This window comes from Anastrepha obliqua, chromosome 5, assembly GCF_027943255.1.
Source record: "Anastrepha obliqua isolate idAnaObli1 chromosome 5, idAnaObli1_1.0, whole genome shotgun sequence".
NCBI classification, from domain to species: Eukaryota; Metazoa; Arthropoda; class Insecta; order Diptera; family Tephritidae; genus Anastrepha; species Anastrepha obliqua.
The window spans coordinates 82735014-82807102 of record NC_072896.1 but is presented as its reverse complement, the minus strand read 5'-3'; the positions used below and the strand labels follow the sequence as shown (position 1 = coordinate 82807102).

Genomic DNA, 72089 nt, shown 5'->3' with positions numbered 1-72089 from the left:
AAAGAGCAAAGCGCTGATTATTTTGCAGCAAAGTTTTGTTTATTTAATTAGCAATAAAAATATCTATTTGTTACTTATATTTGATGCAAATTGTACAAATACCTTCGACTCACTGATAATAAATGTTCTTTTTCAATGTCGCACGCGACATCGAGTTATACGGAAATCAAAGAAAAAATTTACCGTAATTGGCAATCGCATCGTCCCTTTTACATTTTTCTTACATTCTTTACATATAAACCGAGATTTAAAAAAGCAAATGTCACGACACAATATATCTCATCAAGATCATTAATCAAAACAAAACATGCAACAGAAATGTTTAAAACGGAACTTTTGCACTGGTTCGACTTTGCATTCGAATATTTCAAAATGTGGTATGTACAAATATAAAATTTGTTTACATTAGTTACATTTGATACATTCCCTATAAAATATGTTAAAACAACATAATTTTATAGACTTTGAATTTTTTGTTGAATTTTTTGTTGCTGTGGAAAGATCCAATTAATAGGTCCAAATGTTTCACGCATATTGAGAAAAGATAATTCCAACGGGGCTTCATAACTGTTTCCCGTCGTTTTGTTGCCTACAATTTTCAATTCAAACGCGCCATAGTACGATATTACTCCCCATACCATAACACCATCTTCACGGCTGTGATGTCGACTCAAGTACCTTTTCTCTTTTCGTAAGCCATCCAGATGGAACTTATTTTCGTCACTAAATACTATTTACTTGTTTCCATTCACCGCGATCATTAATTGTAGCAGAACTCCGGTATAACCAGCCATTGGCTATTTGGCAGACACGCATTGAGACTACGAGTTTTCTTCCATGAATACTGTAGAAGTTTTAAAGGTGAGGAAGAGGAAGAAACAGTTGAGAACTTCCTTTGCAATTGTCCAGCCTTAGTTAATACCCTTACATAACTGTCTGGAGTGGGGATGGGACCAATCCTGCGCTTCATAAGAGCCACAATATCATAGCAGCGTCACAACGGGCCTGTAAGGTCTAAGCGAGTTGGTCGTACAGACCGACTACCGCCATAACCAAACCTAACCTAAACTATCCTTCAGATGTGGCGCTTATAGAAAAGCCCTTCGAACATTTTTCTTTGCTGGTTGCAACGTTTGGCATTTCTTTAAGTTGTGTTGCTGAAAGCGCGGAAGTTGCTGCAATCCTAAGGATATTGCGAGTTTACTTCGGTGTTAGAGCCATTGCAGTTCTGCCTTTGTAGTTCTTACCATAGGAGGCCCCTTTTTTCACATAAAGATCCACAACATTTGAAATTCGACTATGAAACATTTCTGCTTCTCCATTTTACATACTAGAAATAAGAAGTTTCCGACCAAACACAATGAATTCTTAAAAAAGAATCCCTTTTCACAGCTTTAATGGGCAAATAATATATTCAAACTGAGTGCCTCTATTCAAGTGAACCAATATTCAAGCACAATATTACAACCGATGAACTTTTACTGCTGCGTAATACCATTAGATGGTATAAAATTTTGATGGATGTTTTTTTTTTTCGAGCAAAATACAGCCCTTGTGTTACTAGATCAAAAACGGTTGCTTTAATAACCGTTTTATTCCATAAAAGTTATTGCATCTAATCAAGTAAACCGGACTGTATATGCAAATTTAAATCTATAATAAATAATTGGAGTTGCCTATATGGCATTTCTCGCAAGAAGTGTAAACTTGCCCTTTTACCCTAGGCGGAACTTTATTAATACATTAAACATAACTTCTTCAAATTTATTGAAATTGATAATTAATACATAATATTTATTATGTGATTACAATATTTGATGCCGTATGTAGATATGTATGTAGTCGCCTTCGGCTACATTTTTCTCTTTGCTCTTTTAAGGTCCGCAAATTCACACACTTTGATTAATTACATCGTAGAACTTAGTCGCATATTGAATGTACTTCAACATGTGCCGGGTAACCCGAACACCAGAGCACCTGATGAAGTACAATAGACATGGGACATGCGTTGAATAAACAAAAAAAATTAACTTGCCGTGTAAGAGTCTGCACAAACTTTCCAGCATGACACGATGTTGTTGATTTAGGCAGGCACTTCGCGCGCTACTTCAGGTACCTGACTGTCAATAGATAAAACCCAGCCCCGGTCACTGATTAGCGCGCAAAGTACTCGACATAGCAGCTAAAAGTCTGGATTACCAAGAAGCCAAAACTAAAAAAACAAAAACAAAAAAACTATATGTAAAAAAGAAAAAAATTAAATAAATATTTTTAAATTCACAAACTTTTTACAAAACATGCAATCACTGCTCGCATTGTATCAGCAGTTGCACTTAGCAACAGGCGCAGCAGTTGCACTTGGCCACATGATTACTCAGCGCGACTCCAAACAGGCACAACCATATGTATTAGCTTTTATGTGCATATGTACATATGTGTGTACATTTTCGTATTTATCAGCCTGCCCACACTCACCTATCCACCGCATGCCATATGACAACTTGGCGGTAAGGCGACCGCAGTTGATCATCTAAAGGAAACGACCTTGTGGTCTCTCCATGAGAAACTTTAAGGTTAACGATCTGCTACTTCAACTTAGTCAGCGCAACATGAATGTTCACTGGATGACTTCATATGCACACACTCACACATATATAGCACATTCACACATGTGTAATAACGTTCCAAATATTCATACATGTGTGTGTATACTCGCACAAAAGTTGCACACATGCTCTTTTTCGGCTGCTGCTATTGCTCTGTTGACAAAAGTATATGACCAACTCGCGAATTTTTGTATGAAATAGTGGCAAAAGAACACTGACCGACCGAACAACCGAGCAACCGAGCAAACGAGCAATCGTCACACCCGACCAATCAACCAGCTGGTTGGCGGGTTGCTGCGCTGGCTAACAGACCGGCTAGTCAGTTTGGTTTGCTCTCATTAGTACACATTTATTTTTCTCTCTTTATTAATTGGCCCACCTCGTTTTTTATGCTGCTGACAAAGCAAGCAAATATCACTTAGACGAATACGACCGCCTGCAAAGAGGGGAACTCACAAACACAAAGACTTCAGATTTTATTTTTTCATGCGTGTGTGTGTACGCGAATGTTTCTTTGGGAGCCAGTCATCGTCGTCATCATCACTGTCGCTACTACCATCATTATATTTGGCACTCAAGAATTTCTGCAACCTTCACTCGCTCATTTTAATTTGTACAATTACCGCGGTTTCGAGCTTAAAACGTTCGTACGTCTCACTAAATGGCCAAGCAACTTCGCATCGCAGACGACTTATTTCGTGTTGGTTCGTATCGGAGGTGATCGGTGAATTGAAAACAAAACGATAAAAAAAAACTTTATACGGACGTGCCGAAGTTTGGCTGGAATTTTACATTAGTCATGCCAATATTTTCACCTATGTGCGAATACTCAACACACATACAGATGTAGATGTCGATGTGCAATTGCAACTGTATACATATGTATATATCTAGTATACATATATGTGTATGTTGAGCCGCATTATCTCTCCAGCAGCTGTTCAGTGCTTTTTGTTGCTCGGCTCTCTCCTCCACATGCACATACATGTACGTATAGTTATGTCTATACATATGCATTTGTTTTTCTCCTCACAGCACCTGACGGCTACTTAACATATGTGTTTCATATGCTGCTTTTTTCACTGCCCACAATTCCTCTGGTTTTGAGTATGATTATATGCAAATGGTGCCTTTCTTGGTTCGCTGGCACAATGAATTGCCCGCTTACTAGTCTCTGAGGCCCACACTTGTACGCACCAATTCAAATACATTTATATACAGTAGATGATTATGTATGAACATAGGCTTTTCGATTACCATACCATATGTACATACATACACAGTAAGGTATGCACACTGTCATTGTCTTATGACATCATCTAACTGGCATTTCCGTGAACGCACTGCTCGCTCTTAGCTTTGCATTCAACTTCCGCTAATTAACTAACGAGATGTATCCTGTGAAGTTACACTTTAGATAGGAATTTGCAGATCAGCCTACTGTTTTTCCATTAATTTTTGCTTGTCTCCAATACATATACACACACACGTTTACATATACTTACACGAGCAGCAAGCAGTCCTGATATTCTAATTTTGAATTGCTCTCATCTGTCGTTGATGTCGATTTCGCGGTAGTCACACACTTGTACATCGACTACAAAGACACGATTAACAGCACCGCTGATCGGTGCTGATATTGGCCGTCCGGGCACTAGGCTGTTACTAAGCAATCGATCGCGTTGGTCGTGCTTGCGTTCAAATTCGCACATTGTCGCTACGAATCGGTATAAGTTACAAACAAAACTTAAAAATAAGCTGAAAAGGAAAAAATAAATATATACATGTAGCGTTGAATTTTACTCACAGATAAATGTGATCGCGGCGTGGCGAAGCAAGGCGATGCTGACTGTTGCTGCTAGTACTGCTACTTTGTCCGATGACTCTCTGATTACAAACATACGGTGGGGTGCAGCAACACATTCATATTCTAGCACACACTCTCACACACATGCGCGCACACGTACTCAAGGGTCGGGTTCGCTCTCCAGAGTGCACAAAAGGAGGAATTAAAAAAATCAAACAAAAAAAACAAATTAATGAGTATCTTTGAACGACACGTGCCCCACTACACACACAGCTTCGGAATTCCTACGTGCAAATATCAGCTTGTATGGATGTACTTGTACGATATCTGCATACGTGTAGATTTCAATATAGTTGGGTAGATAATTGTTAAAGTACAAATTTGCAGCAGCTCAGCTTCAATTTTAGTCTCTTCTTATTCTTTTACTGTATCTGTATATGTTTCGGTTTCAATTCCTTTGATTAATCTTCTTCTTCGGCTTTGTCTTCTTCTTCCATATCTGTTTCCTTTCGCACACTGCACTTGTGTACGTATTGGTGCTTAGCTGTTTCCGCCGCTGCTACGGTCGTACACACCTCATCAGCCGCTGGCAGACATTTTCGCACTGCGCCAACTTCAATGGTTGCTACAATGCTTTTACCGAAAAAATTTCGCAAAGTTTCAGATCACGCTTCGCGAATTGTATGCTGACTATGATCCGCGTGGTTTTCGATTTGCGAATTTCCTTTACACCCCCCTCCACGCTGCCTGCATCTACCAAGCACACATAGTACATATATACGAGTGGATATGTGTATAATGTATGTATGTATGTATGTACATTTCGCATTTTTCGTTTTTGTCAAAAGTTTGCTTTGCGCTTCAACGCGCTCGGCAGGTCGGCGGCAGCTGTTGGTCTGGCTACACGCGGCCAAACGATCGGTGCCACTATTGCGCTGGTTGGTGGTACACGAATGACAAAATTCGAAGCCTCGTTGCCTAGTCATCGTATGCTCCGCAAAAGAAAGAAATACTGAGAGCACAGAGTACCAGCAGCCAAGTGAATACGCTTGAAGCTTCGAACCATTAAGGCAAAAAGACAAGAAATGCTGTTTGAAGCCTTGAATTTCGACAAATTCTTGGCGATTCGTGCAGCCATTTCAATGGCAATCTGAAGTTTTCGTGGTTGCAAATTAATTGGTTGCTTAGTTGTGGTTGTTGGTAGTGATGGTGGTGGTGGTTGTGTTGTTGGCGAAGTGCGGTACCACTTCGTTTTCCACTAAGACACGCAATGAATACGTAAGCAACTTTTCGTTAGACACAAAGTCAGCCGAGCATTGCTGAAATAAGAGGAAGTGTTCGAAATTGCGAAAAACCCTGAAATTAAATTTTTTAATTTATCGCAATATTGGTTAGACAAAAAAAGGGTATAGATGTGCTAATATACTTATATAAATACGTTAGTATTTGTAACAGTAGACCGATGGAGTGAGTCGGGCCTTAAAGCGGCTATAATCGGCAATCAAACCGAAAATTCGAGCCACTCGGCTCAGACATTGGAATGACGACAGTTCGCAATTGCGCCGAGGACTGTTATGAATAATTGCCAATTTTTCTGTCGCACGCACACACACACATACACATGTTTGGAGTACACTAACATCAAGCAAAGTGACCATACAAAAGGCATCCTGGTAACCATACACACATATATATGTATGAATGCATGTATATAATAAATGTATATATACATATATATATATAATATATATTTAATGTAAAAATTCGTTTACATAGGTGTAGACTAAGGAAACATTCTTCAATAATGCAATGCGGTGACTTCTATACCTCGATGGCTGTTTGGCCTAAGTCGACCCCGGTAGTTTGGTTAAGCCCACGTTTAGCCGTATTTTAGGCGTAAATATGTGCATAAGTATTGCTATACCTATACATATGTATATGCACTTACAATTGCACATAAATCGCCAATATGAATTTTATGTGCATTATTTTGTACGGGTGAGCGCATATCTACATACGTATAGGCAGATATATAATATACATACATACATATATGTATATGTACATATGTATGTATGTAAATTTGCATTCGTACTTATCGCCAAGATAGATAGATGTTTGATTTCTTTGGGTGGGGCACACGCGCAGTAACCTTTATGGCTGGAGTTTGTACGATTATCGGCAGGGCGTAGCATTCGTGCATGAGCAAATGTACATATAATACATACATACATATGTCTGCATTTACGGCTATGTACAATTGTACAAAAGTTGCTGCATGCCGGCGAAGTAAGCGAAGTCGTTGATAATGATTATGACCATGCTGATGATGATGAAGATGAAGATGATGGTGGTGCTGCAGACGATGATGCATCGGGATGCGCATGGACTGCATGCAATGGATTTGTGCTGCTGCCCTATAGTGTTTTACAACAGTAGTTTTCGAAAATCACACATCACACACACACACATGCACACTCACGAGCGCACACTCATACATGCACTTGCACGTTCTCTCAATTTTTTCGTGTCTAGCGCTCTCTGTGGGTCTCTCGCGAGCTTTTTTCCTCGTCTGCTGTCGCTCATTGCTTCCGCTATGTGTATATGAGCATATATGAGTATATGCATGTATGTATGAATGTATGTATCTGGGATTGAAAGTAACACATGCATACTTTAAAATATTTGTAGTAAATGAATGGAGTTAGTGTAAAAATTATAATTCTTATTGACTGGACTTACCGGCAAAAGTTCGGATCAGTCGCGAATACCGCACATATTTCTCCATACATATGTATGTGTATGTGTTTATGCATGTATAGGCAAACATAAAGCTATGTATGAATGAGTGCTTGTATGTATGCGTATATACACATATACATAGCTTATACTCCTTGGCACAGCTACAGCTGTTCGTACTCCACTTCTCCACAGACTTTCAGACCGGTCACTGTGCCGTGCCGACATTGTCCGTCTGCCTGCTAACGTCAGCCTACCAACCTACCAGCTTACCAGAACTGCCTCCCGCCATTGTCTTTCATCTGTCTTTCGTCTTTACATTTACTTGTGTATTAATATTGTGTACGTGCAAGTATGGTGGCGCTTTGTGCCGGATGGTGAAAGGTAGAGGTAGAAAGAAGTATGTGGAAGTGTAAAAGAACAAAAGAGTGCTTCTAACGTCATTTTTCATGCACACACACTCACACATATCTACCAATCCCACGACAAATTAATCTCAAATTTTTGCGAATACTAATTCTAAGCACTCCATACACGCTTCATTACTTTCATACATGCATGTGCAGCTACATACATACAAATACACATATTTACATGAAGATTTATTCAGTCAAATTGATTGCTTTGGTATTTTTGCCTATTCTACGCTCCCTACACTGTTCCCGACTTCTAAAAGTCGCACATAAAATGGATAAATAAATTTTCCACTCCTCCCACGAGCCCCGTCACAACTTTTACTCACATACATATTTGCGTACTCCATCATTTAAGCATTTCGCTTTGTACTTTTGTCATATGCTATTCTATGTAGTTCTGCTGCTGTTGTTGCTGCCTCTGCCTCTGCTTTTGCTTCTGGTTCTGTTTTTCTTCGACCGCATTCCAATTTCTTGTATGCCACTACTCTTCGTATGAAATAACGATATGTGCACGACTTTTTCAACTTTTTACTGTCTCTTTTAGCAATCTAAAATTAATTTTTCAGATACACGTCGCTCAGACATGCGGGTTTCGCTGTCCACCTCCTGGTCATTTTCTACATAATACCCGTATGCTATCGCTCATCCGCACCGTCCACCCTGCACCCGTCTGCAGCATTCTTTAGCAAGAATATGAAGAATAATATGTTGCTGCAGAAATATTTCTACATTCCTATGCACGGCCATTTGTACTTTCGTACGTACTATACATTTATGTATGTATATGTGATGGTTCCAAATGTTGAATTGCTCGCATATATTTATTTATTTATTTACCGACTCCTATTATTTAGCTGATTCGGGTACGTGTTTTTTACGCCGATACTTTGCCATTATAGTCTTGAATATGCCGGCGCCGCGGCGTTTTATGTCTCGGTGGCACCAGTTTCCACTTATTCTCTGGCATTTTTCGTATCAGTTCAGCGGGTGTGTGTGGTTTCCTTTGTGTGCCAGCACTATGCACACTTGCGTCACCATTAATTTAGTCACCACTGCGGCCAGAGCCATAGTCGTTTTTTCGTTTTTTTTTCTTCATAAAATCTGCTAAAAATAACCAGATCTTAGGCAGTTAGTTCATTTGTTCCACAAGTAGTCGAAAATTAAACAAATATTCGTGTCTGTATAATGGGAGAAGGGGGCGGGCGAACCATTGATTGCTTTCTAATCGGGAATTTTTCATCGACACCAACAAAACAATATGCGATAAATGCTGCTAATGTCCTCAGCGTCGACGTCGCCTCACTGTTAAATGCATCACTACTTCTTTGTGCCACTGTATAGTATCCGAAGCTGGAGGCCGGCCTCGCAGAATTTCACAATTCCATAGCTTTTCCGGTCGAAGTGCACTTCCGATTGAATTGTCTTCGCTTTTCTATCTTGTTGGCCTTTTTTGCCTTTTGCCTCACGTACACGCGCACCAACACTAGTGAATTTTTCGATTTGTAGGAGCAGTCGAGCAGTATCACAGTCACAAATGTACTTGTACACGGGAACACGGACACATGCAGACTGACTGCGCCGCCTATATACGGTACATGCATGCATGCATACATAGATATGTATGTGCGAGAAACATACATGTGCACAACACCGCACCGCAGTGCACAATGGCCGTTTGTCGTTTGCCGTTTGCCGCAATGCCGTCCGTCATATGACGATGACGATAACAATAGTACAAACAAGCACACACAGCAATACAATTAATTTTTTTTTTTTGGTTTTTCAATATTTCAATAATGCCAAAAAGTATCCGCTTAGTGGGTTTTTATAACATTTTCGAAACGCGCAGCAACGCCTTTAATATGCTTAAAATCCAAATAACCCACATGCGTAGTGCTGTAGCGTAATTAGTTGCTTATTGCGAAGTTTGGCTGCTGTTATTGCGAGGTTGTGTTTGCGATTGCCAATGATGGCCAAGTCCACCAGCGAGAAATCAGCTGTCCACTGCCATCAGCGTACGCAGTCAAAATAGAAATAAATAACTGCCTGCAGTAAGACGGATTGACTGTCTGACTATCTGCCCATTGATGTCTGCGTGCAATATTTCTGCTTTGGTGTGCGTTTTGATTGTTTGACTTTTGTTCTGTCTCAAAAAGTCTCTCTCTCTATGTGTGTGTGTAAACACCTCTGCGTGCTAATCGACGTAGAGCAACTATTTTTAAGGCGAACCGTTCAGACCGGCTGTGTCTGATCAAATGAGTGTTGCTCGGTGTCGCTGTTCAATCAAAAGCAGCCAGCGCCAGCTATTCGCCACAAAATTTCATTCGGTCCGAGTTTACAAGTAAGCTTCGTGGTTTCTTTACTTGCAAACTGATTACCCGTATGTATGTGTAATATACATACGTTTCTATGTACATACATATCTGTATGAATGCTCTTGCTGATTCTGCCCGTGCTTGCGTCCGGAGAGCTACCCAGTGTTTTGCTAATTCAAGTGTGTAGTTATTGTCAGTGTCAGAGGGCCGAAGACCGAGCCAGTGTTTCTCCCACCGTCGTTTGCCAATGCCGGTAATCGCGTACTGTTTTTTTGTTTTTTGTTTTGTGAAATGTGTACGCACATACATATGCATGTATCCATATATACGTATGTGCATATGTATATATTTTTTCGCATACTTCGACGTCGTCGTCGTAGTCGCTGACGATGATGGCAACGACCCCGTCGCCCGTCTCTTGTCTTGCAGCTACTTCTTGTTGGACAACAAATGCCATCGGCATTGCCACTGCCACTGTCGACGCCGCAGTTTCCGTCTCCGTCTGTGACTCTGGCTCAGGGACTCAGTCATCGCCATCGTCACCATAACCATAACCATCTCGATTGATGTTATGGCCGTATTCTTGGGGCGTTTAAGTTTGCAGTTTCTGGTTCTCGTACTGTTGTTGTCGCAGTCGCTGTCGCTGTATATCGTGTCTGATGTAGCAGTGAGCAAGCGCCGAAAAACCGATTATGCACGAGTGTTTACATGCGTACGGTGAATACGAGACTTTCTTGCTTGCAATGACTGCATGTGTATATATGTTCATTGTATTTGTGTCTAAACTGCATAAATGCGGTGGGTATGCATAAAGTTTCGTTCGAAGAAACGTCTTTAGAGAGAAGAGAGAATCAATTGTTGGTTAGCGTTCGAAAACATGGAACATCTTTGCAATTAAACATTTTTTTCAATTTTCGAGATTTCAAATCAAAACAGGTCACGAATATAAAGCTTCTGAGCCAATGAAAAAGTAAATAAAAATGGATAAAAATAAAAAATTAACAAGAACATTGTATCTGCAGTTGACCCTGCAGTGAAGGTCGTATATTTATTTGGTGGACAGTCGGATATGCCAGCTGATTCTGTATCCGGCTCAGCTGCATCCCATATCATAGAAAAATTACGTTATCAACACCAATAGGGCGGGTCTAAGCCTTGCTTTATACTGAGTCCTCATAACAAGACAGAAGAGTTCAGGAAAGAGGAGAAATGATAAAAGCACAGAAAACAAAGAATTTATTGGAGATTTTCAACTAGAAAAGGTTCAAAAGGCTAATTAAACTAAACTAAAAAAATAGCTTGAATATGTTGTCAAAGTAGTGGCAACGAAAGTGATTTGCACAAGCCTGGCGAATAGTCAAATGGTTTACGTTGATTTAGCGACGAAGCCGTAGAGGCTTTCGAGAACCTGTTGCTCGAGTGCGGTGCAATATCGAAAGAATAGTATTTCTTATATTCTCTAGGAGAAAAAGGATTAGGCGAAATATTGTACGCAACTGACTCTTAATCGCGCGCTGAATAATACTAATAATTACTACTGTGGGCAAAAAGTAAAATGAAAAATTTTTATTTATTCTTGAAAATCAATTTCATCCCCTTCATACGTACGCATGATATATATTTATATCCTTGTTCACTCCCCTTGGGCATAGAGTCTCGACAAAACACTTCCATCGTACACGGTTCTGGGCTTTGGTTTTTGCGCCGTCCCAATGTCGGCATCTGCTAGCTCGCGCAACGTAATCTTTGGCCTACAGCAACCACTGCACGCTTGCGGTTTCCAGTCCAATGCCATTTTCGAGAAGCCATCAGGTGGTTTTCTAGGCGAGTGGCCTATCTATCACCCAGCAACGACGTGCTGATTGTGTTCGGCAAGATTATTCTGCGGATGATGGGGAGGCACTTGTTGACGAAAGATTGTAGTCTCTGTGTAATAGCTTTCGATAAATTCCACCGGGCACGTGTCAACCATTATATGTCTTGCGTTGTTGTGGTTGATTCTCAAAGTCTTCGTTTTGGCGATGTTGATCTCCAGTTCGGTAGCGCGTGCCAGAGTCTTCGGTCTGTCCGTCTTCGCTTGCATGCCAGTGAGTTTGTGAGAGAGGAGGCAGATGTCATCGACGAAGTGCAGATCCTCAAGATGTCTGGTGAAACTCCATACGAGCCTCTTTTGTACAAGGTTAATTGGCTCATGTCGACATCTAGAAAGATGGCGAAGAGAAGTGGCGGCAGGGGGCAACCTCGCCTTACGCCTGCGTTGGTGGTGAATGTACGTACATTTACAGACTTGAAAATTGGAGGCTCTCTCAAAATAGGCGTCGATTACGTGAACTGGATTTGAATTTGGCCAATTTTCCCGTCTACCGAATGTGCCCGACACATGATGCCAATGTCAAGTTATCCTGGCACAACGCAAAGAGCTGTAAAATACATATTTGAATATAAATCGAAGAGTTATGTGAATCTCATTGTGAAGCTTGCAAAGATTGCCGAGCATCATCTCGGCTATTAATGAAAAAAATATTTAAAAAATCTATTTCAAAAATGACCAAAAAAACTTTTCCAAAAAGGGGAAAGAAATCCATTAATTTTACGTAATATTTTTGCGCAAATGGTCTATTAACAATTTTGAGCTCCGAATAAATTTCAAAATGAAACAACTTTTTCAAAATTGTTTCACTTTAGTTCTTATTATACCCAAGCCTACAAATAAACCAATTTTCAGAGGAATTGACGACAAAACTCAAGCACTTCAATCACTGACATGAGAATTTCTCAAATATTCGACTCTTGTACGACCAAGGACTACCACTCCAGCAGCATTTATAACATTTCTCGTATACTATTTTTTACCATTACAACAACAACTACAAGTATGACAAATATGCACTGCATTTCGGAGTTTTTAATCGTTCCCACACATAGCAGTTTACATGAACATCAATTGAACCTTTGTCGAACCCCACCTGGGTAGTTAACGCACCAGTGGTGATTCATTTCCATTGTTCATTCTTGAAACTGCAAACAAAAGCACTCCCAGACAGACTGAGAAATATTCTAGAGTGGCTTCTTAGACAAATTTAAGTTTGCTTCTTAGGCTGAGAAGCTTAGCTGGGAATCTGCGTCTATTTTCGACTTCATTGATGTGGAGTGAATTGCGTTTTAGCAAATGTGTATCTCATATATTTATTGCTTGTGCCAACACTTTTTGAAACAAAATTTTCGATAAGCGTTTAGCAGGTAACAACGCACTGACGCACTGAGATTGCAACTGCTTGATTTTTATGAATCTCAATTGAACACAAGATACAGCTAACCTCCAACGTACCGCGGCCGCCAAACTTTAGCCCTACCACCCCACCTTAAGGGCAGTTGTCAGTCACCATCGCTTCACAGCTGCCATTGTCATTAGTGATGTGGCAGTGGGAACTTGTACAGTCGAATTTGGGTGTATCGGGTGATGTTGTTGAGCACCCAATGGCGTGTTTCATATATGAATGCGCTTTCCAGCCGATGATACCTGCTACCTCCAATGTTAACTTACTAAATTTACTCGGTGGGAATGCAAACGAACAGGGCGGCACAATATGGCCAAGTGACAATTACAGGAGATATGAAGTTCACTCAAAAGTACGGAGGTATTTATATATGTGTGTATGTATTTACTAATTATAATGAAATATGAATGCGTAAGCCCAAAAATCTCTCGCGAATTTTTACGAAATTTTACAAATTAATATTTATGCACAAAATTTATTTGGTTGTAAAGGTTCTCTGCTATATGTGCCACACACACAAGCGTGTATATGTATTACTTTTATAAAACGGGAAAGTAAAGGGTCTTACAAAAGTGACACCTACATGCCAGCAGTGAATAATTCTTAAACGGTATACTTTTTTATGTCAACTTTGACATTTCTCAAGTGGACAGATTGCACAATTTTATATCATACAGTAGAACAATACGTTAAAATTCACCTTCACCTTTTCCATTGAGAAAAAATTTTAATTTATAACTAAATATTGAAATCTATCTGGATTTATGGGGTTAAGGGTAGTCAGAATTTTCAAAAAATGGGATTTTTTTTGCAGTTTCTTAAAGTACAGGGTTGGCCATATTAAACTGACCCATTGAGTAACTTTATAACTTTTTACTGTAATTTGAAATCTAAGGTTTACGTCAACAAGCCAAAGACACTAGGCGCACTTAAGGCCAATATCCGACGGGAAATAGCCGCCATATCGGCCGAGACGCTGGCCAAAACTATGGAAAACGCCGAAAAACGGGCACATTACGCTATACGAGCTAAGGGCGACCACTTGCGCGATATCATATTCAAAAAGTGATGTAAACGAATCTCCTTGAACTAAATTAAATGTTTTTCACAATGAAACACAAAAAAATGTTTCTTTTTCCATATTTTTTTAATAATCACATGGGTCAGTTTAATATGGCCAACCCTGTATAATATCTTAAAAACATTGAGTGAAAATTTGAGGGGAATCCGACAAATACTTTTCGAGTTATTCAGCAATTAACAAAGGGCGCTCGGGCACTCCGGAGCAGTTAGCAAAACTTTAAATGCGTTTTTCTAAAAACTATGTTTTTTGAACTGGTGATCACTGTAACTTAAAAACCGCTTGGTAGATTTCAATAATATTTATACTGCTTTTGAAAAACATAAAAAACTCGTACCTGATCGAAAGATTTTTTTTTTTAATTTCAATTTTTTTAACAATTAATTGTCGGTGTTTTTCTCGAAAATCTGATATATATTTCCTGAGGCCGCCATATTGTTAATTTTGAAAAAAGAGCATCTATGAGGCACAAGATTATCTATTAATAAAACAAATTTTTCTAGTCCGATTGATTTTAGACGAATCTCCAAGGACTTGTGATGATTACCGCAAGGTATTTCTGGCGAAACGGGCTCCACACAAGCAGCGATAACTTTTACAATTATTAGTTTTTTTTTTTTAATTTTGCTAAAGTCAAGTCGAAACATGCTATGTACTAATGCTATGTTTTCACTTTTGTAAAATAAAGCAATTGACTAGCAAAAAAAAATGATTGAAAATCATAATTTTTTCGGGCCTCCGACCCCTTATTGGACTACAGCTGTGGAGCTATGCTAAACAAAAACATTTTGAAAAACAGTCAACGATTTCAAATCAAGTTTATTTTTTTTTCTATATTTTTTGATGGGTGGAGTAAGATTCAAAATGCCTCGCACTAATAGCGACCGTCGTGTACTGCGTTGAGTGGTGTGACCACTAGAACAATCCTCCTCTTCCTCCTCTTCTGGGGAGACTCCCTTCCCGGAACTACTTTCTACATTACCTTGGGAGCACCCAGAAGACATCCATTAAATGGACCAGTTCTATTCTCTGCTTTTGACATATAGCAGTTTTATGTAATCGATAGTCTCAGTTGCTCCGCTTTTTGAAGCAAAAGAATCATTGAAAAAAAGCGATCTCAAATTTGTTAGTACCGACATGCATCTCGTCTAATATCGTCGTGAATCAAACAGTTAGAGCCTTCTTGACTTGCTAATCCAGATGGGCAATGTCGGAGGCTTAAGTGGAGAAAACCTTACGATCTTGTTCCAGAAATTAGAGCGGTTGGCCAACAGATATACATTTCTGTCACCTCTCTTCCAGTATAATTATGTATTTCCTGTAAATACTGTCGCATTTTAATTAATAAAAAAAAAATACTTGATAATTGTAACTAAGCGTAATTGAATGAAATGTATTTAAGAACTTACGAGTATAACATTCAAAAAAAAAAATATGAAAATGTTTGATCTTTAAGAAAAACATATTGGAAAATTCGTGATTATGTTGGTGGAAATAATCGTCCGATTGGGTCAAAAATTAAAAGGTTGTTGAAAAAATTTCAAGATAGTGGTTCTGTCGGTTGTGTACGCAGAGAAGGAGGTTAAAGATTATACGCAAAATTTTTGGATTGTTAACAGTCGGAATTGGTGTCATCGACTTTGACTTTGAGTTGCAGTTTGACCTCTTTTGTCCAGGTGGTAAAGAGGATCGCCGTGGACTTTGTGGGGGAAAGTTGTAGATTCCTCGCAGTGAAAAAACGAGAAAGATTGGATAGGTAATCGTTCACTTTGGCGCTCAGGCCATCAATGTCATTGCCCGACGCCATTATCGGGCAATCGTCAGCGTAGAAGACCTTCAACATTCCCATGGTAGCCGGCTCTACGTTATCGGAATGATTCGGGGTTTTCCCCGACCGAGGCCTGCCGCCCCCGTAAGCTAGCCCTGTCTAGTGAACCGTATACCACCCCCCTCTGTCAACTTGTTGGTCTTTGTCCTTTGACTAAGTGGAAAATTTCTCGTAAGAATCTTGGCTTACGTGCCTATAAAATACAGTTCGTACAAGAATTGAAGCCAAATGAACACCGTTCACGTTGTATTTTTGCTGATTGGGCTCATTTAGATTTATTATTCAGGAAAAAGTAGGCAAAAATTCCGCTGCTTACATGGCATATGCCTGATATCTTATTAAAAAAAAAAGCCATGAAACAAACTACCAGATTATAATAAAAAAAAATGAATTCCAACAATTTTTCTGTTTTGTATATCATTTTAAATTCTCAAGCTCTTAAGAAAAACACCCTTTATATATAACAGGAGGCCCAACCTGAGGCTCGTGAGTCCCATCCGGCTCTTAGTAGAATTATTTGTGGCTCTCGATAAATGTACCCGAGTTCCTTTTTCATTTTCTCTTGATTTTTTCTGAATCCATTTGAAATTAGTATAAGTCAAGGTGAGTTTTCCATTTCCAATATAATTATGACCCAAAAAGCATCTGGAGAATTAGAATTAATAGAGATGCAAGAAGATTATGCCCTACATCTGAATTATAAATAAACTCCAACTACTGAATTTTGGAAATTTTTACCAGAATCAAAGTATCATATCTTGAATTAAAAAAGGCCGCTTGTCGAATTATTTCAATATTTTTTTTCATTTCATTTTATTCCACTTTTAAATTCGTGAAATCCAAACATCGATCGGTATTATAAAGGGTGTTTTTTTTAGAGGTTAGATTTTCAAGATGAAATAAAACGTATATAATTTAATGTTATGACCAAGAATTTAGCTTTATTATAAAGATAGGGGTTTGCCATTATGTTTTAAAAATGATTTCGGGCAAGTGGCCGCCGCGGCTGGCTCGAATAAATTCCAGCCGAGAGGCCCAATTTTCGACCACTTTTTGCAGCAATTGGGGCCGTATGTCAGCAATATCGCGCCGAATATTCTCTTCCAAGACGTCAATCGTCTCGGGCTTATCTGCGTAGACAAGCGACTTCACATAGCCCCACAAGAAATAGTCCAGCGGTGTTATATCGCACGATCTTGGGGGCCACGCCACAGGTCCACGGCGCGAGATAATGCGCTCACCAAAAGTTTCCTTCAATAAATCGATTGTTGCGTTGGCTGTATGGCATGTAGCGCGGTCTTGTTGGAACCAAAGGTCGTCCACATCAACATCGTCCCATTCAGGCACGAAAAAGTCATTAATCATGGCTCTATAGCGCTCTCCATTGACTGTAACATTATGGCCGGCTTCATTTTTATAGAAATATGGACCAATGATTCCCTCTGCCCATAGAGCACAGCAAACAGTGACTTTTTGAGGATGTAACGGCGTCTCAGCAATCGCTTGTGGATTATGTTCACTCCAAATGTGACAATTTTGCTTATTGACATACCCATTCAACCAAAAGTGAGCTTCATCGCTGAACAAAATTTTCTTCGATGCGTCGCGCGAACCGAACCATTATTTTCGTAATAAATTTGTACGATTTGCAAACGTTGTTCAGGTGTAAGTCTATTCATTATGAAATGGCAAACCAAACTGAGCATAAATCAAGTGACAGTTGTCAAAAAGACCATCTACGAAAAAAGTAGTGCCAACTTGAAAACCTAACCTCTAAAAAAACACCCTTTATTATATAACCAACATCTCAAAGAATTACTGAGAAGTGCTGTCACCAATTATTCACCAAATTTTAAAGAAGTATCAACATAAGTAAAATAAATGTGTTTAATTTTTAATATTTAAATTTAATACAGGGTGGGCCATATAGCGTTTCCTTTTTGTACCACCTATTTCTTTGAAAATGGTAACACAAATGGCATGTCAAATGTGTTCATAATTTACTTAAAGGTTTGACATTTACGAAATGGGACGCTATACGCTTGAACAAAATTGGGAAATATTGAAAACCTATTCCAAAGTGGTGAGTATTCTTCTTCTTCTGCGGTTACAGTAAATGGCGAGCGTTACCGTGACATGCTTAACGAATTTTTGTTTTCAAAAATTGAAGAGGATGACATGGACGACATTTGGTTTCAACAGGACGGTGCAACTTGTCACACCGCCAAAGTTACACTCGAACTTTTGGCTACCGTTTTTGAATTCCGATATCAATTGGCCGCCTCGGAGTTGTGATTTAAGCCCGTTGGACTATTTTTTGTGGGGAGCCGTTAAGGACAAATGCTATGCGAACCATCCAGAGACGATTGATGCTTTAAAACACGAAATCAAAGTTGCCATTCAAGAAATTGGAGCACAAACAATCGAAAATGTGCTTAAAAATTGGGTTGATCGAATGACCTACTGTAAAGCCAGTCGTGGCAGTCATTTGACCGATATTATTTTTCATTCATAAATGACAATGTTCAATCTTCAAAATAAAAAAGAAAGTTTGAAAAAATATTGATTAGTTTTTTTTTTTTATAGCCGATTCAAAAAACAAATTTTACATGGCCCACCCTATACAAAGTGTGTACTTTTATTTATATGTTTTAAATAAATATAATTTCGGCAAAAAATGTGTTCTAATACCTTTTTGCATTACCTTGCAAATACTTATTTAACTGCGGTTCGAGAAAATTTTCAAATTAAAAAAAATGGCTCGGCCTATCAAGGAGCTTGACCACCACTGATAAAGGGTTTTCCAATAAGAGGTCTTTTCCCGTAAAAGATCAATGGTTTCGTTGCTTGTGTGGCACGTAGCGCCGTCTTGTTGAAAATAAACGTTGTCCAGATCCATACCATCCAATTTCGGCCATAAAAATTCGTTGATCATCTCTCGATAGCGCAATCCATTCACCGTAACTGTTGCCCCAGCTTCATTTTCGAAAAAGTAAGGTCCAATGACTCCGCCAGACCAAAAACCGCACCAAACAGTCACACGTTGAGGATAGAGAGGCTTTTAAACAATAACTCTTGGATTTTCTGGGTCCCAGATCCGACAATTTTGCATGTGCACGAAGGCACCGAGGTGGAAATGGGCCTCATCACTCTAGATGATTTTTCGATGGAATTCCGGATTATTTTCATGCATTTCAACGACCCAATCAGCAAAGACACGATGTTGTTGATGATCGGCCGGCTTGAGTTCTTGGACTATAGTTAACTGGACTTTATAAGCCTTAGAACCCAAATCTTTATGCAAAATATGGTGTAATGATGTTTGTGGAAGGCCTAATTCTAAAGAACGACGAGGAATGGAGAAACCTGGGTTTTCTTCAACACTTTCGGCTAAAACCGCAATATTTTCGGCTGTTCTTGAGCGATGTGCACGGGTTTTATTCTTCACATCACTAACTTGTTCCAACAGCTCGAATTTTTTTTTTTTTAATTTTTTTTTTGCATTTTTTTGTATTTCATTTTTTAAATGAAGAACCTTTCAAGAATATTCTGTGAAAATTTTAGATGAATCGGAGCAAAACTTACAAAGATACAGACATGTAAGTGTTGCTACCTACCTGGCTCAACCGCGCGCCATTTGTACTTTAAAGCGTTTTTCCCACAACTTACGTTTTCAAAGTCGGTGCCCCTCATAACTTTGAAACTACTGCACCGATCCTTTTGAAATTTTGAACACTTTTTCTGTAGATGTTTTACAAGGTAACGCCGAAGAGTTTTTTTCGAATTTGTTGATACTTTTGTTTTTACGGTAACTAATTCACCGATTTTTTACGGGAAAATCGTGTTTTTGACTTTAACGTGTTCCCAAAAATCGAAAAAATTTTAATTTCAAAAAACCCTCTCGGCATTACCCGGAGAAAACGATTATCTAACGAAATAACTTTGGTTTTTTGATTTCAGATGATTTAACACCGAGTTATGAGGGGCACCGCAAAACTACTTTTTTTTGAGATGCGTCCGAATAATTTCTGCCATTGCCGTATTTTTAAATATTTTTGGATGAAAGTTTCACAAAATATGCTTAAAATGCTATAGTTTTATGTAGTAAAAGATTTGACGAATAAATTTTAACTGTGTCATCAAAAAAAATCATAAAAATGTGCCTTTTTTTCCATGAATTAACGTTACCCTCCCCTTAAACGGCGTAAACTCCAACTCGCATGGACAATAAAAACACAACTGGTTTATACGTTCTATAAAAAGATAAATATTACACTTTAATCAATATCTATTTTGGTACTTAATAAATTCTATTGATTTTTTCTAAATATATATTTTACAAGCATAATTTTTATTTTAGTTATATACACATTTCGTTTGTTAAAATTGTTCTTATTGTTGTGTGGTGAATTTGTCATTTCTCCTGCCATTCGCACTACTGCAAAATGCCCTAAATAGTACCTAATATATACAAAGAGTGATACAAAAAACTATTTTTTTAAAACATATTTTCTACACTTAAGTGATTAATTGAGAAAATTTAGTAAGTTGTATGCAAACAGTTATAAAGTAAGTGTGTGAGTGCATTTGATGATCACAAACACGCTAAGTAACTAAGTGTGTGTAAGTATATGCATGGTTACTAACTAACCATATAACGGTATTAGTTGAAATATTCATATTCAGTGTACGTAGATAATAACTATGGTCTCCGTACGCGAACTTATAGCCTACTATTATGGAGAGTTATTAGTTTGTGTTGGCACAAAGGGACTCCAACGCAAGCAACTGTCATCGATTTTCGGGAAATTACCCCGTTGCTTAACACGTTTTTCATACTCATCGAGCACATCCTGCAAAGAGAATGGAAAATAGTTGCAAATCATTAGTTTTTCAGACACTCAGCGAGGTGTTGCATTTGAAATGAGCGACAACGAACAAATATTTTATGTATAAAATTGAAATTGAAATTTAAAAAGTCGAGCACCACGAAGCATCGAGGGATTCGGTAGCTCCTAAACACTCAGGCTAAAAAGCCCATTGTATTGAGTTGGGGAATAAGTTCATAGCGTTTTTATATTTTCTTTTATTTTACAACGATTAAGCTTGGAATTCCGTACAACCCGTATTGCAGAAGCTGTGGGGATGCTGCAAAGAAAGATACTGTTGAGCACTTTCTCTGAAAATGTCCGCCTCTGGCGGCTAGGCGCTTGCGATTCCTTAGCGTGCCCTTTGACGATGGCTTGAGGAAGTTCTCCAGCCTATATCCCTTTTCGCTCCTCCACTACATCAACAGCACTAAATGGCTGTAGGTGGTTTTCTTTTTCCCTAAATTTTTTCGCAGGTAGTGGTCCACATTATGGCATCAAAACGGCACATACATAAGTGCTACTTGTAGTGTACCTATGGTACTCTTGCCATCTAACCTACCTACCTCACAACGATTTATTTGCGGTTTGGCAAAGCGTAAGTATTTATTCGATAGAACTTTTTCTGCTCTACAAAACCCTGCTAATTATATTTTTGAGTTATTTATTTTTTATTATTTGTGAGGCTTAGAAATGGAATATGTACCAAGTTGGCAAAAATCAACATTTTCGACACCTGCTCTTCTTTGCTTTTCATCGAGAGCAGAAAGCTGGGACATTTGCGAGGTGTATGGAGAAGGTGTCGCAGGTGAGTCTACGGAAGTCACGGAAATGGTGTGCAAAGTTCAAAACTAACGACTTGGACGTCGGTGACAAGTCCCGCAGCGGAAGGCCTTCTGAATTCGATGAAGAACGTCTCAAATCAATTCTGAAGGAGACGGTCGCCAAACCAGTCGTGAATTGGCGGAAAAAATGAACTGTGGCCCAAAAACGATTCTCAATCACCTTGAAGCAATTTACCGAAAAATTGGGAGCTTGGGTGTTTCACGAGCTCAACGGAAAAACAAAGAAAATCGCCTTAAAATTGTTTCTCAGCATCACGCCCGCCATCGAGCAACACGCGCATCAAAAACAGCGCTTTTTGCACCCAATCGTCACGGGAGATGAGAAATGGTACCTCAACATCAATATGAAGCAAAGAAAGAAGTGGGTGGCTCCAGGAGATACGCCAAAGCCGAGAGTCAAGAAGCTCATGATATGTGTTTTGTGGGATTGGAATGGCATGTTGGGCTGGGAAATGCTCGAAAAGAATGCCACGGTCAACAAAGAGCCTCTACATTGCCCAGCTACACCGCGTTAATGAGGCTATTCGACTGAAAAGACCTCATCGACATGGTCAAACCATACTCCTTCACTTCTACACCAGGCCCCATGTTGCGCAAGTCGTCAGAGCCACACTCCAAGAGCTCGAATGGGAGGTCCTTCAGTATTCGCTCTCCGGAGCTTGCACCGACCGATTACCATCTTTTCCGCTACCTGTTAGACTATTTGAACGGCGTTACCGTCGATAACAAAGATGTCCTCAAAAACTGGCTCAACAAATTCTTTGACAATATACCGATTTTTGGTGAAGTGCCATCAAAAAATTGGTTGAGAGGTGGGAAGGGTTTGAAAACAGCAATGGCGAATATATAATAGATTTTTTTCTACCTGATTCACTCCTCTCGGGAACATAGGTCCTCTACAAGACTTGTCTTGCATTAGTTTCGTTAATCTATTTGATGTCTGGCAGGGTAGGTGATTAGCCTGACGCTACCAATACTAAGTGGTGGAAATGCCCACCTGCCGTTGCTTAGGAACAACGCCTTATTATTGCTTGGAGCGCCATCTGTGTTTCACATTTTTCTGGCAGAAGGATCGCACAGATGGTTGAGGACTTGCGAAATTTTGGTGTGTCTGTGCTATTACCGCGATTGCCCGTTTCCTCTTGCTGGCGCCACTGATGCAATGTGTAACTGTTTGTTTATGCTTGTTTTAGCAGCCACAATGCAAATAATGCGGCCGCCGTAGCCGAATGGGTTGGTGCGTGCCTACCATTCGAAATTCCCAGAGAGAACGTAGGTTCGAATCTCGGTGAAACACCAAAATTAAAAGAAAAACATTTTTCTAATAGCGGTCGCCTCTCGGCAGGCAATGGCAAACCTCCGAGTGTATTTCTGCCTCGAAAAAGCTCCTCATAAAAAATATCTGCCGTTCGGAGTCGGCTTGAAACTGTAGGTCTCTCCATTTGTGGAACAACATCAAGACGCACGCCACACCCAGAAAGAGTGTACGCGCCAATTATATATATATATATATACATATATGCAAATAATGTGCTGACTACTGTGCGGGAGTAAGGATAGAAAGGATAAGTTTTTGGGTGGAGGGGTACCATTTTTTGTTTTGCTTTGGAAACAGGGAAAGTACGTAAATTTGGAAAAGTGCGAGAGACGTTGCTTATGTGGGATTCGAACCCACAACCTCTGGGACGGCAGGCTAGTGCACTTACGCTAGACTACCGAGGCCGCATTTATAATTGATGTTAATCAACTATTGATATAGTTACTGTTTTTTGTTTAAATAAAAGTCTTCGAAAAAAACGCTACGAACTTATTCCCGAACCCAATATTTAAAGCTCTGGAAAGGGAGCGGGGAGAGAAGAAAAAAAATAGTATAGAGAAATAGAGGTAGTTAGATATGTGAGAATCTTCCAGATTCTTTGGTAAGCCTGAAAATATACTCCAGTTTGGGAGCACGATTTTTTTTATTCGTTTTCATGACAACGGAACCCAAAATTCGCATAAGTCAATGTATAATATATGTATAGTATATAAAATGTAATACTCACTTGCTTTTTAAGCACAATATGTTTGCCTTTCCAGTACTTCATCATACCCAATGCCTGCAAGGTGCTAACGATATCGTATGAATATATAGCCGTTTCCTGCATAAAGTAAAAATGTAACCGCACGTGAGATAGATAACACAGCACCAGTTAATATATATACAGTTATATGTATATCTGTATATGTATATGTATGCATGTTGGCCAAGTTGAAATTTATACGATCTCGCGCTCGCATGCATACCGCGTTTTTTGGCATAGATCAACACCTTACCTGCGATACATCCTTGATGCTCAATGCACTTCCGGTTCTGTTGCAAAGGTAATCCAAAAGCACATCTTTCCAATAGGAGCGATATGAAATTAAGCCCAAGTCGGAGAGCGGCTTTTCCGGCGATCCAATCTTACCCTCCACTCTGGTCAAAAGGTAACCTAAGTAGGTAGAAAAAAAAACGTAAAAAACAAACGGGAAATAGTTGGAGTAAACAATTTCGCATCTCTTAACATTTGTATTTATAACAACTAGTGAGAGTGCAGGGTCATCGTGTGAACGCCTTCAAGTTCTTTGGCATCACGTGTCTACCCTCAAACCAATGATCAATGACTGTATTTTTTGCTTTGCTGTCTGCTGCTGAACTTCTCAACCCTGACGTTATGACCAACTTTGTCATATTCCCGTAATAAAATGCCATCTACATTCGTCTAGACAGACCAAACTTAAGGATGAGTACTTCAGATGTCGATATATAAATACTCGTATGTATACAGGCACATACACACATACATGATGTATGTATATATACATATACATACACTTGCATACCGCTTGAACGGGCAAAACCCTGGACGAACGGACAAACGATGCAGGAACAGTCCAATTCTATTCCATCATTCAAGAGTTGCAAACGTTTTACGGCAGCGCCGGCAAGCGTCCATTCAACCCACGCACCTTATAACTTATAATATCTACACACTCTGACATCCATACGTATGTATGTATGTGTGTATGCATAAAGTTGTACATTGTCAGCGAATTACAATTGCAACCGAAGTGCAGTGGATGATGGTGCCGGTGCCGGTGCCGGTGCTGGCGCTGGTGGAGTTAGTGGTGGTGATGGTGCCGGTGCTGGTGCTGGTAATGGAGTGATGTGTTCGAGTTTGTGTTGTAACAGTTTATGCTTTTGGCTGTTGGCGTCTGAAGTTCTCCGGTACCCCAACTCACCTTAACAGCAAATTTGCTGTGGCAGTCTCGTACGACGGGGTTGAATGCTTTCTGTGCGTTGCATCGCACAACAACAGCAAAAACGCGCACCGTGAGTACCAACGCTGTCTCTGCTGCTCTGCCACACCCTGTCCTGAATTTCGCAGCAGACTAACAACATTCGTCCACATCCCCCAAAAGCTAGCACACACGCCCGTATGAGACACCCCGAGTATACAAACAAGTACATAAGGTAGCGAATCCAAGGCTGCTTTGATTTTTCTTTTCAACACAAATACAAAATAACATACATACATACATACATATTTACACAAAAATGCGACATAAGCATGGGGAATGACGAGACGACTTTATCGATCCAATTGCAGGCGTAGCCAAAAGTGTGATACTTCTGAGGTGAAGAACCGATTACTCGGACAGGAAAATAACTCATAATAAAATAAAAAAATTAAATTATATTAAATGAATATAATTAAAATAGTTTGTAATTAAAAATTAGTGCAAAAGGTTAGGAAATGCGTTAAGCGCCTTAAAATATGCAACGAATATCTAAGCATCCGCAAAAATAACTTCAGAAACAAGATGAAAGTTAACACTTCCACTACCAATTTTCTGAACAGATTATATATGTATGTAGGTATATATATATAATTGGCCCTGACACTCTTTTTGACCGTGCTCCTCTTCCTATTTTTGGTGCGCGTCTTGATGTTTTCCCACAAATGGAGGGACCCACAGTTTTAAGCCGACTCCGAACGGCAAACCGTTTTTGTGAGGAGCTTTTTCATGGCAGAAGTGCACTCGCAGGCTTGCCATTGTCTGCCGAGGAGTGACCGCCATTTGAAAAACCTTTTTCTTTCATTTTGATGTTTTCATGCACGGAGATTCGAACCTATGCACTTCCGAATGGAAAAATAGGCACAATTTGCAACAAAAAACAAAAAAAAAAAGGACGAGTATGCAGACTTCACTCGTTAAATTTCAAAATATGTACATATAGTATATTAGTTTGGGGAAAAAGAATGCATTAGTTTTGGGTAAAATTCAAAACTTTTTTAAGATGCTTCGGATTGTCCGATTTCGGTCAAATATGCACCGTTTTGTTGTATAATTCGTTGCCATTTTAAATGTAGCTGCATAATCCCTCTCGCATAGAAGTCTTGGTTCTTTTTGGCGAAAAACTCTAGTAATCGATTTTCACAACTTTCTCTTGCGACCAATTTCTTATCACTCAGAAAGTTTTGTGATGGGAAAAATCGCTTGGTGCCAGGTCCGGTATATTTATATATGATGCATACATTAAAATTTCCCAACCAAGTATGGCTTTTCATTGCCCTGATGCAACACAACACCTCCTCTGCTGACAAATTCTGGCCGTTTCTGGCCAATCGGTAGCTTCAAACGGTTCAGTTGTTGACAGTGGAGATATGAATTTAGTGTTTGGTCACACGGAAGAAAGTCATAATAAATGATTCCTTTCAAATCTCACCAAATATACAGTAGAACCTTCCTAGCCATTAGTCCTGGTTTGGCCACCATTTGAGATCATTCATCACGCTTTGACCACGATCGTTTTCGTAGAACATTGGCGTACGTGACCCATTTCTCATCCCCAGTCACCATCTGTTTGGGAAATGGATCGATTTTACTCCGTTTGGCCAAGGCTTCGCAGATAGAAATTCGATCCATCATATTTTTTTGGTGTTAATTGGTGTGGCACCCAAACATCGAGCTTCCCTATGAATCCAGCTTTGCGGAAGCGATTGAAAACTTCGATCTTTAGCTGCTGGGTGATGCTACGACTTCTAACATGCCGGTCAACTTTGCTTATTTTGTTGATTTTATCGACATTTTTGACAATATCTACATTTTCTTTAACATCCAAAATGTCTGAACGGAATCGATGAAGCCAAAATTGCACGTAATTCGCTGTTAGAGCTCGGCACCATAAACACGATTCACAATTTTAGCGGCCTGGGTTGCATTTCAAAGAAAAACTTAAAACTGTAAAATGTACCAAATTTTCTGATGGTTGACTTCCATATTTTATAAGAGCGTACAATTGCTGGCGTATGCCGATGATATTGACATCATCGGCCTTAACAACTGCGCTGTTAATTGCCTTCTCCAAACTGGATAAGGAGGCAAAGCGAATGGGTCTGGTGGTGAACGAGGACAAAACGAAGTACCTCCTGTCTTCAAACAAACAGTCGGCGCACTCGCGTATCGGCACCCACGCCACTGCTGACAGTTATAATTTCGAGGTTGTATTAAAAAACTTCGTTTATTTAGGAACCAGCATTAACACCGATAACAATGTCAGCCTTGAAATCCAACGTAGAATCTCTCTTGCCAACAAGTGCTACTTTGGACTAAGTAGGCAACTGAGCAGTAAAGTCCTCTCTCGACGAACAAAATTAACACTCTACAAGACTGTCATCATGCCCGTCCTAACGTATGGCGCAGAAGCTTGGACGATGACAACATCCGATGAAGCGACGCTTGGATTTCTGCGCATGATTTTTGGACCTTTGCACGCTGGCAACGGCGAATATCGCAGACGATGGAACGATGAGCTGTATGAGCTTTACGACGACATAGACATAGCGCAGCGAATAAAGGTCCAGCGGCTACGTTGGCTGGGTCATGTCGGCCGAATGGATACAAACGCTCCGGCTTTGAAAGTATTCGATGCGGTACCAGATGGTGGTAGTAGAGGAAGAGGAAGGCCTCCTCTGCGTTGGGAAGATCAGGTGGAGAAGGACTTGACTTCACTTGGTGTGTCCAACTGGCGCCGGTTAGCACGAGAAAGAAACGACTACTGCGCTTTGTTAAACTCGGCCAAAATCGCGTAAGCGGTTATCGCGCCAATTAAGAAAGAAGAAGACTTCCATTGGCAACACCCTGTAACTCACAACTGAATGTAACAAACAAACAACAGCAATTGAATTTTTCTAAATGTGAAATGTCACCTTGACAACGAGTATAAAATAAATAAACTTTAAATTGTTTTGATTGATCGATTTTTTTTCCTTGTTCACTCCTCTCGGGAGCATAGGGCCCCGGCAAGACTTGTCTTGCGTTGGTTTCGTTAATCTATTTGATTTCTGACAAGGTAGGTGATTAGTCTACCGCTAATCGATACTTGACGAGAAATCGATCACTACAGCCAGCTACCATCAACCGAGAAAGTAATGAATTTCTTTTTCGCCAAACGAATATCTAACTTGTCATACTTGTCTCAAATTCTCCAACTAAATCAGTCAGTAGTCAACTTATGCATAATCCATTTTTCGTCTTTTGATACGGAAATCTGTGAATTTTCACATCTCTTCGTCACTTTGCAGCCAATTTAAAATGTAATCGGTACTCAGCGAACCCGTCTGCTGTATGTACCACAACAAGGACGACGCCCTTTCATTGTGACCTGTCCTGACCTTTGTTGTCTGCTCGGCGCTATGTATTTCGTCGTCATCGTCGCCGCCACTGTCAACACAAACAAAATGACAATTACGCAAATCAATAAAGTAAGAAGAAAAAAAACAAAACAAAAAATTACGTAAAAACGCAATAACGCATAAAGGATTTATTAATAAGCCTGAGTTTTTCCAAACTTAAAAATAATAACTCAATAACTTTGTATTAGTCTGCCAAAGGAAATTTGTGTTTGCTACCTTTGGGAAAAACGAATTTTGTATTTATAAATGTACAAGAATTATATGCAGCACATGAAATGGCACTCGATAATGTTTTACGTACAATGCTTAGGATTATATGCATATGTATTATATGTATGTATAAATGAAGGTTTTTTTTTTTGAGAAGGCGAAAGAGATAAAAAATTAGATATCCAACCAGAGTAAGAGCAGTGGAAATATATGAACTAAAGTAGTTGGAACTAATCTATTGTATTTCATAAAATGTTTCAATGGATGTGAACAATATTTTTATGGACATATGCAGTGATTAGCAATAAACCAACAAAAATTAATATACCCGTTCACATAGGGCAGATAAGCTGCAAAATTAACAATGAACTGTCAAGACTGTTTTGAAAGGTTTTTCTTCATAGAAATTGGTATGGTAGAATATTTTAGTATTTTAGGTTCGTTTAATTATTATTAATGATATGAAGAAAAGGCAAAGAGCAGCACTGGTTAATTTAATTGCGCAATTGGCTGCTAGTAATAGACAGTTGAAGGGAGTCCGTAAACGACGTCTGCGGAGGTTGCAAAAATTATGGCAGCAAACCTCTTTTCTTTGCCGGTGTGCATTTTATTTAGTTTTTACTTTGCAGGTTTTCCTTACATTCCTAATAATAATCATCGATAACACAAAAAACGCCGGGTTGTTCGAAAAAAAGTACCTTTATAGTCTAGGATTATTTTATAATCTCAGATTTCGGGTGAAAAATTTTGTATGGGTAATCTCGCTTTTTAATTAAGGATTGGGTTAGGTTAGGTTAAATGGCTGCCCTTGCTTAGGGCCACTTGGACAAATATTCAAAATTGGTACGTTGTGATGCCATACAAGGGAAAGGAGAAGGGAAGGAAGAAGGAGCCGTGGGATTAGGGGATGATGACCATGCACTTACGACGACGTGGACGGTGACTGGTTTACGTTCGTAATTAGCCGCATCAAGCTACTGATGAACTTCGCCAGATGTATGATATTTAAACCCGCTATATCCGCAGGCGTAGCGAAAAAATGAGAGCCCAGGTGTCGAAATCTTTGGCAGATGAGAACAGGGCAGCTGCGAAGAAGGTGTTGAGATGAGTCCATCTCGTCCTGAAGACAGCCTCTGCAGAACGGACTTAAGGCAATCCCAAGCTTCACCGCATGGACACCTAACGGGCAATGTCCGGTAAGGATACCCACCAAACTCGAGAGCTGGGACTTTGTTAGCCTTAGGAGTTCCCTAGGAGTTCCCCCGATCTACCCGTGACCAGAAGGATCTTGCGACCTTGCATGTTTGCGCACTAGCCCAGCGCTCGCTGAGTTGACTCGACGCCCATCTTTCCAGGAGCACACCACAGGTTCTTAAGGGAACCCCAATACTCTCACTTTGCGACGAAACCGTCTCAAAAGTTCCCTGTCTAGCCTGCTCATCAGCCCAGCCGTTTTCCTCTATGCCGCTGTGACCGGAAACCCAAATGAGCCTGATATCGAAGTATTCGGATGCAATTGAGAGAGAAGCCAGACATTCGCCGACAGATCTCAAGGATTGGAAGTTGGGCTCGAAAAAGTAGATAAATTACTTATATGTGAAACTATTATTAGAAACAACTACTGTTGAACCAAGGCAGCACAAAACTTGGGTAGTGGAGGTGCACAAATGTTGACGGGAAAAAACTAAATCCTCTTGTAAGGCAACCAGAAGCCTATTGCTTGAGATGAAATGATTACAAAATCCTGATGTTTGAAATGAAATGAGGATAAAAACCAACTTCTGTAGCTAGACTCGAAATGAAGACAAAACGAAAATCCTGTTGCTTGAGACGAAATGACGACAGAAAATATAAACTAATTTTTTTAACTCTTTAAATTACGTTTTACATATATATTCTGTCAAAAAAGTACCGGGAATTGATCCATAAAACGAAAAAATTTATTTTGTCGCCTTCAAAATAGGCTCCATTCGAAGCAATACACATATGCCACCAGCGATTAGTCAAGTCATCAAAACACCTTTTAAACGCGTTTGAAGAGATCTTCTTCAGCTCCTTCAGCGAATGCTCCTTCATGGCCTCTATCGACTCAAAGCGGCATCCGCAGAGTGGCAATTTAAGTTTTGGGAAAAGGAAAAACTCACAAGGAACTAAATCCGGTGAATACGATGGTTGTTCGATGATATTTGTCGAGTTTTTGATCAAAAAAGTGTTCACAATATGAGCTTTGTGGGACGGTGCGTTATCATGGTGCAAGATCCATGAGTTTTCTATCCACAAATTAGGCCGTTTCCTACTCACATTCTCTCTCAAACGTCCCATAACTTCCAAATAATATTCCTTATTTACCGTAAAACCATTTGGAACGAATTAATGAGTGCTCAACACCAGAATGATCAAAGAAAACGAGTAGCCCGACTTTCATTTTTGACCACCTTTAACGTGGTTTTTTTGGGTTTCGGCTTATGTGGATTGCGCCATTCAGCCGCCTTTTGACTGGTTTGCACGTCAAACTCATTTACCCACATTTCATCACCTGTTATGATGCGCTGTATAAACGTTGGGTCCAAGTTCACTTGCTCAAGCATGTCTTCAGCCACCTTCTTCCGATGAATTTTTTGAAAGAAATTCAACTCACTTGGAACCAGTCGAGCCCACGCGACTCATGTACAATTGATAGTGTAAAATGTTGCTAGTTGATTCGTGAGGGCACGTTCCACAAACTTAAATGATGGTTTGATGGTTTTCCAGCATCATTTCCTTGACTTCGTTGACGTTTTCATCCCTTGAAGACGTTGATGGGCTTTCTGCAACATTTTCGGCACACGAAATCCCATCCCATTCAGACACACAAAATTTAAGACAAATTCTTTGCCCGATAATTTTATCTATAGTGGACATCGCAGAGCACACCTACGGTTGACTGATATAATTAAATGCCAGAAACAAACTAATTGACGCTCAAACTCTGCGACACTATAGAGGAGAGTGGTACCAACGTGCCACCAAAAAAAAATTTAGACATACTTATGTGTAACGCGCGGTTTTTAAAATGAACAATTCCCGATATTTTTTCGACAGAATATTTTTCCAAAAATATTCCTGTGTACCGCGTTTGGCTTGGAATATGTTTCCAAAGTCGCCCGATTGCAGAAGGTCGACTCTATCGCTGTCTTTTGTATTTACTTTAATTCAAGATGACATTGATTGTGCGTTTCTTTGGCAACGCATTCATTTTCTTGTTCCGACGAGAACTTTACGAAACTCTTATCCTTTTTATCACAAAATATTCAAAACGAATTACGAGTCCAATGAACCTATTGCTCGGGCTCCTTGCGAATTCTATTTCGTTTGATTTTTTTTTAATTTTTTTTACTAAAAATCAATTCCCTTTTTTGTTGAATGCATCTTTTTAATCGTTTATATAATTATTATTTTATTGATCAAATTGTATTTTAGTCTTATTATTATTATTATTTGCTAGCGCATCGGCTGGGAGCGGAAAGGTCCGAAACAAATAAATTCCATTGGGATCGATTTCTGGCTTTAAGCTTTATTTGCAGTCAGGTTAGCGAGTTATTAGCTGTCGTGAAATCATTTTACAGGCTTCTGCTCCAGGATCCTTTGGGTCGGCCTCTACGTTGTGGGCTCTGTGCATTCTAGTCTAAGGACATTGTCCTGATACCAGTCGCAAAGCGCATAGCCAATACATCTCCACTTACGCTTACGAATCTCAACTTCAACTGGCCTTTGCCTACCTCGGTTAGTTAATGGGCCACTATATGCGAAGGATGACTCTAAGGCAGCGATTTATAAAGGTCTGGAGCTTGTTTATTGTAGTCTTAGTTATTTTTATTTGTAATTCTATTAATAAACAGTTATACAGAATTTTTGTGTTTTTGACTAAAAAATAAATAAATAAAGTATTCGATGTGGTGATCTCGCCGTTACTGTGGAACCTAATCTTAAACGAATTGCTTATTAACATGAGCAAGAAAATAATCAAGATAGTTGCTTATGCGATGTAGTCATCCTGATGACAGGGAAGTTTCTCTCGACTATCAGCGGGCTCATGCAATTTTCGTTAAGGCAACTAACGACCGAACAGTGTAATGGTTAACCCAGCCAAGACCGAACTAGTTCTGTTCACTAGCAGATATAAGATACCGAGTTTTCAATTACCGCCTATAGTTCGATAGTAACACTACCCCTATCGATCGAAGCCACATATCTTGGCATAATTCTTGATTCAAAGCTTTCTTCGAAAAGGAACACCGAGGAAAGGACGAAGAAAGCTTGTGATGCTCTATTTATCTGTAAGAGGACATTTGGCAAAAATTGGGCCTGAAACCGTATGGATGAGACCTATTTTGACATATGGAGCTTTCGTGTGATGGGAGACGGTGCAGACACAATCTTACCTAAAGAATCTCATAAAAGTCCAACAAGTAGTTTGTGCAAGTATGGCAGATGCACTCCGATCGACGCCTCAGGCGGTGTTGGAAGTGACCCTACATATTCCATTCATTGATATATGTATATGTCAAAGGGATAGCGACCAAATCTGCTTCTAGGATTGAAGCAGCAGGCAGGCTAAAAAAAAACACGTACGGTCATGCATCAGGTCTACTATCTGTGGAACACTTGCAAGACGCATCGAAAACAAATTATGTGGTTCCCAACATAGATTTGAACAGAGGCTATACAATACGAATAACTGGCAGGAAGGATTAGCAGGCCGGGGTCATATTAGATGATAGTAGTCACCATACGACTCAAAGATGGAAAATGACACTGGATCCTGAGTGTACTCGGATCGATTATACCTAAACTGCTCTTTTGGGCTCACAGACTGGTGTAGCGCCTTCCAAGCTAAGCTCTACGCTATAGATAAAGCAGCAAAAACGATAAGACTGATGGACTTACCTCCAACAAGCCTTACCATTTTTGTTGCTAGTCAAGCAGCGATCAAGACACTGGCCTCGACGCGCATCAATTCAAGATGTGCTAAAGAATGCATGAGGTCACTCTCACTTATTCAACAACAAAACATCACACTTTGCTCCGTTACCGGCCACTCTGGAGCCTTAGGGCCACCGAGTGTCTTGCCTTATGCAAGCAACCTGACTTACCTAGCCTAACCTAACCTAGGTACTCGATGTCGTATTTGCCTGTGCAACTTAGCTCATTTTCTATAAAAAATTATTCGTGGCGTCATGAAATGGAAGAAACTTTGTTTGATTTGGTAAAAATTTCTTAGTTCAAATAATCACCTCTGGAAAAACAAAACAAAATAAAACTCAATACAGTAGGTTCTGTTTTTATGCGGCTTTTTTTTATGCGGTTTTGAAATAGTGCGGTTTTTTTTAAATTACAAAATGCATGCCGACCTATTGGGAATTGTACATATGAACAAGATTCTAAGCCAGCTAAGCAAAAACTCATCACAGATTACATCAGAAATGCTAACCCTACAAGTATGGAACCGCCTGCATAACTATCTAGATCAGACGTGTACATTTCCTTAAGTGACGAAAGTGATTTTACGCCAAATCCTAAACGAACGCGCAACATGTGGGTATTGTCTGATTTTATTTCTGACTTAAATTTATTTTTCGATTCTGACGTTTCTTAAATAAAGATATAATTTTCAAAAATACAATATTTCGTTTATGCGATTTTATTTAATTATTTCAGATTCATGCGGCCAATGGAACGTATCTATAGTTATAATATGGGACTAGTGCCCTTTTTTATGCGATTTTATTACATTATTTCAGATTTATGCGGTTTTAGCACTTTTGAAACGTATCTATAGTTTTACTATAGAACTAGTAGCTTTTTTATGCTGTTTTGTTTTATGCTGTTTCTTGCGGAACGTATCTACCGCATAAAAACAGAACCTACTGTAATACCAAAAAAATAATGTTAGAGAAAATCACAATAAATTTCTCTGAATCAACTTCAAGCCAGTAAACGACGTAGCAGTTTTATTATAGACATTATTGCAGCTTTTGGCTACATTTTTTAATCATTCTGTAAGCAGCTTAATCTTTATGAATCACAAGCAGTGACGAATTTGAGATTTAACAGCCGAAAGGTTTTGCCGGTAATATTCAAATTAAATTCCCACAAAGGTATTTGGTGCTACACGTACACATGTGCATGTGTATGTAGGTATTGTATAAATGTAAAAAAACTATGGGAAAAGTAATCAGCGTGGGTTAAATACTTGGATAAGCGTCCAGTAATACAATAAATGAATACTCGCCACACTTTGTGTATCTGCTTTATAGTGTGAACGTAAATGTATAACAATTGAAATTATTTAATAAAATTTGTTAAGCCTTTTTCTGAGGATTCTCCTTCCGCGTTTGGGAGTTGAAACGTATGCTCCCTTGGCCCGGGAAATTAATATGTATCAACTGTCTGTGCTTGCTGGAACATACCACCAACAAAAGTCTAGCAAAAGCATGACAGACGCCAGCCAGAATGAATGCCGTGAGCTGCCAGATATGGCGCTACCACTGATATATGAGTATTCTTTTATATACACAAATATACATATATATCACGTGCACACATATCTCCATGCATACGCGTAAATGCATTACATGAGTAGCCCGTGACGGCACATAAGCGCAAGCATAAGTACGGGCATGAGCACGAGAATATCAGCTATGTAAAGTGGTGTAAGGTCAATGTCGCTTGAAACGAAACGGAACACTGCACGTCCCTGCTGCAGACGTATACCCAGTCTGTGTGCTGTGTATGGCGGCGACGACAACGGCAACAACAAACGCCAGCAGCAGTCAGCTACACTATACATACAAATATAACCGGGCACATTACACCCAGTGCCGATACACCGTAACAAGGAAAAGCGACGAGGCGACAAGTCGGCAAATTGGCAACCGGCAACCGGCAAGGTACGCCGGCGCTTTTAGCTTTGTTGCTGTTGCTGGTGATTGTCAGGCGTTGCACTGTCGGTGCACAGTGATTCACATGCATTCGATGAGAAGGAATGGGATTAGGTTAAAGTACGGCTATGTATGCATTAATATACGAATAAAAGTATGATTACATATAAATTTGTATGTAAATGGCTTTTGTGTGCCCTGTTGGAAACTCGAAGAAAATATTTGGAAGGAATTGAGAAAGATGCAGACTTATGCCTATACTTGCCCTAACAACTATTAATTTGTAGCCTTGCAATTTCTTCTCCTATAACACATGGACTGAAATTTCGGGCCTAAAACATAGATTCTTTATGAGTTTTGCATTTCGACCCCATAGCCCATTGAATTTTAGTATAACAAAATGCATATTTCAAGTGACTACAAAATACCCTTGATTTTTTTTTTTTGTTGTCGCTTCTAGGCTTTTTAGGGGTAAGTAGGTATTATATAGAGAGAAGTGAGTTTTCTCTGCTGCTGGAATTTCAAAAGTAAAACTCTCATAAGATTTATTCCGCGCTAAGAAAGTTATGGCGCATAGCAGACTTTATACCTCAAGACAATAAAACTACACTTGGTGAGAACTTTTATGGTCACCCAGACCTTACATGTGAGCAAAAACTGCAAATGGCACTAAACAATTGTACCAGATAAGTATTTTCCAAGTGTAAGTTTGGTCACATTTCCCAATATAGCTATAAAATACAAAACTGCAACCTGACTGTTTTCTTAAAAGATCGTAAGCTTTTATTTATACATAGGTACATTGATCCATACAAAAACCGCAGTCAGTTAGAATCTGTAACTCATTACACCAAAACACAATTACACTGTTTCCTATAAAATGTTTTTGCCAGTGTTGCCAAAATTTGGAACTCAATGCCGATTGCTATAAAATCCATTCAGAATGTTGGACGCTTTAAGGGGTTATATACCTTGTGTTGGACTAAAAAATCGAAAATTTTTTATGGCATATTCTAAAAGTACATCATCTTAAAAATATAAATTCAAAAAACACAAAGATCGGAGCACCAGAACGAAAGATACAGACCGTGCAAGCGCGTGACCTTATCCATAAATGAAGTGCACGCAAAACTTTAGACGCGATTAGCTCGAAGTCGTGTTTTTGAAAATTACCCTCGCGGTGATCATTATTTATCAAAAACTATTTGACCGATTTGCATAAACTTTGCTTTTAATTATTCGAAGTTACAACCTCGTGAATCTGAACGGTACACTTTTTATAAATATTTGCATAGTTCGCTGGAATTAATTTTTTTTTTAATTTTTCAACCCCTCAAAAATAGTTTTTTTGGTGCAAAGCGGTTTTCATATAGAGAAATATTTTTTTCAGATTCACTAAAAAACATTTTTCTACAATAACAATTTAATTTTTTTAATTTCAGTTGAGCTGCTCATGAGCTACCGTGATCACCGCAACCCTCTTCAAAAAAACGGCGTTTCGGAGGAGGGGCGATATCAACAATAAATAATAACATTTTTTTAAATTAAAACACCAAAATGTATTCTTCGAGAGTTACCCTTCAGTATGATATATGCCTCATTTGAATAAAAGTTCTAAAACATATTAAAAAAAAACTATGACAATCGTCCATTTTTTCGGGTTCACAGGGTATATAACCCCTTAAATTTCTTCTTATTGATTCGCGCGATAACTGCTTAAGGGGTCCCGGTGGTCTAGAATTAAAAAAAAATCGAATTTTTTTGATATTTCGAAAGTATAGGCTTTTCAGAATATACTGTCAAATTTTTGGAAGGATATTACCATTATTTTTGATTCTAAAGCCGTTTGAGCAGGTAGAGTCAGATTCGCCACGCCCCGGCATCAATGGAAAATATCAACTCTCGAAACTTTAAACTCAATTATATCAAAACTACTTTTTTTCAGCTGTCAAAACAAAAAACTATTCAACCGAAACGTCTGAAATTTTAATATGTTGTCCACAACATCAATGGCTATTGCCCGTACTAGAATCATCAATCAATTATTTCGTATTTTTTTGATTAAACAACTGAAAACCCCCGCTTTTGAGAGTGCCAAATTCAAAACCGTGCCATTTTATCAAATTTTTTTTTCTTCATTCTAGTACAGGACATAGCTACAGCCATACTGATTTATATTTCTTTTGGTTTTTGTGTTTCAGATAAATAGAAGAGCCAAAATGGACAACACCGTCCAGGTCCAATTTTCCGTGAGGGTCAACTTCAGCGCAATTTTTAAAATTATTAAAATTAAAAAAAAAAATAATATTTTTATGTAAAAGAAGTTATAAAAAGCCTAAAAATTTTAATATCGTTTTTCATTTTTTTTATTGCAAAAAAAAATTCTGAAAATACCCTAAATTTTCGAGCTCTAGACCACCTTAAGCTTTTTTGGCCGAGTTTAACAAAGTGCGCCAGCCGTGAAGTGTTACCAAGTGAAGCCAAGTCCTTCCTCCCTAGATCTTTCCAATGCTGAGGAGGCCTTCCTCTTCCTCTGCTGCCAACAGCTGGTACCGCATCGAATACTTTCAGAGCCGGAACGTTTGTTCGGACGATATGACCCAGCCAACGAAACCGCGATGAGCCGACACTTTTTTCCAACATGCCACCAAGAATTTTTTTTTTATTTTTTTTGTCGAGCAGACAGCCCTCCCATAACACGTTCACCCTCCCATACCATTCACTTTTTTTAAACTTTTCTCATAAGCGGACACCTCCCATAAGCAAACAAATGTGACAGTCCCTTAGGTATCCGCTTATTTAACGCTATTTAACGCTTTCTCGAATGCGATGCCGATTAAGAATAATAAATAAGCAACTCAGCCTAGTGCGGCCGGAACGAGGCACATAAGCTCAGCCCAACCCAGTTCCATCATAGATTTCTTGAATGATGTATGGTGAAGAGTAAAGAACACAAAAGATCCTAAGCTCGAAATTTAGTAAAGTGTGTTTCAAAAGACGCTCCTAGATGTTGTTTTAAAATGAAACATGCAACAATTTAGATTATTTCTTTCGTTACACTATTTTCATTCAAAATATGGCTCTTAAAAATTATAGTTGAAAAATTACATCGTTTAAATGTACACCCATGAAAGAGAAAAGAAAATCCGACAAAAAGTCGATGCATGAATGCTTAATTATTGAGAGCGTCGAGGTATCGATGATGAAGCAACACTTTGCGCTACAGCTGGAATATTCTCAACAGCACGTCTAGTTTTTGGGTTGCCAGTCCTTTTTATGTTCAAGACAGAACCACTTTCCAACAATTTTTTAACAACGTTTGAATTGTCAACTTGCTCGGACGATTATTTTTGCACAACCAAAAAAGTAAAAATCACGAATTTTGCGATATATTATTCTTAAATATGGACTATTTTCTTAAAAATTGCTCGTCTAGATTAGCAAGTCGCCGAGTCTCAGAGTTGGTATGATTTTCGAGCCTTTCGTATGATATTTTTTCACAACTTTAGATACCGACGTAATCTTGAGGTCACGATGTAAGCCAGTGTTCCTCACACAGCATAATGAGTTTACTGGACCTTTTATAAACTTGTTCTGAAATCTTTGAATCATTGCAGCCCCACCGCTGTATGCCATGTGCCCACATATAAATTAAAGGTTTATTTTAAATGGAAAGAGGTGAACTCTTTCCTATTTTCATAATAAGTTTCAATAATTTTCACCGCGTTAAATCGTATCGTGTAAAATTGTGCATCTGTTTACTTGAGAAATGTCAAAGCTGTCTTAAAAAAGATGCCGTGTAGGAACTATTCACTACTGGCATCTAGGCTTCACTTTTGTAAGACCCTTTATATGTATTTGACGGTTTCTAAAACACTGTTGAAAAAGGTGTAGCTTCAAACCTAAGCGATGGAATTAAAGTACATTACTGTATGGGAGCTTTCTTCAATTTCAATTTCCAGCCGGGTTAATAACTGCCAAGCACATACATGCACAAGTATGTGTTAGTATATTATGTAGGCATGCATCAAAGGCACACAAAGATTTGCTCATATAAAAATACTATCTATGTACAAAATGTATGCATAATGCAATTCTACATCTGATGGTGTTGTTGCAGACACTTTGTGTGAATAGTCGAAATGCCGACTCTATTCAAAAATTCAAAAGCGAAGCAGTTACAGCGACGGCAATACATAGGTGTGGCATAACAATGAATTTTCCAAGCACAAAGCAATAATTTCATTAATACATTTTTATAAGGAAAATATTATAACAATTTTAGGATTTAGTTGTGGTCATTGAAAAAATCACCACACACACAAATGTGTGAACCCATTCGCACATTCATTTATACAGAAATTTTTTGCGAATGAATAACTGGACATAATTTTTGCTTTTATTTGGTTACTAAATTTCTCGTGTTACTGACTCATCAGCTTTGCTTTTGTCGTGAATGAAATGAGTAATCAGAGTTTGCATTAAATGCGATATCATTACGAAAAGTGTATGGATGGGTAAATGTGCATTTTTCGCACTCAACCAAAACAGTCGACTTTTTAAGGTAACCTGATTATAGTAACACCTGAAGAAGCAAAAAGTACCTGCTATATACATATGTACATAAGTATGTTTGTATATATATATTAGCTATTGGTACGAAAATTTTCGGTTCAATGTCAGCGGCCTGGCCGTAAGACATTAAACTGTACAGAAAAGTGGAACAATAATAAAAAAATAGATTATAACTCGAACAGCAATAAGTTTAATTAGTGACCTTTTTCAATGTTTGTATTACCGTTAGTTTCCATAGTTGGGTTGGTTTAAGGGTGACCCCTCATCGGAGTGCCACATAGACCGCAAGTTGGGTCCGTTGTGTTGCCCTATAGTTTCCATAGTAACGCATTAATTTATTGAATGAAGCGTGCATTTAGAGGTAAAATTCGTTTAAAGTACGATTTCGTAATGTAAATACCAAACAATCACAATCAGGTTCAAATTAATGAAATTAAATTAATATTATACATATTTAGTCTCAAAACTCAACATATGCACAAATACTCTATTGCTTATTGCAAAGGGTCTTTCCAAAGTGAATAATTCCTAGACGGCATCTGTTTTTATATCTTCTTTCATTTTTGTCAAGGAGACAGATGTACAATTTTACACGATAGAACAACGCGTTAAAATTACTGAAACTTATTACAAAAATGGTCGATTTTTAAGGAGGCCCGATGGTCTAGAAATTTCAAAAACTCAATTTTTTGGTTTTTTTCGATATTTCGAAAGTATAGTATCTTAAGAATATACTGTGAAATTTTCGTGCGGAAACTCCCAATATTATAGCTTCTACAGCCCATTAACTAGGTAGTGAGCGGTGCACGCGCTCCTGAACTCATTTATCTCGAAACGACTTTTTTTCGGCCCGGCGGGGATGAAAACCAAAAAAAAAATATTCAACCGAAGCACTTGAAATTTGAATATGCCGTTCACAACATGTATGGCTATCGTCGTAAGTAGAATTATAAGTTTATTTAGATAATTTCCTATTTTTTACACTAAAAAACTAGTGGAAAAATACTCGATTTTTCGAACTTTTTTTTCAAAAGCGCGCCATTTTGTCAATTTTTAATTTTTTCCATTTGTTCTCGTTCCGATCATATCTGCACGTTTTCTGATTAAGAATCCTCTTGAATATTGTGTTTCAGATGAACAGAAGTCTCGAAGTCACCTACGCCGTCCGGGTCCGATTTTTTGGGAGGGTCAACTTCAGCGGCATTTTTATAATAATAGATATTGGTTTTAAAATAAATAAAAAAAATGTTGTATTATCAATAAATGTAGTAACAAACACGAAAAGTTAATATATAGTTTTTTTTTAATTTTTAACGGTAATATCTCGACGTTCTCAACAATTAGGCATTCATGAATCGACTGTTGGGCGGATTTTATCTCCCCTGTCATATGGGCATTTAATTGATGTAATTTTTCACATCAAATTGTTCGGAATCACGAAGCTTAAGTTTAAAATATCAAAACGTGAAGGAATAAATTTTTATAGTGAAACATTTGATATTTCAAGGATACACTCTTGCAGTGGATGAAACGAAGCTGATTCGCAAGCGCAAGAATGCCTAAGAAAATAGAGGATTGAGTTACTTATTTTAAATTTTTTGACTGAGAATGTCGAAATTGACTTACGAATTTATTAATAATTTTTGAGTTCTCGCTACATCTCTGCATTTTTAATTTTTTTTTTTTTTTAATTTTACTTGGGTACAGTGAAATTGCTATAAATCAGCTGGTACGAAAGAGCATTACTAAACTAATAGAAATAAATCAAAAAGGTCGTTCACAGCAAAACATATTTCCTGAAGTGCCAACTAACAAATCGGCTAAGAAGGAAAATAGTGTGAGTACCTCGATTACAAATACACAAATAGGCTGCTGTCTGAGCTGAGATTTAAGGATTCGGCTTATTATGCTAAAGAACGATTGTTGATGTTGTATGTGTAATAAATTCGGCGCTAGAAGTAAGCAACCGTTGTTTCAACACGTTGTACATATACACGTATTATTATTTTCATTTTCGTGGTGTGGAACATTTCGTAAAATGCATCAAGTGAAATTTGTTCAATAATAATAACAGATGAAATTTTATTTTATTTATGACTAGCTGTAATTTTTATAATAATCGGCCCAGTAGTTTTTGAGTTCATCGAGGACTTACAGACAAACATTCATTTTTATATATAAAGAAGAAGAAGATTCGTTATTTTATTTGAACATAATTTTTTTTTTAATATGTTTTTTAAATTTTTTTTCTGCGTAAAGAAAAATTTTCTAAAAGAAAAATATAAACAAACGTTCCAACTCACTGTACAACCGCTAACTCCACCCACCAAAACTAAAACATTTTAATTTTCATGCAACCGTTGAATCAACATACAACCATACTCTACGTGATACAACCGTTTATCCAACATGCCCATGTTGAAACGACGGTTGGAGCTTGTATACTTTTCATTAGGCTTGTCTGAAAATACCCATAAATTGAGTACAATAATTTATCAATACTTGAACACACACACGCACGACGATGATCACTGCCACAATAGCCAGTTCCATATGATCTTCACCACATTTCTCGGCTATCGTAATGATCACCACTAAATATCACTAAGCATAGATCGAGTAACTACTATAGCTATAGATATAAATAGATTCCGAGTACATTTTAGCTACAATAATAAATGTGAAGCTATACAATTCCCAACGATTGACCTCAGGGTAGTTTCAAAACTGTGACGTTAATTTGTTAAGCTTTCTTTTACGGTATAAGAATTTCCAGATATTCCACATATTCAGCTAATTACGATTTCTCTCCTGAAAGTGTTCTATCAGCACTTAATTCAATTTTAGCATTTGCGAGACTAAATTAAGTATATATACATATATTAAATTTATTAAAGTTAAAGCACTTACTGAAGTCAATTAGCAGACGTCCATAGCCCTTTCGTTGATACGGCGGAAGCGTCAGTATACACGAAACGTTATAAAACGAGTTCTTTTCCTGCAAAGAGATATTAGAGATAGATGTTAAATTATTCACTACATAAATTCATATATTCACATATTAGAGAAGTTATCATGCATGAAACAGCAAAATGATAGAAAAAGTTTTTTCTAATAGCGATTACCCCTCGGCAGGAAATGGCAAACCTCCGACGAACTCCGACCTTCTGCCACGAAAAAGTTCCTCATAAAAACTATTTGCCGTTTGGAGTCGGCTTAAAAGGAGTAACAGAAGTGTACGCGCCAATTATTATTTTATATTTTTTTTTTTTATCGGGCATTTAGTGCATTGTTTAATAGCTGATTAACCGATTACTGGAAAAGAAGCTTACTCTACTCATTTTCTACCATTTCGAAATATTTGTAGTGGTAAACCTAAATTCACTCTGCAAACCGAAAACATGGAATGATCTCTATATGAACTTTATAATGATATGGTGAAAAGATCCTTCGATTCGGCATGTATAGGTGTATAAGGAAAGCAGAAGTGTCTATGAACACATCCGAGTTTGTTCAGAAAGACTTGTTTGCTCTTGATAGTACGTATAAATGGTGCAACTTCGCAAATGATAAATGACACTGGCAAAGTGTTTTAGATTTGGACCAGCCCGTGAAACGCTTATACGCCAATGTCATGGCTCAACGTATGGGTACTTGGTAAATATACAAAGGTCATAGTTGTAAACAATAAACATTAAAACGAACGAAAAATTCTATGTATTCGATCAATTTGCATTTTATTGTTGTTATGACCATAACTGGCGTATGCTGCTGAAGTGACAGTCCTTGACCGGCTATAAATCCGAGCTGTTCTGGTAACGTCGAATCGAATTGTTGTTGGTGGGACCCCTTAGAGTGTTTGAGAGAAGGTCGATTTTTTGGACCTTTGATGACGACGAGTGTCGTAGTATCGTAGGCGATGGAGCAATGAGCTGTGTGAGCTTTACGACGCCACAGACATAGAGAAAGACGACTGGCGCGCTTTGTTAAACTCGACCAAAATCGCGTAAGCTGTTATCGCGACAATCACGAAGAAGAAGCAGAATTGATAGTTCTTGGCCGGATATTAATTCAAGTCGTTCCAGTAACGTGAAACCGACTATTGTGGGAATGAATCGTCGTAACCGGTTACCAGAGTTCGTTGGTAAGAGTTACATGAGCAATTCGGTGCTTCTACGAATACGATTATTTTATTCACAATTTCAAAATTTTAGTATTACTGTAATCGTTCAACTAATAAATTTTATATTACAATTACATTAATTTTCGAAAAATTCAAATTACAGATATAAAATCGAAATTTGAAAGTCTTTAGTTAACGATTACAAATGTGAAACAAGTCGCGAAATTTGCGAAAATTAAACGGGAAAAGTGTTTAATAAAAAGCACTGCGAAGATAACCACTGCATTCCTGGTAAAACTTTACATGGTTTTTCTATCATCCTTGAAATTGTTATCATTTTCTCATTATAACATATTTACATAAACATGAAATTTAATTCTTTAAATCTCAAAGGTCCGAAATTACTGCAGTCGATTGCTGCAATCGTAATCTTAAAGTACGTTCACATAGCTTAAAAAGCACGCGATAGTAAAAGTCAGTTCTATGTATAAAACTGTCGAGGTTCAGCGTTCTGTTCAATTAAATTATTGCACGAAAAAAGGAAGCTTTAGTGCAGAATCGCATTTATGAATGCTTGGTATTAAAACAAGGATAAGTCAAGGCCAATGACAGCTAAAAACCAAATAGTATTTACTATACAAGAGTTGGGAAGGGATTATTTCTTTACGCTACAGCCGCTAAAGGAGAGATAAAAGTGAAGAGCTCGAACTACAGCAATGATTCGACAATCCCGACAAAGCGCAGCCGACGACGAACCACAAAGAGTAGCATCAATAATGCTCTATGAGTTTCCCAACATCTTCGCTTTGTTGAACAACAATTGAAATTTTCAATTAGAAATTCTAGAAGATGACAAAAATGTCTACGTTCGTCTCGAAAAAGCAGCATTTGCGGGAATTCATGCTTCATTATTACCTTTTAAAGAAAAGTGCAGCTGAAACATGTCGTATATTGATAAATATTTACTGTAATTACGCTCAATACAAATTATAAAAAATGGTTTCGACGCTTCTAAAGTGGCAATTTCGACGTGAGTGATAAAGATCGCGAAGGGGCACCGAAAAAATTCAAAGATACGCAACTACAACAATTATTGTATGAAGACGCATGCCAAATCCTTGATGATATGTCTAAAGAGTTGGATGTTGACAGATAAAGCGTCGGTAAACGTTTGCACGCGATGGGAATGGTCCAAAAAGCAGGTAACTGGGTGCCACATCAATTGAAGGAGAGGGATATCGAGAGACGTTTGGTGACGTGTGAGATGCTTCTTGAACGACAGAAAAGAAAAGGTTTTCTGCATCGTATCGTCACTGGCGTTGAAAAGTGGATCTATTATGATAACCCTAAGCGTCGAAAATGTTGGAACCTGCCAGGTGAACAAGAGCGAAAAAAAAAAGTTCATGCTTCAAAGGTTATGTTGTGCATCTGGTGGGATCAGATGGGTGTCATCTATTATGAACTCCTTAAACCATCTGAAACCATCACTGGCGATCGTTACCGACTGCAGCTGATGCATTTTAATTGAGCTCTCAAAGAAAAGCAGCGGTAGACATGACAAACTGATTTTGCTGCATGACAACGCCAGATCACACGTTGCTAAATCGGTTCAGAAATGTTTAGAGGGACTGAATTGAGAAATCTTGCCCAACCCGCCGTATTCTCAAGACATTGCTTTTTCGGATTGCCATCTGTTCCGATCAGTGCGAGAGCATCGCAAACTGGCTCAATGTGAATGGATCAAAATGATGGTGAAAAGAACTCGAATTTTTTGTCAGAGGAATCCGTATGCTGCCTGAAAGATGGAGTAAAGTTGTAACTTCCAATGGCACATACTTCACATAATACAATATTATTTAATTGTTTAAATAATTCGTAACTTTGGCTAAGAAAGGACGGAAACTTATTCCCATCTCCAATATTTTTTTAAAATTAATGCATAATATGATATCTCAAGTCGATCGGAGCAAAATTGACGAAGCTAAAAGTACGTTCACATATGCTGTGATTAGCAATAAATCCTGTAAAAATAACATTGAACTGTCAAGGCTGTTTTGAAAGGTTTTTCTTCATAGAAATTGGTATGGTGGAATATTTTAGTAATTTAGGTTCGTTTAATTATTATTAATGATATGAAGAAAAGGCATAGAGCAGCAAAAGTTAATTTAATTGCGCAATTTGCTGCTAGTAATAGACAGTTAAAGGGAATCCGTAAACGCCGTCTGATGAGATTGCAAAAAATTATGGCAGCAAAACGCATGCGAAATTCAATATTAAATTTTATAATCGAAATCCATTGAGATAACATGAGACGTGATACGGTCGATTACATAGTCGCACAAAAAAAAACATGGAGACTTCAAAATGCGATATCTCAGTGAAAAATTAGGATATTTGAGCAAACTCAACGACATTTAAAAAAGGAAGACTTGTAATTTAAAATACCACGTCTACTTTTTTATGAAGAGCAAAATCTTTGTAGCTACATAACCTCAAAAATGGGCAAAAACAGCGTTTTTTGCACTTTTAGGTTATAATATCTCAAAGTCCTGACGTGATAGAGCAATTTAAACCCCGGATTCGGATTCTACGTAAAAAATTACTTCGGAAATGACACTACACTTTTATAGAACATTCCGAACCCATTTTTTTGCAGACCTGTGTAATTAATAATATCTAACAAAAATTGTATTACAATTATGTCTACAAACCTCTTTTCTTTACCGGTGTGCATTTTATTTAGTTTTTACTCTGCCGTTTTTCCTTACATTCGTAATAATAATTATCGATAACACAGGAAAATCGGGTTGTTCGGAAAAAGGTACCCTTATAATCTCAGATTTCGGGTGATAAATTTTGTATGGGTAATCTGGATTTTTAATTAAGGATTGGAGGTTCGGCTCGAAAAAGTAGATAATCTACTTATATGTGAACCTATTATAAGATCCTTAGAAGATCGACTACATTAATAGTAATTCGTTTTTTTTTTTTACTTTTGAGGATTACCGTTACTAAGGTATTGAAAATATTAAAAATCTTCCCTCAGCGTAACGTAAGCCGTGCAAGTTAAAGACAAGAAATACAGAATTTGAAAACCGTTACACAAAAATATCAAAGTTGAGCCCTCTTTATAAAATATTTACATTTTCAATTGCCTTTTAATTGTTTCTACACAAAGTCATTTAACAATCTTCAAAACTGTTTAATTACGAGGCTCTATGCTTCTCTTTATTTATAATATTGTAAACGCTATTACCGAATCCAGCTAAATTTATAAATGTTTCCTTACTCCTACTTCGATCGAGTAAAGTGCATATATATACGTACATATGTCTGTATGTATGTATATCTACCTACTTGATTTCTAAAATTTCATTTGCACAAAGGATTTGAACAGTCACATGAAATTTTGAATTTTCGGGGTTCATTGACCACAACTTATCGAAGTCATAGTCGTTTTAGTAGTGAGTAAAATAAAGGGAGCTGTCGTTGCGGCAAACGTTGCATATGCATGTACATATGTACTTACAATCGTGTATTGTCTGGGCGTATGCGTGCCCTGTCCCAACTAGATTTTCGTTCGCGGTTGCGATAAAATACAACCACCACGTTGTTCAGACTACCGGCGCAGACAATGTCAGCATCCTTTAAGTGGGGCGAATAAAATCTCGCTCCTGTGCCATCCCGTTATCCATGCCATTGCACTCGAAAATTCGGAAGCCAGACAAAAATATCTAGCAAAAAACAAACAAACAAAAAATGAGCGCCCCAAAACAACCGAAAAGTTGACGCCTGTGCAACAGCAACAAAATGGAGTAAGTTGCTGCAATTGCTATATTTGCGGCATCCTTTTTCTGATGATGCTGCCCAAAAAGCGTCCAGGCCAGTACAGCCGCTTGCAACTTGCCGCTCGCCACCAAACTTCAGCCGGGAAATACGTGTTGCGATTTTCCATTGTTACGTACTCCCTCATAAGCACGAAAAGGTTCACGACCTCATTACGTTGCACCCAGTTGCAGAGAGCAACTCTGTGCGCGCACACCCTTTGCGCCCCACTCAGTTTGAATGCCGCTCATTGTTCATTGGCTACAATCCGAAGCTTCCGACTTCGCGTCTGCGCCGACAACGACGACGTAAATATCATGCATACACACATACACAGATAAGCACATATGTGCTTTTGTAACGCAGTCAATTCACATAAGCAGCGGCAGAGGTAGTGGCAGAGGCAGCGACAGAGACCGAATACGAGACTGCTGTTGTCGTCGATGTTGACTACGACGACGTATGCACTTGTCTGCTCTCTTCCCATTCGTCTGCGATTTGTCTGCCGTTTGTTGTTATTTTCATTGTTTTTATTGTTGTCGTTACTGTTGGCATAGCAAACGAGTGCCGGTTGCCTTTCGCCGTCTGCAATGCACAGCTCAAGGGCGTGGAACGGGCGGCTTTGGTTTGAGTGGGTCGTTGGCTAAGTGGGAACTTGTTGTAACAGTAAAGTCTCATTCCTAGGGGAATACCCATAGAAATATGTGTATTTGTGTATACACATCTGCATACATATGTATGTGCATAGTCCTTCTATTATTGCATCTACTAACAATGCAAACAGGCTTATGTTTATATGTGCAGATGCATGTAGGAATGTATGTATATATGCATGTATGTACGGAAAGTTAAGTTTTCTACTTTGATAAACATAAATGCATGTGTATACACATATGTATGTGCGTATGTTCATGCGCATACTACAACCTCCAGACAGAAACGAATTTCGTCAACGATTCGGCAGCCAATAGAAGCAACGCTTCTGAACCTACCACAAAAGCAACGCCGAAACAGTAACTTCGCTCTGCCATTGTATGCATGTATGGACACCTACAATGACACCTTATGCGTACATTCATCATCGGATTGCATCCCGACCTACTCTACTCATACATACATGCCCACCTAGCTATAGATCCCAACAACAATTCAAACAAATTCAACGGATGTTTGCATCTACATATAATCGGATGATGATATTGCAAAGTATGAAGTCGTCTCGTCCACTCTCGACTATGCTAGTAGTTTTTTTTTATCACATAGGGAGACAGTCAGACTTGAGCGTATTTCGGTGATGAAATGGTGTAGGCGCTTACAAGACTGTCTGCCCTTTCATAACCATCATCACCACCTCAAGCGCTGTCTGATTTTTATTACACTGAAAGGTGGCTTGAATGGAAGAGGCAACACAACAACAATAGCACTGACTATCCCGATCTTTTTTAACTTAAAGGCAACGACGAAGATGTGTAAGCCGGTGGTGCCAATGTGGTTAGTACCAACAAGCGTACAGCTAACAAAAAGCTAAGACCACGACATGCGCAATTTGTAACACAGACCCAGTCTGCTGTTCCCTTTTGAGCTGTGCTGTGCATTGCCGGCTACTACTGCACCACTGTAGAAGAAAAATCAATGAGATTTTGTCGCGCCAGCCACCACCATCGCCCGCTACTCGCCTGCTTCTGCGTTTGCTGTTACATTCACCACATTCGCCATGCTCACGACACGGCCCAGACATGCGCGTACATCAGAAGCTGCAAGTTGCATCGGAATTGGAGTCGGGGCAGGTCGAGGAACTGAGGAGCAAATTCTGTACATAATTTACACTTACAGTTACAACTTTTTTTGGGTATGGTCAAGAACAAAGTGTAAGCTCGTACCTTCATTTTTATGTACATACAGATGTATGTACATACATACATATGTATGTCTGAGGGTGCATTACATGCACATTCATAATTAATTCTAGGCGTACGGTGAGAGTATTTCTGTTACAAAATTAATCGAGTTGCCTAAAATTCCATAAGAAACTGCGAACATTTGAGGCAAGTAGCCTAAATATTCGCAAAATGGGCACTGAATACAGAAGTTTAAGTGTTCATTTTATTTTTACAAAATTTGTAAAAGCTTAACGGTTTTTATATCATTATTATCAGGCTAATGCGCACTGCGAGCAAATGAGTTTTCTATGTAATTGAAAGTCTAAACAGCCTTACAAATTTTATGTTTTTTGTAACATAGTGTAATTTTATATACTGGGATTTTTTAATGTTTCGAAAATGAAAGGATCCCTGCAAGCGTAGATAGTTGTTGTTGTTGCAGCATAAACATTCCCCATCCCATACATGCTGCTGTAGTAACAGTCCTTTGCCGGATATAAATCCGGGTCGTTGCGGTTACGTAGAACGTAGAAGTAATGCGAAGTGGCTGAATTTATTTTCGTGAAAAAATTGCTTTTTTTATTGATTTGTTCTGGTTTTGATTTTGAAATATTCTATGCAGTTACTACGTTTGGAATTATATCTTTGAAATCCTCCTCCCGCATAAAGTTGTTAGTCTCGCAAGTACACAACTTTTGTGTTTATGTAAAAAATTAAAGAAATGTAAAAAAAATATAAAATAAAGTTCATATTTCTAGAGGCAAGAACAAATTAGGTCCTTTGATCGACAAAAAACTGTAGTAGATCTGGCCGTTTGTAGGAAAGCTCTTAAATGGGTATCCATAATTTGCCAAGAGAAGGTAAGTAAATATGTGAAATTGTTAAAGTACCACTCTGGCACACCCCAAGCTCCCCAAACTAAAGAGCCTTTTTGATACCATTATGAGACCTCCAACAGGCAGATAACTACAGCCAGCCAGAGCTGTTGATGTAATCGAAGAGATTAATGAGATTTAGTTTGGCGCACTGCCCCAGGCTGTCGAAGAAAGGGGCACCCAGTGACCTTATACATCTAGCGCTGCCAAACCCGGGCATTTACAGAGAAGGTGCTCAATAGTATCATGCTTTGAAAGGTCTCCACAGCTTCTGCAATAGGGGTTAAATTGTAAACCTAGCTTTTCAAAGAGCAACTCGTCTAAAATTTGCCAGAATTGTATTAAAGTTCCAATTAAAATTGGTTATTAAATAACATATCTTTTCTAGTCTCCTTTACGCCTCTAACTTACCTTGCTAAAGTATCCCACTGTATGACAACCATCCACATCCGCCAATGTCATTATATAGAAAAGGAATGGTTCCACGTCGTAGTAAAGTGTTTTGTGGTCCAGAAAAAATTTTGCCAAAAGGCATAAATGTTGACAGTATTGTTTATGTCGTTTACCATCGACTTGCCACACTTGCAGTTTGCCTTTTCGATATATTTCGTCGCCTGGCGGATGCCGCCACACACACTTCTCTGCGTGCCGCTTAATCCCAGTTTCTGATTTTTGATATCTTAGACAGAACTCACAAATGTACATTTGAGGTAGACGCGCGGCATCGTCGGGATATGGTGATTGATACCAAACCTTCATTTTATATTTACCCATTGTAATATACCTAAAGTAGAAAGTGCTTTTTAAACGTTCATGTCGGTATTTACTTTACTTACTTTATGCCCTTTCCAACAGGCAAGTCTTTCAGTTCATCTTCTACTTTCTCGGATGCGATTGCTTGAGCGTCGCGAAACAATTGCAGATCGTAATCGGGCACTAGTCCAATTAAGTTAGGCTCACGATCCTCATCGGTGCAATCTTTTTCAAGTTTTACCTTGTCGGTGTTTATGGTCGCGGCTATTGGGCGAAATCTTGAACGCGATTCGCGAATTTTCGCCAAAAATTCGGTTTGTTCATTTGTGCGTCCTTTGGGATTGCATGCATCGGCATTAGCCAAGTTACTGTTACTACTTCGCAAACGTCGCTCATTCCGAAGTTTTCTTTCGTTGACACGTTCTTTGCACTCTGATGCTGACATATTGTGATAAATTGGGCAGGCCTCGGGTAAAAAATGTCTATCTAAATTACCGCTTAAATGGCCTGACGAGTCACATCCCTCTATCGGACATTTCTTCTCCATTTGTTGCGGTGGTGATAGCGAACGCGGCTTTGCTGGTGCTGAACCAAATACCCCAGTCTCTTTCTTTACTTTGCATTTACTACCGCCACTGGTTGATATGCAGCGTTTTGCTGGACTTTTAGACAGCGAATGCTTCTCGGTGTCTAAATCTACATCTGATTCGCTTTCAGATCCACCGTTGACGCCACCCGTAGATTTTTGTTGCTGTCTAGAGCGTCTGGTACTAAGTGATCGCGTGAGTTTACGTGGCGCTTCTTCATCCGAATCGGAATTTGCTATTTTAGCGGCTGTTGGCGCACGTTTTCCTTTTACCGATTTTACCGGGTGGGTATCATAGGAATTACTACTCTCCGTTGCTTCTGACTCACTAGAAGACGTTGTTTTGCCACTTTCCGATTCGGTATCCCCTTCATCTTCTTCTGAACTCTTATTCTTTGATTTTGCAACCACATTGCGCTTAGGTTGTGGCTTCGGCCGTGTCTGCTTCAATTTGTTTTCTGCAGTATTTCCAGCAGTTGTTGTACCAGCTTGTGCGGAGAGTTTCATGTGTCCTTTACGTTCAGATTTGTTTCTGCTTGAAGAGAACACTTCTCGATCTGAATCGTCTGATGCTTGCGATACGGCGGATGTATTCTTCTTTCCATCAACGCCATTTTCATTTGCTGATGCTTTCGCATTTCCAGCCGTAGTTTTATTTGTCTGTGAATTTAATCTGCCAGAAGTATTTTGAGGTACCTTCCCGCCAATCATTCGTTGATTACTTTGATTTTGTGCTGTGGAAGTACTTGAAGCGGAGAGTTTACGTTTTTGTGTTGTACTGCTTGCTGCAACTGGTCTTACCGGCTTCTTATTGGGTGGAAGTTCATCATCACTTGAATGGTTACTTACACGTGGTTGTCTCAGAGATGTAGTATTAATGTTGCTTGGGCGTGTTTTCGAGGTTGACTGTGCACTCGCTGTGAGCTTTTCCGCTTCAGCTTTCGCTGCGCCCTTGAATTCTGAACTCTTTCGACGAGTTGTTACTTGTGTTTTTGTGGCAGCAACTGTGGAAGGAGCATCCTCAACTCCACTTTTCTCTTCACCGGAACTACTAGATTCAGTATCGGAGGAGCTACTACCAGAATTGGAACAGCTAGTACTTCCACTTGATGAACTGCCTGATGTGGAGCTCGAACTTGATTCTGTTGTGCTAGTGCTCTAAATTAGATCGATTAATCTTTGATTGTGTTCTGTATTATTTTATGAAATACCTTTTTACGGAATGAAGACATTGTGTTCGAAGTCGAACGTTATGCACCACAAAAACAATATTTACCAAAGAAACAAAGTTTTCCCAACATAAACTTTGTTTATATACCGAATAGGATTGTAAAATTACAGTAAACGTATGCTTCTTCGTAGTTATTTCCATTCACAATAGATTTTATAGAATCAAAGTTTACACCGACAAAGGCCTTTCACAGGGGCTATGCAAATTTTACTTATACCGATTAGCTCTTTCGATCTTTTTGCAATAATTACAGTTTTTGAATATTGAAGTAAGATATAGTATTATTTATTTCTGTCAAATTGTAAGTAATATAAATAGAAACTTAAAGAAACGGGAAATAAAGGAACAAATATTAATTTATGAAGTTTTATTTTAAACGGAATTTAATTTAATATAATGGTGCAATAAATAAGTATTATATAGTTTAACTTTTACCTTTTTTCTTCTTATATTCTTTTGAAGCAACTGCAAAGATTCTTTGAATTTGATAAGCTGCAACAAAGCAACATTCTGTTATGTTTTCCCAAAATAAAAAGTGTCTTTATATTTTCGCTGAGTTAAATCATAGGATTGCTAAATAAAACTTTTAAGCCAATGGGAAAACTATTTGGTTATTTTGTTAAATTTCAACGTTTAATCACTTTGTACATCTGCCAAATTTATGTTTTGACTTTGTCCCGTTTTCTCATGTGGGCAACTTCCTGTCTTACCACTTCTTTTGCAAAATGTCATCAAGCAAATCACTACCACAAACAATCTGTGTGCGCGCAAACGGCTCGCTGAATTGAGAATTGAGTTGTCGAACTACGAAAGGACACTTGAAGTTACAGGTTTCAACAGTACACTTCGCGGTTTCCATGGTGAAAATAATTGAGAAGGTGTGCTCAATAACACACCGTTACTCGGCTCTGAGCTAATACGGCAGAATCAGCTGATTGACTGACGTAACAGGCGATTAAATAAAAAAACAAAAAAAATTTTTTTCTCTTCTATATATGTATATATATATATATTTAAATATAATTGGCTCTTACACTCTTTTTGGGTGTTTTGCCGAGCTCCTCCTCCTATTTGTGCTGTGCGGCTTGGCGTTGTTCCACAACAGTTTTAAGCCGACTCCGAACGGCAGGTATTTTTATGTGTCATTTCTTTCTCTTAGCTAAAAGTAAAATCAGAAAGCATATAAACGCGAAATATTTGTTTCTAATACTTAAGTTGTATTGCAGTTCGTACGCAATACGTTTGTAGTACGTCGCCCCGCCTTATGAAACCGCCTCAACAACAAAATTAATTTGTGATAAATATGTATCAAACATCATTGTGAATTAAGAAGGTTTAGAGGTACAAAAAGAAGAGATGAAATGCCAAAAGTTGCGTCAATTTATAAATGTAGTACTCAAACGTTTTCATTAGAAACCTTTGCTTTACCATTTTGATTTATACAAAAGTGTTAAAAGGCAAAAAATAGTTATTATGGTTAACGATAAAAGACGTCGATCGCATTCAAGGGAACGGCGAGATCGAGATCGAGACCGTGAGCGTGACCGGGACCATGAGCGGGAACGTGATCGTGATCGAGGTCGGGATCGAGAACGCGAAAAGGAACGTAATCGACCTCGCTCTAGATCTCGTGGTCGAGATCGAGATTATACCACCGACAAACGTCGTACCGACGAAAAATTGAAGGAGGAAAGGGAGGAAAAGAAGCTAATCATCAAAGAGGACGATGATGTGGAGGAGGTCAAAATGGTGAATTTTGATAATGCCAAACCGAAGAAAGAACCTCTTTCCTTAGAAGAATTGCTCGAAAAGAAGAAAAGGGAAGAGGAAACTCGTAGCAAACCTGTCTTCCTTACCAAAGAGCAACGAGCGGCAGAGGCCTTAAAACGACGCCAAGAAGAGGTAGCTGCGATGCGTAGTGCCCAAAGTGCTGCTACTGCTGCAGCAATAGCAAACAGCGAAAATACAAATAATAATTACGGTATACCGCCCACACAACTCAAAAATGAAAGAATGGATCGTAAAGACCGCGAGCGCGACTACGACCGGCGTGATAGAGATAAAGGAAGAGATCGTGACCGGGATCGGGATCGCGATCGTGAGAGAGATAGGGACAAGGATAGGGATAACAAAAGAGCTGAAGACCTTTCTCACAAAGATAAAGAAAAAGAATTAGAAGCAATACGTGAGCGCTATTTAGGAATTGTGAAGAAGAAACGTCGCGTTCGTCGGCTAAATGATCGTAAATTCGTGTTCGATTGGGATGCTGGAGAGGACACATCGATTGATTACAACAACTTGTATAAAGAGCGTCATCACGTACAGTTTTTCGGACGCGGAAATGTGGCAGGCATCGACATAAAAGAACAGAAACGCACACAAAGTAAGTTCTATGGAGATTTATTGGAGAAACGTCGCACAGAAGCCGAAAAGGAGCAAGAGAAGGTGCGACTTAAAAAAGTTAAACGTAAAGAAGATAAACAAAAATGGGACGATCGCCATTGGTCTGAAAAAGCACATGAGGAGATGACAGAGCGCGATTGGCGTATATTCCGTGAAGATTACAATATCACGATTAAAGGTGGTAAAATTCCAAATCCCATACGCAGCTGGGCTGAATCTGGATTCCCCAAAGAAATCATAGAAATTATTGATCGAGTTGGGTATAAAGAGCCCACACCTATCCAAAGGCAGGCAATACCAATTGGTTTGCAAAATCGTGACATTATTGGCGTAGCAGAAACTGGTTCTGGCAAAACTTTGGCATTCCTTATACCACTGTTATCTTGGATTCAATCACTTCCAAAGATAGAGCGTCTCGAAGATGCAGACCAAGGTCCATACGCCATCATTATGGCACCAACTCGCGAATTGGCACAACAAATTGAGGAGGAAACTATTAAATTCGGACAGCCGCTAGGCATACGCACAGTTGTTGTGGTGGGCGGTTTGTCTCGTGAGGAACAAGGTTTTCGTCTACGACTAGGCTGTGAAATTGTAATCGCAACACCTGGTCGATTAATTGACGTTTTGGAAAACCGGTATCTCGTACTGAGTCAATGTACATACATAGTTTTGGATGAAGCGGATCGTATGATTGATATGGGTTTCGAACCGGATGTGCAAAAGATTCTTGAATATATGCCCGTAACAAATTTAAAACCTGATTCAGAAGAAGCGGAAGACGCCAACAAACTAATGGAAAATTTTTATTCCAAAAAGAAATACAGGTTGGTATTCTAAAAATGTAAATTTGAAATACTTGAATTCCTGATTTTGTTGACTATTTCAGACAAACTGTGATGTTTACCGCTACCATGCCTCCCGCAGTTGAACGCTTGGCAAGATCATATTTACGGCGTCCAGCAACTGTCTATATTGGTTCTGTAGGCAAGCCCACTGAACGTACCGAGCAAATCGTGTTTATGATGGGTGAAAATGATAAGCGCAAGAAACTGATGGAAATACTTTCCAAAGGCATCGAACCGCCAGTCATCATTTTCGTCAATCAAAAGAAAGGCGCCGACGTGCTTGCTAAAGGATTGGAGAAACTGGGTTACAATTCATGTACACTTCACGGTGGTAAAGGTCAAGAACAACGTGAATACGCGCTTGCTTCACTCAAATCTGGAGCCAAAGACATTCTGGTGGCGACGGATGTAGCTGGACGTGGTATTGATATTAAAGATGTGTCGCTCGTTATTAATTACGATATGGCAAAAACGATTGAGGATTACACTCATCGTATTGGTCGTACAGGACGTGCTGGCAAGAATGGTGTGGCCATTTCATTTGTTACCAAAGATGACAGTGCTTTGTTCTACGATCTGAAACAATGTGTTACGGCTAGTCCGGTATCTATCTGCCCACCCGAGCTGATGAATCATCCTGATGCGCAACATAAACCTGGTACAGTGGTGACAAAGAAAAGGAGGGAAGAGAAAATCTTTGCCTAAGTTAAGTGGAAAGTCATTACCCGAACTAAATTGATTTAATTTGTAAAGCAACATTTCATTTTGCATTGTAAACTTTATTCAAAATAAATCTTTTAACACACACAATCTTACGTTGTAGCAATTGTTACAAATTATCAGGTTTTGTTATTCATATATCGAAAAATCTTGCAAAGTTGGTGAAAGTTAGAAAGCAAAATTACATTTCATTTTGAGGGGAAGTTGGAAGTTTGCAAAGTAAAAATAAATAAAAACGAATGCAAATTAGCGAATTGAGTCAAAATTCTAAATTTAAATAAAAATGGTGATTAATAGGTTAATTAAGTAAATATATTTTAGATAAAATTTATAGTTTATTAAGATTATTATTTAAAAAGTTTGTTATTTCGAAATATATAAAATAGGAATCGGCAATGATGTAGATGAATGTACATCTGAATCACAGCCTCCAGACGGGTTCCGAAATGCAAATCGAAAGCATTGAAGGTATCTTTTGTGCTTTATGCTTGTACTTCTTGGTTATTAACTAATTTGGAAATATATATAATATATATATACATGTAAAGACGGACACAAGGAAAATATGAAGAAAGCTTTGACCACCACAACAGGACAATTGCTGGTTTCCTCACAGCGATAATTAAATGGAACTATAAAATCGTGTGATGCTAAGCTCGTTGTATTGCATTTTATTAGCTTTATTTTGTTTTTTAATAATTTAATACGAGGTAGCTCAACTGAAAATATTTTAAATTTTTGGAATTCTTCCCTAATAATTTAATCAGCTGTTGGTAACACTTGCAAATTCGTACTGGTTTTGCGTTCATGTACTTTTTTTGATATTTTTCTCTTTGAGAACGCATTCTCTGAAATTAAGTTACTGGGTAATTTTTACATGAACAGACCTTATTTTTTTTATTCTCTTTATTTTCCTTATATATATTTTATTTCTTATCTAATTCATAAACTAATACATACTACGATCTCAATAGTCGTAGGAAAAATGCGGTTCGGCTTTGCCTTGAATTAGCGGGTAAATATTTTTCATAAAAGTCCAGGATTACCTCTTCAATTTTGAAGCCGAATTTCTGGTACAGCACAACGGCCGGATTGGAGGCGGATACATGCAACGTAATATCTTTTGACATGCACGTCTTTGAAAAGAAAAATAGTTGAATATTAAGAGATCAAACATACAAAGGAAACTCTCAAAAGATCTCTACCTGTATGAGATGATATAACATAAAAGTTCCTATGCCGCAACGCTGCCAATTAGGGCGAACGGCCATAAATGAAATGTATGCTTCATTGAAGCCTACGTCAGGTACAAGGAAGCCGCAGCCCACGATCAATTTATTATAGAGCGCAACTACACTGTAATCCGGATAGCTGAGGCACTCGGACACTAAAAATATATAGAGAAATACATATGTAGGTATTTCAGTGAATAAATGATTGTGCGTATAGTCGTCTTACTGTCAATGCCAGGCCAAAAAGTAGTTTGAAGCAAAGCATTCACTGCTGCTATATGATTAGGGCGCACATAGCAAAAATCAATCGGTGAGCGGAAAGGATACTCTTTATTGACTGTAAATTGAAGCTCGCACATCAGCTGCAAAATAGAAAAATATTATTTAAAGTACAAAGCTTAAATGGAGTCCGCATTATTGGTACCTTTAACCACGGGGGTGCTAATGTTTTATCCCTGTATATAAACGGGTGCAAAATTCGATGGGAATATGGTGATTCAAACATTTCGTAGTCAAATGAACCAGCGATGCGTGCATAAAATGATTTACGTTTACTTTCCGTTGAAAGCGAAATCAACTACAAAACACATGGCAAATGTTGTGAAACCATAAAATTTAATATGGAATAGTTAAAACCACTAAGCATACCTGGTAGCGGTCAATTATTTGCGTATTGTTGTCATTCCTATCATTGCTCTTGGCATTAATTTGCTCATCTAAATTAAAAAGCGTTTTGCCACGTTTACGCTTCCATTCACGCACACACAGTTTTCTGTAGAAGCGGCGCACATAAGCGGGAATTAGAAGTTTACATTGCTCCTCGCGATCAAACAATTTACGCAACTTGTGCAACAATTCAGCTTCCTCGGATTCACTCATCATAATTATTCTAAGGTGGGAATTTTGGTTTGTTAATAATATTAAAGATTTCTTATTAAACCATTAATATACCTTTCGTCCTGTTCAAATGGCTTCTTTTCAGTTGGCTGATTGTCCATTTGTTCTTTTGTCACATCATCCTCCACCTCTTCATCGACCAACCATGGCCAATTCCGTCGAGGAACCTTCGTAAAGAGACTTGGCTTGCAAGCACCTAAAGTTGATGAGATTTCTGCGGTTTCATTTACCGATTTTGTGTGTTGTACTATTTTGGAATCATTAAATTCAGCGTCTTTCTTTTTACTCTGTTTGTTTTCAGTTTCTGATTGCTCCACGTCAGATTTTGCTTCTTTCTTTATTTCTTGCTCGAAATTATCTAATTGCTGTTGTTCTTCTGTCGATCGAACTTGGTCTTTCTTTGGCGATTGTTTAAGTTGCTGGAAGTTTGTAACTTGTACTATGCGTGGCTGATGCTCATCGTCTTCTTCGGCATCATTACTGTAGTCGGAAGTGGTTTGCATTGAATCTTCCTGGGTGCTGAAATTTAAAAATAAATACTTAATAATTCGAATACTGCATAAATCCAAGGATGATACGAGTATTGATGAGTATGGATGATATGGTACTCAATTCGCCTTGTTATAAACCCAACTTACAGCTGCTCAATTCCGATCGTTGCTGGCGTGTTGTGTTCAGTCTGATATTCTGTATTGCAGAAACTTTTGAACTTATCAGCTATTGACTCTGAAGAATTCGCGCCGTATATATCTGCGTTGACGTTGGCTTTGGTTTCAGGTGTATCAAATAGCCCCACATTATCATTGTGTGCATCTAGTAAGGGTAGCAAGTCATTTTTTTCATCGCCGCCCACTAAGGTTTCCGGTGCGATATTTGGCAAGGTACTGAATAAATCGTAGTTGGCTAAATTCTCAGCCAAAAAGTCCATTAAGTTTGATTGAACAGTGTTAAGCGGTTGTTGCTCTTGGAAATTTTTAATGTCATCATCCACAATGTTAAGCTGTTTGGCCACTTTGGGTGTGCGGCCCATGTACGGTCTAAGAGGAAGCACAAACGATTATTATTTAAATTTTTCTATTTGTGAATATTAAAAAGAAACGTACATTGTACGACTGCATCCGTCAGCTACAGACGCCGCTTCGTTATCCGAATCGGGAAGTCGCGTACGCTTGTATTCTTGCTCCTCATCTATGCTATCAGCATTTTCGTGCAGTCGTTTATCGTTACGCATTTGAGAACGCCTCTGAGTTAATTCCTCATCTGTGAAATTATGATTAGGTAATTGCTTTGACATAACTTTTTGATGGCTTACACTTTCGATGAATTATTCTTGGAGTTAAGTTAGTCTGAGTTAGGCGCCACCAACCCGACTTCTGAATTGTTTCTTGACCCGACAAGAAAAACTCAGGACTATAGTGAGATAAATTCCCCGATATGGAACCAAACCAATTTTTGCGACGGCGCCTGCTTACAAGACACAACCATTTAATTGGTAACACATATGGCGATTTTTAAATTACTTACGTCCCAGGCTCCATTAGATAATCCCAGTTTTTGTTGACGAAGCTCACTATGTGTGAGCGCCAATGAAAGAAGCCATGATGACTAAGTCCCTTAGACTTCATGAATAAATTGTATAAGGTTAAAGTCACTATCATGAACCAAGACAAACGCTGGCGCACGAAATTCTCCCGTGGAGCAACTGACTTTGCCGACGATGAAGTAGAGGGTGCATCGTATTGTAGATTCATGCAATCGGCACATGTAAAGTCAAAGAAAACATCACCCAACAAATCACCAGGCCGGCACGTGCGCAGGCATTTGGCATGCACAAGAGATTCACATTCTACGCATTCCAGATAGTCATCGTCCTCAGCAACAGAGTGATTGCAATAGGAGCAATGCATGGATATTGTAATTTATTTATTAATTTTTTTTTTGTGATTTGAATAGGTTGGCCAGGTTATTCCGCTGCTTCTACGGTTGTTTCTTCAAAGTGACTGAAGACAGTGGACATATTTCTATTAGAATTTATATAGCTATGTTTAAAGCGATGTGGCGTTTGATGTGTAGCTATGAAATTATTACTTTTTTAAATTTTCTTGATTTGAGCACAAATATTCTTGTTTTTGTTTAGAAAACCGAGTGAAGCGTTGCAAGAAATATAGGGAGACACGAACCAATTATATGGAAAAACTGCGAATGTTTATATTAATCTAATAACAACAAAACCACAAAGAAGATGTTCAAAATATCAAAGTGTTGCCACCACAAAATAAGAATGCATGTAATAGAATAAAACAGGAATTATAAGAGGTTATGTAAAATGTTTAACCTTTTTGTAAGGAAGGCTTGGCACTGTAGACCGTATTACTAAATCTCCTCATAATAATAATAAATGTGGAAAGCCTGTACATCTAATTATCTTTTTACACGATTCTTTTAAGCGCATTTGATTTAACACGAGTTAGAAAGAAACAAAAAACTTTTTTTCAGAATTTTTTTTGTTAACATGATTTGATATTTTATTAATTTTTCTTTAATCTCATAGAGCAAATAAAGGGAGATTTGAGCTTGTACGAGCGTTTAAGGAGTTATATACAGTTAGAAGGCTGAAAAAAGCGAGTTTTCCACAATTTTTTCTGAGAAAACTTTTAAATTTTTTTTATCTAAAAATTTGTACACATATTATGTTATCTTTTAACAGTATTTTAAGACTTAGGTTAGGTTAGCCTGGTTGGCAATAAGCCACGCATAGACCTTTTGGTCCCTAGCGATACCAGATGGAGACCGACCTCTATACATACCTAAAGTAGACGTCATGTAGGATGTCAGCGCTTTTGGCGAATATAAGCAGAGCTAGGAGATCCGCTTTTTAGACGTCCTCCAGACCCTTAAACAATGGGGCTCCCAGGCATTTTAAACGCGTTTTTAATAATGCCGGACAAACGCAGAGAAGGTGTTCTAAAGTTTCCTCAACAGCCTCTTTGCATTTCCTGCATTTGTCAGTTTTGCAATTTTAAGACTTAGTATTAGTAAAAAAATTTATTTGGAAAGGAGTTATAGATGATCTCCGGAAGCTCCTCTCAAAAAGACGTTCTGCGGTTACTCTTATATCTTTGAACTGGATCCTCTGAAATTAAAGACCAAACAGATTTTGTTAAAGTAATGTTAAATCTGGTAATTAATCGAAGGAATATGCAAAATAAATTTTTTTTTTTTAAATGGTGGCTTCTAAAAAAAAATTAATTTTTGACCAAAATTTCGGTCTTCTAATACGTTTACATATACATTAATCACCTATAAATCCACCAAATTAATCTACCCGTTCACATATGGCAGATTATCTGCAAAATTGGCAAGCAGCTGTCAACACTGCTTTGAGAGGTTTTACTTCATAGAAATTAAATTTGGTGGAATATTTCGGTGTTTTTGGTTTCTTTAATTATTATTAACGATATGAAAAAAATACAAGGAGAAGGAATAGCTAAGTTAATTGCGGAATTCGCTGCTAATAATAAACAGTTGGAAGAAATCCGTATGTGACGTTTACTGAGGTTGCAAAAAATTATGGCAACAATGCGCATGGAATATTCTATATTACATTTTATAATAAGTAATATGAGGACAAAACGTTTATGGACACACGCTTTTTTCTGTAAAATGAATCCCTAATTAATAATATTTAACACAAATTTTATTAGAACTATGTTTACAGACCTGTTTCCTTTTCCGGCATCCAATTCATTTAGTATTTGTGTTGATGTCTCTCATTACAATCGAAATAATAATTATAGATAACACAAAAAACACAGGGTTGTATGTCAAGAAGTATCGTTATTATCTAGGATTATGTTATAATCTTAGATTTTGAGAGAGAAATTTTGTATGGTAAACGGGCTTTTAATACGGATTTTGAGTTAAGCGCGAAAAAGTAGATCATTTACTTATATGTGAACGTATTATAAATGAGTTGTTTCTTAAATTCCGTGCACAAAATACGGTTGTTTTGCATTCTTGTGCTACTGGGAATTTTACTCTCTTGTAGAGAAATGATTTGGCTCACTCTCTAATTACCGGCCCCAGTCGGGCTGTTAAGAAAATAATCGAATGCAAAGCGCATTCTTACAAGGTGATAACACAACTGAAGCTGGACTGTTTTTTCTTGCGATTTCGTAGTTTGAATGGTCAAGGATTCTGTTTTGTTGTTGTTTTTTTGTTCTTGTTATTTCGTTACTACTATCACCTTGTATGAATTCGCCTTGATCTTAAGTCTTTTTAAACACACATTGCTTTTTAAAACCCGTCAATCCAAATATATTGAATTCGTTTAGAAATTTTATAATCATAAACGAAACTGATTGAAACTGTCGACTGTGCTAATAAACGTATTCGTGAAACTAACTAAGCGTTGGATAGCTTCAGTCAACATAATTCGGAAATTATTCACACAACTGTCTTTTATTTTGCACGAATTTACCTAATCTTCATAATTCTAACTAGATAATGCCACGAGTAATGGTGCATAATGTCAATGATGACAAGCAACTACGGGATTTTAAAGATTTAAGTATGTCATCTCAATTCCATTGTTGGATAGGTACAATACTTTTCTCATTCCCATTCTCATAAATTCTTCTAGGTGCTGATGCAAAAGAGCTAATAAAGGCAGCTATTGAGGCACGTCAATACGCTTATTGTCCGTATAGCAAATTTAAAGTGGGCGCAGCTATACAAACAGGTGACGGATCAATTTATACGGGTTGTAATATCGAAAATGGCGCTTATCCGGCAGGTATATGTGCCGAGCGTACAGCTGCTTGTAAAGCGATCAGTGATGGTAAACGCGATTTCGTTGCGTGCGCAGTTGTGGCCCAGCAGGACAGTGGCTTTACTACTCCTTGTGGTGTATGTCGCCAATTTTTGGCTGAATTTGCTATGACAAGAGACTTTCCACTATATTGTGCCAAGCCAGCTTGCCCGCCATTGCAAGTGCTAGCAACAAGCATTCGAGATTTGTTGCCACGAAGTTTTTCTTTTTTGGAAAATAAATGAATTGGCAGCGCGTATAATATGAGATGATATTTATTGATGCATAAAACTTATTGCGATGAAATACATACATTATATATTTGGACATTATATCAAATAACTTCATTTGCTAAATCATATATTGTATATTTTCAATGATAATATAATAATAATACACTCAATTTTTTTCAATTATTTCATTAAAAAACAAAAATGTTAAGGGGGTCTACTGGTCTCGAGGCCCTGAAATGAAGGGTTTTTTTGGGGATTGATTTTTTTATTTTAAAGGTACATGTCTTGGCTTTTAAAAAATGGTTTTGACTTTGAAAAAAATTAACACCCGCGACCTTGAAATGGCGCTGAAGACGTCCACCTCCAAACGAAACAGGTCTCCATTTTGGTCACGGTTTTTCCACCTGGGTAATCAGAAAGCAAAAATTAGATATGCGTTGTCTTCAGAGTTGCCCTGGTTAAGTTTTCCCGTGACAGATTTTTTTTTTTTAATTTTTTTCAAAAGTTATGCAACAATTTGCAAAAAAAATTTTTTTTTGCTCATTTTTTGAACTTTAAAAGGTTATAAAAATGGAATGAAAAAAAATTTCAAAAATCGTACACGGGGAAACTTAGCGGTAAGTTTTCCGAACCTTTTAAGACCAAAACCATTGAAATCGGAGTATAACTACTATGAAAAGTGTGACCAAAATGCTTAAAAAACACGATTTTCGGGGAAACGCGTTTAAAGATAAAGTTTATGATGAAAACGGCCGGAGGAGGGTACACTTCGGTGCCCAGAAAAATGTGAAAAATGCGATTTTCAAAAAATCCTTTCTGTGGCGTATTCTCGCATACACATACAACAAAATTATGCAGAAGACCCCCTTAAGCTCTAAATTGGAAATTGGTTTTCCGACTTCGTGAGGTAATATGAATACAATAGGGCATTCTATTTATTGATAACGTGTTTTTCATTTCTTGTACGTTTCCTCTTTATGCTGCAATTTGGGTAGGTCGGAAATGTAGTCAAATACTGTTTACCGGAAGAGTACGCATAGCTTCCATTTCCGATTGGCGAGTACCATAGTAATTTTACTGAGGCCATGCGTGTTGTTTTTTTTTATTAATAAACATAATTTTAAACCAAGGCGAATTTATTAAAGGTGGTATCAGTAAATCAGTTGATTTCTTTTCTTTCGCTGTGTCCATGTGGCTGTCAGCCCGGGGTAAAACAAGGCGAATTCATTCTTTGTTTTCTACTTTGCCAATACTTTTCTTTGACAATCAAATGTACAAAATATTGTTGTTGGCATAGTGCCATTTCCTTTAATGAATGCGCCTTGTTTTAAACTGTAATTTTGAATGTTTTTGTTTTTATTTTTTATTTCTCTGACAATAAATTGAACACAAATTAATTGAATTGAATGTACTTTACAGAAAATATAATTAGTTTAGGACTATCTTCTTTAGAAAACGAATAAAATGAAATGAAAAGCGATTGAAGATTGCGTTTCGACTTGAATGGTTTCCGTGTCCTCTACTTATCATCCAAACCTAGCTCTCTCAATAAACCTTAAATGGAACTGCGTTGGGCTGAGCGTATGTATGTACCTTTCTTCTAGCCGTATCCGGCTGAGGTGTCTATCCCTTCTCCTCCTTTCTTGGAAAATGAAACTAACTGGTTCTCGCTCAATACTCACTTAACGCTTTCTACTATTTGCTTTTATGCGACGATGTGTTTAGACAATTTTCTGTAGATCTTTGCATTTCCAGTATCTCGCTCCCACGACCGTCAGTTCTACATTACCTGAACGACCTGGATTTATATATGACCAAGGGCGGCCTATACAGCAGTATTCCCCAAATAATTGTAAAAACAACAGCAATTCTTTATATAGAATTCTGTATAAAATTAAAAACTTTCACGCACTGGCGCAATGATTTATTATATGATATTGAGCAATGATTTTTACGTGGTTCCAGGTACGATTCAACGCCTTCAACTCAACATTCTGGTGTAGAAGCATTAACATGAGATGCCTAGAATCTTATAAATGCTACACCAATGCTCATCCCTATTGAATATTCCACGTGGTTTATGGGATAAGAGAAAAAAAGCAAACTGTGGATAGGTTCTAAATACATCTACTTATCTTTTTACAGAAAAGAAAGAAGAGAAAAAATTTTTTTTTGTATATGATTTTTTTTTGTTTTAACACGATTTCAATCTTTTATGGATTTTTTCTTGAATCTAATAGAGCAAATAGAGTCAGATTTTTCGACGCATTTACGAAGCATTATGCACACCAGATATATGTATTTGCCATAATTGTTAAGAAAACCAAATATTGAATTGAAGTAATGCTGCAATGAAATATGTTTTATATATATTTTTATATTCTGCTACTTGTAAAAATTTATCACATTTGCTGAATGTTAACATAACAGATTGCAAACAGTAAGTAAAAAAAAATGTACGAAGCGTTAAATTAGTATCAGGAAAATTCTCTGAGACTCTGTAGATTTTGCTCTCACCGTTTAATAATTAATTTCTTATAATATTTTTAATGAATTAAAATGTGTAAACACGAAAGAAATTCTTAAAGGGTTAGGGGTAGTCAGAATTTTCAAAAAAATTTTGAAAAAAAGCTTTGATCAAGCACAAGATTATCTATTAATACAACAAATTTCTCTAGTCCGATTGATTTTAGACGAATTATCCAAGGACTTGTGATGATTATCGCAAGGGACTTCTGGAGAAACGGGCTCCACACAAACAGCGATAACTTTTACAATTATTAATTTTTTTTTTTGAAATTTTGCTAATGTCAAGTTGAAACATGATATATTAGTGCTATGTTTTTATTTTTGTAAAATAAAGAAATTGACTAGCAAAAAAAATTATTGAAAATCATAGTTTTTTCGTGTCTCTGACTTTAAAAAGAATTTTTTAATATTGTTTTCACCGATTCTTTTCTTACACGAATTTTTTGGGAACGTATCTATTGTGTAAAAAGAGAATTGGATGTACACTAAAAGGACGCTTGTTTGAAACTACTGGATTTTCCTGCAGGGCATGTATCACTGAGTTGGTGGTGGTCCATGCGCTCTCTTTGAACTCTCTCAGCCAAATTTGCTGGACTCAGTTGGTAATAAATATTTGTCTGTATTTGTTTGTGGTGGTAGTATTGATAAGGAGAAGAGAACACAAAAGAAACAAGAAACTACAAATAGTTTTTGTTGGTTTTATACTAATTAGTTGTTTTTTTATCTAGAAAGTAATTTGCGAAAGAAAACAGAAATTATTCAGTTGGCGATCACAATTTGAGGAGAATAGAAGGCGTACAAAAACGCACGGATTTGGAAAAATCGTACGAAATTGTGCTCTTTAAATTTTAAAATAGATATTAAATAATATAGCAATAATCGAAAAATGGACATATACGAGGTGACGGGATTAAAAAAACCAGAAATTGTCGAACACATTAAAAAATACGCAGATTTGGGTGAGTAGTTATTGTCTCAATGCTTAGAACGTGCGGACAATTTAGCCGTACAAAAATGTTGCAAATGAAACAAAATTATGGATTCGCATGTACAATTGTGCAGAATTGCTTACTTATATACAAATGTGCTTGATTGTAGATGCATCAACTAAGGAATTGATACAGGCAGCGATTGCCGCACAGAGAAACGCTTATGTTAAATACAGTAACTTCTATGTTGGCGCAGCTTTTCGCACAAAAGACGCTCGCATCTTTGCCGGTTGTAATATAGAAAATGCAAGTTTTACACCAACAACATGTGCCGAACGCACAGCCTTAAGCAAGGCAATTAGCGAGGGATACACTGAGTTCGTTGCCGGTGCAGTTGTTGCTTATCAAGAGGATGCCTTTACAACGCCTTGCGGCGTATGCCGGCAATTCATCATGGAGTTTGCGCCGAGCGACATACCGCTTTTCATTACCAAATCGCAAGTTGGTGTTGAGAAGGCTAACGATGAGCTGGTGCTTGCCACATCTATTTACAATCTACTGCCGCATGGCTTCCGCACATTTAAAGGGAATTGATGGATGAATTGCGTGATGATTCAAAGAGCAATTTATTAATCAATACATATATACATACATACCTACATATATACTTAAGTAGTACTGCTTTATCAAAAAATGGACCTCACTTATACCGTTAGCCTGTGCAATAAAAATTATTACTTATGTAACTGTAGAATGCACTTATGTAGGAAACTACAGACTGGTGGCAATAGTAAAAAAATATTTGTTTTGTAGTAAATAACAATGTCAAATTGTGTAAAAATGTGTGTTAAATTGTTAGAACTTTATACACTCGTGTTCATATTAAAAATGTAAATACATATTTTAATTATTATTTAAATTAAATGAACAGCTTTTTTAGTTTACTTTGCCGTATTAAACGAAAATTCCAAGTTTAATTGTAATAAATGTCTGATGAAATGTGTAAGGTACAGCTGCTTTTTAAGTGGAAATGTCTGCGAGCAAGACATACAACCTTCTTGCCAATATTTAATTTTCTATCGCGGAAGTCACTAGGTCTGTTCATGAAGCAAATAGTTTGTACAAATTATCAAGTTTTGGTATTCATGTATCCGAAAAACTTGCAAAGTAGGGGAAAGTGAGAGAGTAAAATGGCATTTCACTCTGAGGAGTAAGAATTTGCAAGTGAGAAAAACAGCTGAGCGCAAAATAAAAATAAACACGAATTTGCGAATTAAGTCAAAGTTCTAAATTATAAAAAAATAGTGATTAAAGTGGAGAACGTAAGTAAATATATTTTAGATAAAATTTGTAAAATTTATTGGGAATCGGCCACAGCTGTTAGGAGTTTTTGCAAGTGGATTCATTCCGCCATCTTTCATTCGCTAGTTCATCGGCTCTGCAGTACCCCTCAATATCACAATGCCCAGGAACCCATGTTATCATTAGGTGAAATGACTCAGCCTTCTCTTAAGAGATGCGCGACATTTCATGGCTACCTTGCAGGTTGACGACTGTTTTGTGAGGGATTTTATCGCCGCCTGGTTATCAGTGAAAATGTAGACATCATCTCCCGGTATCGCATCATACTGTACTAGTATCACGGCAGCTGTCGGGAAGCCGAAAACTGAAGGAGATCCACAGATGCTCGGAATATACACCTCCGCCCACCCTGCCATCGAGCTTTGAGCCATCTGTGTTTGCATGACTTACTTCGTCCCGTTCCCACTCTTCCCTCGAGGGTAGGAGGATCTTGACCGATGTAATGGCAAGTATAGGCGGGACTGTATAGTTCACCTGTCCGGGAAGCTCCAACGTGTCAACCAGAGGCAAGTTACTGGATTTTGGCAAGTTACTGGATAATTTTTAGCTGGATATACCTACTATTTCGATATACCATTTTTGTGGAACCTACCGCTGGTGATATCCCTATTTTTGAGAATTCTTATACGCATTCGTAAAGATTTGTAGCACCAAAGCGTCACGTCTGTAAAATACGAGAGTTATCTTGCAATTTGGAACTTTTCACTTTGAAATTCACTTAGATTAAAATACGGAGATTATTGAAAAATGATTGCAATTGTTTTGATATGTCTTATTAAACGAATCTAAAGATCTTCGAAAAAACGTGCATGCAAAATTCTTGAAAAAAGCACATGGAAAACATGATTTTTATACCCGCGCACTTGTACTCAAGGGTATTATAAATTTGTTCTCGAAGCGGTTGTATGTAACAGCATAAAGGAATTCAGATAGATAGGGATATATGTTTATACCAATACTCGAAATGATGAGAGGAGTCGATTTAGCCAGGTCCGCCCGTCTGCCGGGCGCCCGATTACAAAAATTGAAGTATTTCAATGAAATTTGGGATACTTATTGCTTTTGGTCTAAGGTAGTTTGGTATTGAAAATGGGTGGAATCGGCCAATAACCACGCCCACCTGTCATTTAACGGTAATTTTCCAAAACGAAAATAAGGGTTCAAACGAAGCAAAATTACTTAAAGTTGGCACAAATAGTAAACCCAAGGAAAACATATGCGACGAGTTTACAATTTTGGAAAATGAGAGGTGCCCATTATTAAGTAAATGTGTTTACGAGTATCTCGATAAGAACATAATAAAACGCGCTCAAACTTGGTATACATTTTGCTTCCCCTGCCTCATTTATGAGCGACATAGTAATTATTATTCAAATGCTAAATTTCTAAATTGCTTTAAGACTAAAATTCCGTTCCTCCCTCGGATGCTAAAAGCTATAACATTCATTGTCTATGCGCGCGAATTTAGCTTTCTTTACTTGTTTTCATTTTAAATAACTGAAAAACTTTACAGGAATATCTGAAGCATTGAAAATATAAAAAATAAATAAATAATTAGCGCTGACATCCTTTTTGGGTGTTTGGCCGATCTCCTTCTCCTATTTGTGGTGTGCGTCTTGATGTTGTTCCACAAATGGAGGTACCTAAAGTTTTAAGCCGACTTCGAACGGCAACTAATTTTTATGAGAACCTTTTTTTTCGTAGCAGAAATACACTCGTTGGTTTGCCATTCCCTGGTGAGGGGCGACTACTATTAGAAAAATCTTTTTCTATTATTTGATGTTCATGCACGAATATTCGAATTTACGCACTTCCAAATGGTAGTCACGCACCAACCTATTCGCCTACGGCGGCCGCTTTAAAAATACGTATAGTCCCGTTGAAAGTAGTTTACTGTGTTTTCCCCCTTATTAACTTCTAATAGTGATAAAGGAGTGACATCGTGGGGATAGGCAATAACATTTTCTTCGAATTGCTGGCAGGGCACAAAACCTTAAATATATACATACACTAGCGTACCCTCGCCCGCTTCGCTAGACGATAAATTCAATGATTTGATACGATTTCATACGAACTTTATTGTAACACTTTTTGGTAGACAACGCTTTTGGTTTTTCTATCTTTCGCGTAAATAAATAATGATGATGGTTTGCCTACTCGTGAGCAAGCTACATACAATTGTCCATGAGAAAAAATTGGGTATTCTAAATTAATACCGCACATTTGTAGAGACTGTCCTTGCTCCTTATTAATTGTCATAGCGAAGGCAAGGCGAATAGGGAACTGCAAACGTTTGAAATCGAATGGTAAATCCGTCGGAATCAGTGGAATTCAGGGTATCAAAATGTCTTCTCCTTTGTACTTCCCTTTCAAAATTGTTGCTTCGATAACGTTACCCATTAGCTTCTTCACAGCGAGTCTGGTACCGTTGAAAAGTCGGGGCACATTACTATTGCGCAGCATAATAATCGGTGCTCCAATTATTAATCGTAAATTATGAGGTGGTAAGCCTGGCAAATCGAGTGAGTTTAAGAATTCAGCTGGATAATTTACAACCTCATCTTGATCAGTAATAGTGTCCATTGACTTACTTATATGCAACTATGTCACCAGGTATTTGATCTAAAATAGCTGAATTTATAT

General features: G+C 38.0%; 5 protein-coding genes across 5 annotated transcripts; 3 read left to right on the top strand and 2 right to left on the bottom strand.

Moving 5' to 3' along the window:
- Positions 1–20330: 20330 nt before the first annotated feature.
- LOC129246925 (histone acetyltransferase KAT7) lies at positions 20331–53576 on the bottom strand. Its single transcript, XM_054885677.1, has 7 exons — positions 53464–53576; positions 51750–53410; positions 51325–51697; positions 43121–43208; positions 24100–24257; positions 23829–23924; positions 20331–20923 (listed from the first exon to the last, which is right to left on the bottom strand). The coding sequence occupies exons 1-7, from the start codon at positions 53482–53484 to the stop codon at positions 20807–20809; spliced, it is 2514 nt and encodes an 837-aa protein (XP_054741652.1). The 5' UTR covers positions 53485–53576; the 3' UTR covers positions 20331–20806.
- Positions 53577–54822: 1246 nt separating this feature from the next.
- Positions 54823–57475, top strand: LOC129246927 (probable ATP-dependent RNA helicase DDX23). The gene is made up of 2 exons (XM_054885680.1): positions 54823–56713; positions 56776–57475. Exons 1-2 carry the CDS (start codon positions 54957–54959, stop codon positions 57437–57439), a joined length of 2421 nt encoding a protein of 806 aa, XP_054741655.1. The 5' UTR covers positions 54823–54956; the 3' UTR covers positions 57440–57475.
- An 867-nt stretch (positions 57476–58342) lies between these two features.
- Positions 58343–61774, bottom strand: LOC129246926 (cysteine-rich protein 2-binding protein). Its single transcript, XM_054885678.1, has 10 exons — positions 61108–61774; positions 60896–61047; positions 60687–60843; positions 60222–60620; positions 59638–60102; positions 59335–59575; positions 59111–59263; positions 58913–59048; positions 58660–58841; positions 58343–58590 (listed from the first exon to the last, which is right to left on the bottom strand). The coding sequence occupies exons 1-10, from the start codon at positions 61488–61490 to the stop codon at positions 58414–58416; spliced, it is 2445 nt and encodes an 814-aa protein (XP_054741653.1). The 5' UTR covers positions 61491–61774; the 3' UTR covers positions 58343–58413.
- A 2119-nt stretch (positions 61775–63893) lies between these two features.
- On the top strand, positions 63894–64779 carry LOC129248187 (cytidine deaminase-like). The gene is made up of 2 exons (XM_054887649.1): positions 63894–64153; positions 64226–64779. The coding sequence occupies exons 1-2, from the start codon at positions 64090–64092 to the stop codon at positions 64636–64638; spliced, it is 477 nt and encodes a 158-aa protein (XP_054743624.1). The 5' UTR covers positions 63894–64089; the 3' UTR covers positions 64639–64779.
- A 2809-nt stretch (positions 64780–67588) lies between these two features.
- On the top strand, positions 67589–69008 carry LOC129247526 (cytidine deaminase-like). The gene is made up of 3 exons (XM_054886679.1): positions 67589–67757; positions 67884–68114; positions 68254–69008. Exons 2-3 carry the CDS (start codon positions 68042–68044, stop codon positions 68676–68678), a joined length of 498 nt encoding a protein of 165 aa, XP_054742654.1. The 5' UTR covers positions 67589–67757; positions 67884–68041; the 3' UTR covers positions 68679–69008.
- The last annotated feature ends 3081 nt before the right edge of the window (positions 69009–72089 follow it).

Coding starts and splice junctions, on each gene's coding strand:
- LOC129246925 (XM_054885677.1), bottom strand. CDS start 53,484: ATGTCTTCATTCCGTAAAAAG. Junction 53,411..53,463: donor TGTCTTCATTCCGTAAAAAG/GTATTTCATAAA, acceptor GATCTAATTTAG/AGCACTAGCACAACAGAATC. Junction 20,924..23,828: donor ATATTGTGCTTAAAAAGCAA/GTGAGTATTACA, acceptor TTCTCTTTGCAG/GATGTGCTCGATGAGTATGA.
- LOC129246927 (XM_054885680.1), top strand. CDS start 54,957: ATGGTTAACGATAAAAGACGTCGATCGCATTCAAGGGAACGGCGAGAT. Junction 56,714..56,775: donor TATTCCAAAAAGAAATACAG/GTTGGTATTCTA, acceptor TGACTATTTCAG/ACAAACTGTGATGTTTACCG.
- LOC129246926 (XM_054885678.1), bottom strand. CDS start 61,490: ATGCATTGCTCCTATTGCAATCACTCTGTTGCTGAGGACGATGACTAT. Junction 59,264..59,334: donor AAATAATTGACCGCTACCAG/GTATGCTTAGTG, acceptor TGTGTTTTGTAG/TTGATTTCGCTTTCAACGGA. Junction 58,591..58,659: donor TGTTATATCATCTCATACAG/GTAGAGATCTTT, acceptor TTCTTTTCAAAG/ACGTGCATGTCAAAAGATAT.
- LOC129248187 (XM_054887649.1), top strand. CDS start 64,090: ATGCCACGAGTAATGGTGCATAATGTCAATGATGACAAGCAACTACGG. Junction 64,154..64,225: donor ACGGGATTTTAAAGATTTAA/GTATGTCATCTC, acceptor AAATTCTTCTAG/GTGCTGATGCAAAAGAGCTA.
- LOC129247526 (XM_054886679.1), top strand. CDS start 68,042: ATGGACATATACGAGGTGACGGGATTAAAAAAACCAGAAATTGTCGAA. Junction 68,115..68,253: donor TAAAAAATACGCAGATTTGG/GTGAGTAGTTAT, acceptor GCTTGATTGTAG/ATGCATCAACTAAGGAATTG.